Below are 72089 nucleotides of genomic sequence, written 5' to 3'. Positions count from 1 at the left end.
AGGGTCATGAGTTTTTAATCCCGACCTGGGTTCTGTCTGTTTGGAGTGTGTTATCCCCGTGTTTGCGTGGGTTTCCTTCCACACTCCAAAAGCATACTGGTTGGTTAACTAACTGCTAACAAAATTAACCTTAATGTGGCTGTGTGTGTGTTATGAAATTTATACTGTAATCTCCAATGGAGCAGGGATTGATGTGAATGACAAATATTCTCAGTACAGCTCTCTCCGTAACCGGTGGCACTCTATGAATAAATGTATTTGTTGGTTTTTTTTAAAATATCAAACAAAAACATTTTGTACAGATATTCAGATTCTTTGAATGGATGATGTGTTTATAAAATTAAGATAAAACACTTGCCTCTTTGTATGTATTCTTTAGTATTAGGGAATTTAGTTTTTCATATTGAAGAAAGATTTGGGCCAAATAATTTCATGCATGCACAGTGTTCCGTGGTAGCATCTAATAATATCCTGACTTGTATACACTATGGGGCAGGGTCTCATGTGGCATCTAATAATACCCTATTAGTATGCAGTATACACTATGGCGAGTTTAGCAACCTTTGGTTCTCCAGCTGTTAGAACTCCAAATTCCCAGCATTTCATGACAGCCAAAGGAGTTCACAACAACCAGAGAGCCAATGGTTGCTTACTTCTGTGGGAAGCCACATATCTTTCCTATGACCATCAGTGTTCTGAGAGGAACCAAATAAAGGACCATTTACCCACACACTGGTTTATATATCCTAGTTTTACTTTTTTGCTGATTAAAAGTAAAACTAGGATATATAAACCAGTGTGTGGGTTATATATAGTGACTGCTATGCACTGGAGCGAGCATTCTAGTGACTGCTATGCACTGGAGCGAGCATTCTAGTGACTGCTATGCACTGGAGCGAGCATTCTAGTGACTGCTATGCACTGGAGCGAGCATTCTAGTGACTGCTATGCACTGGAGCGAGCATTCTAGTGACTGCTATGCACTGGAGCGAGCATTCTAGTGACTGCTATGCACTGGAGCGAGCATTCTAGTGACCTATATATACAATAGAGAGCATTTTAGCGTGTATATCAGGACCCCCCCAACCTTTCTCTTGTCACGCCTTGTGCACCCCCCAACCCACCCCTTTGTCACACATTAAGCATCACATCCTTTGCTTGTTACACATAATACCCCATCTCTCCTTTCTTTATTACTGCGGAGCTGTGTAAGTGACTTTGTCTACTTGGCTGGATCATTTATTAGCCTACGTGTTTCCAGAAACAGAAGTCCTCAAAACAGGGTGTTTGGTGTATGTGAGGACTGGTGTTAAGAAATACTGATTTAAAGTATACAATAGTCCAGATTATCTACACTAGGACCAATTACAAACTGCTGATTCCCTTATAATACACTTCCTCAGTGGGTTTTAGAATCTTTAGAAAAATTAGAAGAAAAAAAAAAATAGGAGGCACAAACTAATGTTGTACTTTTCTTAAACCCAGAGCTTGGTTAACCAAATAGACACATACATAATATTAAAAAAAATAATGAAGCATATCTAAAAACTCTCTAGGCCAGAGGTGTCCAAGTTCTGTCCTCAATGGCTACCAACAGTTCATGTTTTCAGGTTTTCTTTAATCATGTAGAGGTGAGCTGATCTCTTTGGCTGGGTCAGTAATTATCCCACCTGTTTCTAGAGACAAAAGTCCTGAAAACCTGAACTGTTGGTAATCCTTGAGGACTGAACTTGGACACCTTTGCTCTAGGTGATATCTATGGCTCCACATTGGAGGTGATTGGTTACTGCTCATATTTAAGTTGAACTATCCCCACAAAGTCCAATTGTGCGAAACATGTTGGATTGTCCTGTAATCGGCACATGTGGAGTTACTGAGATGAAAACAAGGCTTGAATCTGCTGAAAAAGCTTCTGGTCATGGGCGTCATGGGCAGCATGGTGACTTAGTAGTTACCAGTTCTTCCTTACAGCACTGAGGTCATGAGTTTGAGTTCCTACAATGGTCTTCTCTGTGTGGAGTTTGTGTGTTCTCCTTGTGCTTGCCTGGGTTTCCTCCGGGTGCTCCGGTTTCCTCCTACACTCCAAAAATATACTAGTAGGTTAACTGGCTGCTATTAAATTGCCCTTAGTGTCTTTGTCTCTATGTATGTTAGGGAATTTAGACTAAGCGCCAACGGAGCAGGAACTGATGTGAGTTCTCTGTATAGCGCTGCAGAATTAGTGGTGCTATATAAATAGATGATGATGGTCTTGAGGGCCAATGGTTGGATTCCATCTAGGGAATGCTGGTCTAAGGTTTGATGTGGAGCCACAGACATCGCTTAGAGAGACATTTTTAGATATGCCTCATTGTTTTTAATATTAAGTATGTGTCCGTTTGGCTAACAAAGCTTTGGGTTTAATAAAGTACTACACCATTTTTTTATTTTTATTTTTTTATTTTTTTTTATTTCTCTCCCCCTCTCTCCCCCCCCTCTCCCCCTCTCTCCCCCCCCCTCTCCCCTCTAATAGGGGTAGTAGATGAATTTAAGTCCTCTGTTTAATAGGAGATTGTAGAGCAGATTTCTCGCCTTCCTTTCTCTCTTTATATGGAAAATAGCATTTCTATGCACATGTCAACCAATATTATAAAATGTTACAGAAAAGGGCTAGATGTAATTAAGATGATCACAATGGTCTTTCACTATAGTGATTCATTTAAGAACCTAGATGGGGCTAATCTGAGCAGTATTGTAGGAGACAACAGAAAATGAAGGGGGTAATCTGGACATCCAAGTGATGTTTTCACTCTTACTGTTATGCCCGTACCAGAGCTGCAATACCACATACTCAGGCAGAGTTTTTTGTTTTCCAGGAGCAGCTCCAAAAACCGGAACTTGGCTGTATTTAGGTGTGCTCCTTTATATGCGCAATTTGGGAAGATTGGTGCATTTGCTGAAATAAAAATATATTGCACACTCACATATTCAATAATTCATAAATGACCTTTAATGCGTTTAATATATACAAAGAATAAAAAATGTTTGTGGAAGGTAAGAAGAAATTCCTCTGGAAAATTCTGTCCTTCAACTAGATAAATAGAACATGCTACATCAAAACACACAGCTCCACTGAGAGGTGCCAGCAAAGGGACGCTGGAGCCACCACGTGGACAGAAATAGTGCTACTAAGCTAATCTAGATTTTAGCACTACCTATTATCTAGTCTTCAATTGTCTATCTCTGTATTTCTGATTTATTTTTTTCTATTTTAAATTATGTATTACTAATTAATAGGAAAACCTATTTGGGGTTGAACGTGATGGGCCTGATTCATTAAGGCGAAAGTAAGGCAGAAAATGAGTAGTCTCCTGGACAAAACCATTTTACAATGCAAGGAGTGCAAATTAGTTTTATTTTGCACATAAGGAAAATACTGGCTGCTTTTTCATGTAGCACACATATATTTGATAGCTTTATTTTTACACTGATAAGTTGATCTCTGACATGCCCTTCCCCAACTTTAAATCAGTTCTCACATTTTAAATTTTCTTTCCCCTCCAATGCAACATGGGTTTGCCAAGGTGCAAAGTTACTCCTTTTTTTGCTTTACTTTCCTTAATGAATCAGGCCCAATACGTGTAGTTGTTGCAGGATATAAATCATACCTGCCACCTTTTCCAACCTCTCTTCCCAGATCTGTGGAGGTGAGGTAGGATGATGTATGAGGGGGCTTGGTGATGCAATTCATCATCAAGACACACCCACTTCAGTAAACTACAGTATTAAAAGCATGAGGAGGTCACGTCAACACCCACTCCACCTTTTGCTTACTGAAGCAGTGGGATTACGCAATTCTCTTCCCGCTTTCCTTGAGACAGGTAAGCGCTCAGCAGGACAATTGCCTGATCTCTCTGAAGTCTGTGATATCTCCCATTAGTTCAGGAGACTCATAAACATTCCAGGAAAGTAGGCAATTATGATGGAAATACCCACAGTGCTGGGCTACGTTTTTCAGTTATCTTCTGCTTGAAAATATTTAGCAAAATGTCTGCACTAAAGTCTGGTTCAGGTGCCCACTTTAAGATCATTCCTCCAGTCAGCTCTGTATGTAAACCAGTGTAACAAATTGCTCTAAATATATTGGGGGTACAGTGATTCCTTGGCCTATGCACATCTACTGCTCACAAGGCTAGCAGTGTAAACTGGAAGTCAGACCAAAATGGGGTATGTTTTGTTAAGACAAGTGGTTTACTTTGCCAGCTGTGTAAACAGTAGTATTTTTGGATCTAATTCCATAAGGAAAGCAACATGATCAAATACAATGACAAAACAAGCCATAAGAGTTAACTTCCATTATGTAGCAGGTCAGGTTTTCTGTAGTAAATCATGGAGAGCTCAGGATTCTCCTAGAAATTTAAAATGTCATAACAGCTTTTATAAGTTCTTAGTTTCCAACCAAATGATAAAATGTAATCGTAGAATAAATGTATTGCATATAAATTTATGATCTTGAATATATGATTTAAAAAAAATGTGAAAGTTCTTTTTTTAACCTTATGGGCTTCATTTATCTTGTGTTTCAAATGGACCGTCTGGGTCATTCCAGTTTTTCTCTTGATTCTTCTTGCGGTTCCTCTCAGCCATTACAATGGCAGCAATGACAGTGACTAGAACAGTGATTGTAATCACCAAGACGGTGGCAGTCTCAGCTACACACAACTGGTTATCCACGGAGACCAGGGCTGCGCCAGAGAGTTGTGGTGGCCCTGCACAAGTAAGGTTATCATAGTCGTCTATGTGAAGATGTCTCACACTAGTGATCTTGCCAAACACTCTCTGTAGGTCACAATCGCACATCCATGGGTTTCCAGATACTTGGATGTGCGTACTCGGGGTCTGGAGGTTGAGGAATGTTTTGAATTTGAGGTGACTTAGCTGGTTTTCTGAGAGAGCCAAGAGTCGTATTGAATGCAGAGAGGTGAAGGACTCCACTGCTATGCTACTGATATTATTATCTGAAAGGTCCAGGAGTTCTAAGTTCTGCAGCATAAAGAAATAACCACCTCTTACAGAATCTAATAGGTTGGACTGGAGGTGAAGGTGGCGAAGTCTGGAGAGTCCACGAAAGGATCCCTGCTCTATAAAACTCAAGAAATTTCTGCTCAGGTCCAATTTCTCTAGGCTTTCCAAATGTCTGAGACTTTCATAGTTAAGGCTTGTCAACCTATTAGAAGGTATCCGCAGTTCTCGCAAGGAGCCCAGGCCCTTGGAGAAGTCAAGAGGCAGGTTGTTGATGAGGTTTCTAGAAAGGTCCAAACGTTCCAGGAAGCTAAGAGACCGGAAAGCTCTTGCCGATACAACCTCAACATTGTTGTCAGACAGGAGAAGTATACGAAGCGACCACAGGGCTTGAAATGATGTAGGGTCAAGGCGGCTAAGATTGTTGTGACGAAGGTCAAGCATCCATGTACTGTGAGGAAGATGGTGAGGAACTGTGAATAGCTCCAGTTCCCTACACTCAACTAGGTTAGAAGAGTCGTAGCAAATGCAAGATTGTGGACAGGCTTGTGAAGGATTTGCATCTGAAGTGGAGATCAGGAGCAAGAGGGACCAACAGTGCTGTCATGATTGAGCACATTATAGAGACTCCCTTTTCATAGCTTGAAACTTACAGGCAGTAATTCATTTTCTGGTGACCTCCTCTTTATGTTCTGGTACTTTAAGCAATAAAATGAAGCACATGTTAAAAGAATTTATACTGAAAACAAATACTTGTTTTAAAGGCAATAGATATTTTCCATTTAATTAAAACATGGCTAAATACTACACTCAAGAGATGTTTTCCCATTTATGGTTTGGTAATGAAATGCAAATATTCTGCAATTTTATATAACAAATTGCACACTGAAGGGACTTCTGGTATCCCTGTACAAGCTACCTCAATATCCCCTTATTTATATATCTGCTATCTCTCTATCTTTTCTCTATCTGTAAATCTGCTCCCTATCTATGTTTCAGTTATGTATGTATACCACTGTCTGTCTCTGTTATCTATTTATTCCTCTATATCTGTCAGTTATTTCTTTATCTATCCTCCCATCTCTGTATCCGTTATTTCTGTATGTATTTCATATATTTGTTTGTTGCCTCTTTATCTATTATTCTATCTCTATAGCCATTACAACTGTCTCTGTGTGTGTGTGTGTGTGTGTGTATATATATATATATATATATATATCTATATATATTACGCACACAAAAAATATATCTGCTATCTCTGTATACCACTGTCTGTTTCTGTCATCTATATGTTCCTCTATATATTTCAGTTATTTCTTTATCTATTCTCTTATCTTTCTGTATTTGTTCCTTAACCATGTATCGGTTATATCTGTATGTATTCCCTATCTCTACATCAGCCACCCCTTCTCTACGCGCGTTTCGCTTCAGTGCTTTCTCTTGCCTTGAGAAAGCACTAGCGAAACGTGCATCGGCGTTTGCTTTACTAAACTCACGATCTGCCAACACTATATCTATATGATTATTAGACGAGTTAGACAATCCTACTAAGAATATTTACCCTATTACAGCCACAGCAATCAATGATTAGACAGCTAGTATTATATTAATGCTCTGTTACTTCCTGGTTAGCAATCAAGCTAACCATTTGCTTATAGATCCTTCAGCTAGTCTATACAGACATACTAAGGACTACCTTATAGCCATAGTCGGCTTATCTATAATATATGTTTGTTATCACACCATCTGGGTAGGTAGTCCAATAATATGGATATCTAACTTGAGACAACAGATCACTATTTAAGATATACATAACAAGGGTCGTTATTATCCGAACGGAAATTATTGGATAAGTCTAATATCAATTCTGATCTATTTTTATAGGCAGATAATAATATTCCTATAGCACAAATAAAGGTGTATACTTCATAGGAGTTTCGTGAGTTTGTAAAGTAATTGCAGTTGATACTGCATTTCAATCACAATGCACATAGTTAATCAACTTTTGCTTTTATTTTCGCAACCATAAAACCAACTTTTAAAGTATACCAATAAAATATATATTCCGCTATATCTGTACCAGTTATCTCTGTATCTATTCCCTATTTCTGTATCAGCAAACTCATTATCCTTCTATTTCTATATCCGCTGCCTCTGTATCTATTTCGTATCTTTGTTTCAGTCTCTCTGTTTTCCTTTATATCTATATTCTCTCTCGCTCGCGCAATTATACTTATATCCAAGCTCCTAGCGGTGTATCCGTTATCTCTGTATTTATTCCCTATCCTTGTATCAGTTATCTCTGTATCTATTCCCTATCCCTGTATCGGTTATCTCTGTATCTATTCCCTATCCCTGTATCGGTTATCTCTGTATCTATTCCCTATCCTTGTATCGGTTATCTCTGAATGTATTCTTCTATCTCTATGGGGCCTATTTAAGTAACTCCAAAAACATACTAATAGGTTAATTGACTGCTATTAAGTTGACCTTAGTCTTTCTCTTTCTTTCTCTCTCTGTGTATTATGGAATTTAGACTGTACGCTCCCAATGGGACAGGGACTGATGTGAATGAGCTCTCTGTACAGCGCTGCCGAATTAGTACCACTATATAAATAACTGCTGATGAGGATAAGAAGCTCCTAATCCCCTGACATGACATTAGGGGGACCACTGGAATATTAAAGGTCCCACTATTTAAAATTAAATGATCCCACTGTTATCATATTCAAAAAAAGTCCCCATAGGTTTCTTTTGGGACTGCTATTTAGTGTAATTTACCAAGTTCCAAAAATTAAGGATTTTCGGAACTTGTGCCCATTGGATGGTTTTAGCCATTGAAACCTATGAGGCGAGCATTGCGGTAGAGGGATCTTCGGATCCCACACCGCAACTTACTTGCTCTCCCCTCCGTTACTATCGCATCATCATCACCATTTATTTATATAGCGCCACTAATTCTGCAGCGCTGTACAGAGAACTCACTCACATCAGTATCGCAAAGGTGGCCTCTTTGCGATAGTGACCATAGAGGAGATAGGTAAAGTGTGTGTTCGGTGGGACAGCCATTTATTTGTGTCTGCTGTTTTCATCATAACACTTTTCATAAATGGTCTTGATCTTCCATCCCTTATCATTACGATAAGGAAAGAAAATGATAGTGCCAAAAATGTGATTATTCTTAAATATGCTCCATTATTTGTTATCTCTGTATTTATTTTATATCTTTGTGTTGGCTGTCCCTGTATATATTATATTCCCCTTATAGCAGTATCAATTCTCTCTATCTCTATCTCTCAATCTATATATACCCCTACATCTGTGTCAGCTCTCTGTGTGTGTGTATATATGTATATATATATATATATATATATATATATATATATATATATATATATATTCCTCCATATCTGTACTAATAATCATTATATCTATTCCCTATTTCTGTATCAGCTGTCTCTGAATTTATCCCCCTAGTCTGTATCAGTTATCTCTGTTTATATTTCCTACCCCTGTATCAGTTTTCTCTGTATGTATTATCTATGTCTGTATCACCTATCTCTGTATGTTTCCCTTTATTTGTTTCAATTATCTCTATATTCCCCTATATCTGTTATCTATGTATTGCATTATCTCTTTTTTAATTTCCTATCTCTGTATCTATTCCTATGTATCTGTATCAGTTATCTCTGTATCTATTTCCTACCTCCTTATCAGTTATGCCTGTATGTATTCTCTGTCTGTCACCTATGTATGTATGTATCCGTTTCCCTTCTCTCTATATTCCCCTATATCTGTTATCTATGTATTCCATTATCTCAGTTTGTTTCTATTTTATATATTGGCATCACATATATTTATGTCGGTTCCCTATCTCTGTATCAGTTATCTCTGAATATAATTCTCTATATCTGTATCAATTATCTTATATTCTCCATCTCTGGATTAGCTAGCTCTACATATATTCCTCTATATGTGTACCAGTGATCTCTGTATATATCACCCATCTCTGGATCTTTTATCTTTGTATGTATCCTCTATAGCAGTACGCTATCTCTGTTTTAGTTATCTTTGTATTTCCCCATGTCTATATACATTATCTCTGTCTATATTCTATCTCTGTATCAGCTATATCTCTGTCTATGTCCTTTCTCTGTATCAGCTATCTCTGTATATATACCCCTATATCTGTGTCAACTATCTCTGTATATATATCCCCCTATATCTGTGTCAGCTATCTCTGTATATATATATCCCCCCATATCTATGTCAGCTATCTCTGTATATATATCTCCCTATATCTGTGTCAGCTATCTCTGTATATATATATCCCCCCATATCTGTGTCAGCTATCTCTGTATATATATATATATCCCCCCATATCTGTGTCAGCTATCTCTGTATATATATCCCCCTATATCTGTGTCAGATATCTCTGTATATATCCCCCTATATCTGTGTTCTCTCTCTCTCGCCCTCTCTCTCTCTCGCCCTCTCTCTCTCTCGCCCTCTCTCGCCCTCTCTCTCTCTCTCTCTCGCCCTCTCTCTCTCTCTCTCTCGCCCTCTCTCTCTCTCTCTCTCGCCCTCTCTCTCTCTCTCTCTCTCTTTATATATATATATATATATATATATATATATATATATATATATATATATATATATATCTCCCCCTATATCTGTGTCAGATATATATATATATATATATATATATATATATATATATATCTCCCCCTATATCTGTGTCAGATATCTCTGTATATATCCCCCTATATCTGTGTCAGATATCTATGTATATATCCCCCTATATCTGTGTCCTCTCCCTCTCTCCCTCTCTCCCCTCTCTCCCCTCTCTCCCCTCTCTCTCCTCTCTCTCCTCTCTCTCCTCTCTCTCCCTCTCTCTCCTCTCTCTCCTCTCTCTCCCTCTCTCACTCTCTCCTCTCTCTCCCCCCCCCCCCCTATATGTGTGTCAGATATCTCTGTATATATTCTCCTATATCTGTATCAGCTATCTCTGTATATTTTCCACTATATCTATATTTAATCCCCCAAATTTCTACCAGATGTTTTTGTATCTATTCCCTATATCTGAATCTATATATGGATCAGTTATCTCTGTATCTTTTTCTGTTTCCACATGTGTAAGGCAAATATAAGTATCTGAGCACTTTAACAAATGCCTAAAGCTGGATACATAAGAGCCATCTACTGCACTAACCCTAAATACGGCAGTTCCCATAATTCTCACTGCGATCTAGAGTGATTTATCAAGCTCCGGAGCTTGTAGTCTGTAGCTAACACAATCTGTGGATGGTGTTAGCAGCTGAACTGTATGGCAACATGACCACAGACGTCAGTGACGTTTTTAGTGCATGTACCGTATTGGGCTCAGCCTGGGAAATAACCCGGAAGGGTAGTCACCACTGGGATAGCCGCTTATAGGAGTTGCTCTCCCAGCATGGCTTCTATGGTAAATTGGTCTGAAAAATGCACCTCTTATTGCTGCAAAGACATGCTACATATAAGGAAAATATGCAACTCTTATAAATATGCCCCAGAATCTGCTATATCACTATTTGCCTGCCTTTCCTCCTCTATTAGCTATCTCTGGGGCTTTCATCTCCTCTCCTCTTTCTTTCTGCTCCTCTCCCTCCCTTCTGTATCTCTCCCCCCCCGGTATCTTTCTCTCTCCTCCTTTCTGGTATCTCTCTCCTCTTATGTACTTGTATGATGTGCATGAATGTATGAATGTGTGTCTCTCCTCTCCCCATCATGTCTGTTTAGCTGTATCACATACCAGTGCTGACTGCTCCCCCAGTCCACTCTCCAATGCCTTTAGCTTGCAGATGTGGGTCAGATATTTGCCTTGAAACATAAGCCCTGCATAGAAATCAAATCCCTCTGCAGGATTATAAGGGCGGATTATGTCCTTTTCCTCATTTTAGCTTTATTCCCAGGATATGGCCATACCACTTGCCCAAAGACTGACATAAGACTGATGCTGCAGAAAGAACGTCACAGAAGCAGAATGCAGAGTTTACAATTCGGAACACTAATGATTAGTAAAATAGTTCTACTGAGTCTCTTAATGAACAAGCTGTGCATCTCTACCTGTGTCCTTCATCAGAGTGAATCACTTTTCTATAAATTAAAGGACCTGGATTATGTACACTCGTCTCTGATCCTATGTACATTATATAAGCCTAATGATATCCATATAATGTCTGTCTGTCTGCAGGTCCCATATTTACTCACACATACCTTATATGCTCCTCAGAATTGGTCCCCTTCTCCAGGGGAGCTCCCCTTTGAGTTCGATAGTTTGTGGTACTATGAGGCAAAGACCTGTTACTTCCTTGTCCCTCGTCCCCACAACACTGGCTAAGGCATAAAATATGCATGTTGGTCATACATTATTAATGATTCTGTTCTTTCAGGCAGTACAGTACTCTGTACATAGCAGTGTAATCACTGATACATCTAGCAGGTAAGCTGACTTGTTCATTACTACCAGTATCCTTAGCTGCAGTTCCCTTCAAATGCTAATTTGAATTTTCCATCTGATGAGTGAAAGTGCTTTGTCATTCTATAACTCCTCCTCTCTTTCTGGGACTGTTCTCCTTATATATCTACCTACCAAGGGCATAACATGCAAGCACCCATAGAAATGTTGGAGAAGGGCCACATTACATACCCATTCCTCCTGGAGGCCCAGGCTCTGCTCTTCTGAGCATAAGCGGGAGCCAATGCATATGCAGTGTAGCCCAGTATGAGCATCAGTTCAGGAACTGAAAGCTCAAACAGGGCTTCACTGGGGGCTTCTGTAGCGGATGAACCAACATTGCTGAGTGGCTTAGCCACTGCATCTTTTGCATCCACTATAGTTCCACCACTGCTGACTACTAAAACGTTGAACATGCCCACAGAACCGTTTCCTATGTAGAGGTGCTTTAAGACATAAATGGGCCCCGGAATCCTTTGTAAAACAAGCAGAGTAGTTTGCAGCAATATTCCAAAAATACAGGATAATACATTTTCTCAAGAGCAAAACCTTTACATTTTTCCAATATAGAGAGCCAAGACTAGAGTGCTGCTGGGTCGCGGGATAGATCATTATAGCACTTGAGTTGGCTTTATGGTTTATGTTTGGGACTTGGGTAAGGGTCAGGTTGCGTTTTACGACTAACTGAAATGTTATAGTTTAAATTGTTATTAAATAATAACTGCTTAAAAATTGTAATAAGTAGATTAACTATATGGCTATTATTCCCTTTTAATCATCTTATACTTTTCCTTAATGTGACTAAGGAGATCATCTTGGTCAAGCAAAAGGGGAAACTTGGAAACCAAGTGCTTTTTTTTCTCAGTTACTGGGTGGTAAAGATATAATTTATTGTGTAGCCTCTTCTCTTTGAGTTCCATTGCTAGTTAATAGTGATACTGCTGTCCCGACGGCCTCAAGTCAAATGCTCCTTTGACCCATTTAATAATATAGCCATTCTTCTATCCACAGTGGAACCTATCCTTCTGATAGTTGCCAACTTGCGTAGGTCTCTGATATATCATTAGATTACAAACTGTAACATCCCTGTTGGTTGAAAATTATTCAGTCTATTACAGTCACCTCAACCATTCTCTTGTATAGCAAATGCTGTAAATCACTAATCGCATATTATTCTTACTCATATTTTCAAACAATCCTGGTCAGCAAGAATAATACATCATAGAAAAATAAACGTTCCACGTCTAAGATTTCCAGTGGCGAATGATGGGTTTGTCCTGAGTAACAGCTTGAAGTTCTAAACTGTCGTCCCTCCAGATACCCTACAATGTCCTTGGTTCCCTACACTCTGGGACCTCTAGGCTTCAGCTGCTAGATTAGATATTTGAAACCAGACTTGCGGTGTACAACATGCATGGCTGAATTAAAGTGCCCACGCACAACAATTTTCTTCATTTTAATAGCCGTTTTCACAAATGATGTATTCATTGAACGATTTCTACACACAGAACAATCTAAATCAGATAAATGTGATAAAGTGAGCATGTCTAGAAAAGACATAGCTAAAGTATAATTGTTCAATCTGCCCATACACATAGCAATACAACTGTTTTCAAGTACTGGGCAATCAAACACATTATACTTGAACATATCATATTTCTGAATAATCTTTTCAGGTAAGATCTTTTAATTAAGAAGCTTTGTGTGCCATACGCATATAGATATTCCTAGGAGCACATCAAATATGATTTCTAAATGAGAAACCGTTGTTGCGTGTGTGGGACATTTAGAATTGCTTCAGATGCATGTGGCAGAGTAAGAAATGCAGGTATGCAGCAAACCTCTGAGCTAATTCCAGTCATAGTCTATGTGACTCCCAGGACTTGGTTTGAGGTGGCATTGAGCCGGTGCTGTCATGTCTGGGAAACCTATGGTTTAGAAGTCCAACGTAGTTTCTTGCCGAGATATATTGATCCACTCACACAAGGGGCCTGATTCATTAAGGATCTTAACTTGAGAAACTTCTTATTTCAGTCCCCTGGACAAAACCATGTTACAATGCAAGGGGTGCAAATTAGTATTCTGTTTTTGCCCATAAGTTAAATACTGACTGTTTTTCCATGTAGCACACAAATACTTGATAGCTTTTTTGTACACTGAAATTTAAAGTTGATATTTGTGTGCTACATGAAAAAACAGTCAGTATTTAACTTATGGGCAAAAACAGAATACTAATTTGCACCCCTTGCATTGTAACATGGTTTTGTCCAGGAGACTGAAATAAGAAGTTTCTCAAGTTAAGATCCTTAATGAATCAGGCCCAAGGTTAGGAAAAGTTTTCCAACACATCAAAATATGTGTTTTACTCGGTCACAATTTTCATTTAACTTCCTTTTGGTTACATTTTTTTTTACCCCATCATCTTCCATATGACAAGATTTATAAAAAGTGACAAAATCAGAATAATTGGAGTTCATTTAATGCCAAAGTTCACTTTTTTCTTGATCCATAGTCCCCCAAAATGCTTTATTTATTCTTCTAACCACAATGGATTCACTTTAAAATGTCATATTTACATCCTTTCTTTTTTTCAGTAACAGACCAATAAATAGAATAGACAGATACTAATTTGGCACAGTATCACTCAACCTCCTTCTATTACCCATTCACACCTCCTTGTAACAGTCCTTCTCACCCCCTTGTTCAAGATATAGACGTAATCCCGTCTTTCTGCTCTATAAAGACCATGACAGAACTAGTGTGGCAAAAGCCAAATTTCTTAGCGACGTTTGACCTCAGAAGCCTCTTCTATCCAATCTCTTTCTTTAACCGTAACAGGAAGGGATAGCCGGTTATAAACATGGCTGCCGGCAGCTTCCTTGCCAGAGCCAGCGGCATCGTCGTTCGTTCTGCATCTTGGTTGCATGTACTGTTATCGATGCAGATGTTTCTATACCCGGCAGATATTGACTCAGTTATACAAAGCGTATATACAGCTGGGATTTGGAAAGTCTACACATATGTGCCTCTGTTTTGTAGATTTATATGACTAATTTACATCTACACACACACACACACACACACACACACACACACACACACACACACACACACACAAAGCATACACTTCTCAAGGGGCGGACAGGGGGGTCCCATAGTGGGCTACCATTTGCCAGCCAGCCCCTGCACTGCCGACTGTTACTGCTATGTCCAAGTCTGTTTGTGTACATCTAAATATATGTGTATATAATATTATATAATACATTGAATGTTTACTTTCCATTGATGTTTAATAGGTATGTTCTGCTGAGTGTTCAAGCAGCTCCTTTTACTGTACATTAGTAGCTGTTGCTACTGATCTGGACAGGATGCAAACAACTCGTATGTTGCCCAAACCAGTGGAGCACTCAGAATAAATGGTTCAGTCTCGCTGACACAGCACGTAGCAACAGCTATCAATGTACACAACAGGGAACTACTGCCACTGCAGAGACTGTCACACCTCCGGCTAAGTACTTGTGACGAAACGCGTCTAGATATGGCATGGCACACTACAAACCCCAGGAGTGGTTCTTCTTTTATGAGTCCCCATTTAAAATTGGAACTGTGTTATTGAAATACACTGTGTTCTATGATTAGCAAGTATTCTCAGTCATCTGGTAAACATTTTTGTTTTTTAACAAGCTGCCATTATTAATTTCAAGATTTTGTTCACTATTATGACACATGTAAACCTAAAGTGTGTATATATGTGTATATGTATGTATGCAAACCTAACTGAATAAAGATTAATTGACATAGAGGACAAGGCAAATATAATTACAAACACACATCCATTATAGGAGCCATTTATAAGGTTCCTATAAATGGAAAAGATATAGGGGTCCAATCGTAGTACCAGTCAAGGGAAAACTTTTAAAATGTTCCTTAAATAGGATTCCAATAATAGATGAAAAGTTTTTAGTGAAATATTCCAATGCTGTACACAATTCAGTGGTGGGTAATTATGGTATCCCTCAATGTTTTCACCCAAAAGACAAAATTCCCCAGCCAAAGCATTTAATATCTTCAATAAGTCTTTATTTGAAGCATTGAAAGGCATTGGCTGGAGATTGCATCCATCCATTGACCATACAGAGAATCTGCAGAGCTGTACCTGTGTATCTTTGAAATGCTGTTTTGTCCTCTCAGTCTGGTAGGGGGGGCACCTTATCATTTGATGATCTAGTCTTTGTTTATGCACTGTTTTTATTTGACTTACATTAGAAGTGATAATGCACCATATAGAGCTTGTTTTGTTTTATGACTTGACATCTGGGAGTGAGCTGAGACCCATATCTAAAGAGAATACTGTGGAGCCTATGTATTTAAAGGGCCAAGACATTTTATGTCTGGTAAGTGTGAACACAAAAGGGGTTTTGGTGACACCGGTTTGCAAAGACTAAAGTGTAGCACATACCTGTTTGGTGGCCACTTACCATGGTGATATCTTCTTGGTTTAAGTATACACTTGGGAAAATTAATTTGAAAATACTACACTATATATTTCATGTCTTTTATTATTTTTTGGGTGAAAACATTGAGGAATTCCATTATTACCCTCAAAAGAATTGTGTACATCATTATAAGATTTCACTAAAGACTTCATCTATTATTGGAATCCTATTGAAGGTACTATCTGTATGTAGTTTGTATGGTCTCCTTGTTTGCCTAGGTTTCCTCCCACGGTCCAAAAACATATTGGTTGGTTAACTGGCTTGTGACAAGAATGGAGCCTAGAGTCTGTGTGGTAGAGAACATAGACTGTAAGCTCCAATAAAGCAGGGACTGATGTGGATGATTAAATATTCTTTGTAAAGCTCTCCCTAATGTGGCGGCACTTTATAAAATAAGGTTAATAATCATTTTATATAGTCCTGGACCTCCAAGGGGGCTTCTGATATCCTTATAATTTAAAATCAGGAGTACTTAACCCAATATATACACATATATTTTAGGAATGTACATTACAGCAAAACACAGCTAATCCAATCATTCATACATACACTTTACCTTGTCTGATTGTACACACACACACACACACACACACACACGCGCTAATTAAACACAAAAACTAACCGTTTTCACAGGTACTCAAGTATCCGACATTTGTCTCTTGCACATTTTTTTTTATATGTCCTTAGAAGTGTACCTGTTGTCTACTTGCAAAATACCTCATGGCTTAAAGAGGTCACTGGTTCCTAGTCAAGTGGAAGGCTGAACCTTGGTAGAGCCCACAAAATAGATGCTTCCACTGTGAGTAGATGACAGGTACACTGTAACACACACACTTGATCTGGTCATACGTGAGAAAAGAGGTCAGGGAGTCACAGACTGTAAAGAAAAGCTTGAGGCAGGGGTATGGTCGGTGGTACATGGTTTCCTTGAGGTGTCAAGGGCAGGTAATAGACAGAGACCACCATCACAAACACAGCACAGAGACACGCAAAATCCAGGAGCAGAGGCCACAGTCACTATTTAGGCCATTGGGAGGCCAAAGGACCCCAGTCATTGCAATGTCCTCATAAGTTACAGTCATTAGGGCCACTGAGTAAATATCCTGTGAAGTGGCACATTCCAAAGTCCACAAATACAAAGTCCAAAAGAAGACATAGGCCATGAAGCTACACATAGCACAGCCAGCTGGTATCCCATCATTGTCTGGTTAGATGTCAATAGAGAACCACAAACACTTGTCAGTGAATAGTACTCCACCCCCTCCTCCCAGTGTAATAGTCGGGGGTAGAAGATAAGCTATGGGAAGGGGTCAATTGTCTGCAGTTCTAGCACTGGGGCAGAGATCCTGCAGGAGTGGGCAAGCAGTGTCAATCACCTGCCCAACATTCCCCATCACTTATCACATCCGATCTAAGGAGGGGTGGGACACTGGAGAGTGAGAAGCTTCTTCTCTAATTCGGAAACCTGAGAGGGGGGAAAAATAGAGAATTAGATAAAGATTTGTGTGCAGCACGGTGGCTTAGTGGTTAGCACTTCTGGCTCACAGCACTGGGTTATGAGTTCAATTCCCACCCATTGGCTTATCTGTGTGGAGTTTGTATGCTCTCCCCGTGTTTGCGTGGGTTTCCTCCAGTGCTCCGGTTTCCTCCCACTCTCCAAAAACATACTGGTAGGTCAATTGGCTGCTATTAAATTGCCCTTAGTCTTCTTGGTCTGTGTGTGTATGTATGTTAGGGAATTTAGATTGTAAGCTCCAATGGGGCAGGGACTGATGTGAATGAGTCCCTCATATAGTGCCACTAATTCAGTGGCGCTGTAGAGAGAGTACAGCACTGCTGAATTAGTGGCGCTATATGAATAAATAGATGAAGATGATTTAACAATGTCTGACGCTGATGCAAAGCCACAGGAAATGAGAAGCAGTGGAGTGGAGTTATTCTTGGACCGTAGATTGGATGGTGGTCATGTGATCATGAATGTGGCAAAGCAATCATCATCTATTTATATAGCGCCACTATTTCCGCAGTGCTGTACAGAGAACACACTCAAATCAGTCCCTGCCCCATTGAAGCTTACAGTCTAAATTCCCCAACATACACACACACAGACTGAGAGAGACTAAGGGCAATTTAATAACAACCAATTAACCTACTAGTATGTTTTTGGATTGTGGGAGGAAACTGGAGCACCCAGAGGAAACCCACGCAAACACGGGGAGAACATACAAACTCCACACAGATAAGGCCATGGTCAGGAATCAAACTCGTGACCCCAGTGCTGTGAGGCAGAAGTGCAGCAATGTGTTCTTTTACACAAGATAAAACTATTAAATAAGCTGTCCATCTTTAAATAGCTTTAACCTAATGGCCTGGACTTGTCCGCCTTCAAATTTTACTAAATAAACTGTTTTCTGTTTCAAGTTTCTGTCTGTGCTTTTTTGTCTCGTTTTGATATGAGCAGACAGTTTTGTTTATTTTTGTTTCTTTGTAGCGCCATTTGCATTTCATACTATTGTATTAAGAGAACAGGTTTGGATTTTATTCCAGGTTATGGAAATATACAATGTGTTCATATAAAATATGACTGAAAATCACAGATGGAAGAGAAAGCTAGATGATAAAGCAATGTAATCTGCAAGAGGGCATATATATATATATATATATATATATATATATATATATATATATATATATATATATATATATATATATATATAAATCAAACTTGTCTGAAGGCTGCAAACCACTTCAACTGCTGAGATTTGGATTATCAATTATTAGAACCATTCGGCAGACCAGTATTTCAATGTACCCTGTTAATTCACCAGGACCCAGAGAATAGACTGTCTGCATATTCATTGTGGATAAGCAACTGTGTAATTCAAGAGATAGAGGGACCTTTTCCTGTAGTCTCAGGATCTCTGCAGAATGCGTGGTCTCAACCTCCTCCAGCGTCTGCTTCTGCATCTCTTCTTTCTTCAAGAAGTCCAGCTCCCTAGAAGTAAATTAGGCTACAAGTTTAGCTAAGTAATTCCTGTATTCTGGCTTATATCTGTATTCAGGTGGTAAATTAAGGATACAAGGGAATTCCCACCATTCTGCCTCAAATCAACCCAACGCGGTCATTATTGGGCACAGATGGCTGCTATTGGTCGGTAAGTGCTATCAACTTTATACCGTAGAGCTAGGGCCGGTTCTGTCTCATGTATTTTGGTTTAGTATGTTTGTGGCTCAATTGGACAGTAATCCTGCCGCTCGGCTTTTGCAGCAGTATCGCCGACTTTAGAGTAAATGAAATAGAGTGAATGCTAAATAGGAGTGCATATGTAGTATCACAAGACTTTACTAAAACCCTATTTGAAATAGTCATCACTTTTATTTTATGTGGTCTTTTTTCCACAATGAAAATTAGTTACTGAAGTAGAAAAATTATGGTAAATGTGCATGAGTTGATAAGCTGTTATAAAGATAATATAAAGGAGTATATAAGAAGATAAAGAAGAAAGTATCCAATGGTAGGTGAAGGATGATGCAAATGTTTTCAGTATGAGGGAGCTGCTTACTTTTGCTGGTACTCTTTGATGAGCCTCTTGGCCTTACTGTACTTGCGCTCCAGTCCCTGGTGTTGGGCTTGAGTCTCCTTCAGATGCTCATCCACTGCCTGGCACAGGCTCTGAGCCTCCATCCAGTACCCCTGCAGCTTCTCTACACGGTCCCTGTTCTCCTGAACACTCTGTTGCAGCTGCACTTTTTCCACCCGCCAGCGAGAGCGCTCTTGCTCCAGCCCAGCCAACTGGAGAGATGAGCAAGAAAATTAATTGGAAATTGAAACAAATCATTTGCAACCCAAGAAGTAGTACCCAAAGAAATAAATTCAAAGTTTTCCTTTAAGGGCAGTCTTATGCAACATTTGGCTTTCCAGCTGATGGAGAACCAGCATGCCCTGGCAGCACAAAGAGAGCATATGTCTAGTAAGATTAGACCCAAAATCCATCAACCGGCATTTGTCAGATGGAAACGTGTGCCTGACAGTGTTATGGCCTGGGTTGGTATACCAAACATTTATTAAAAGCCTCTGTCAGCCTGCCAGCTGTGGCTTTATTGGGCCGCAGCCATTGTCCACCTTCTACCACAACCACTGTATTGTGTGACTATGGTGCGAATAGATAAATGCAGCCTGCAGATGTCCAGTCTGGGTGGGCATGCTGGGACATATAGTTCCACCACAGCCAGAGAATCACACATTGCCTAGCTCTGATTTAAAGATTGGGGGAGAATACAGAATGACTGGTGATGTAATGTCAACAACAGCAGAGGAAAGAGGTGCTTAGGTTATAGTGTCGGGTGATATGAAGGCAGTCCAGCAGAGGGAGAAGCCAGTAGAATACTTGGTTGTACAGGAGGAGCTACCGATAGCAGGAAGAGGCAGGTAATATGCCTTCTTATAGGTCACCGGTAAGAAGGCAATACAGTTCTGGAGGCCCTACAGTATTTCCATGAAGACATTAATAATATAGAATACCTGCAGAGCAGGACTTGAAGAGCTAAACGTATAGCTTAGAAGAAGGGACAGAGATAATATAAGCAAACCATTTAAATTTATCAAAAGAAGTAATGCAGATCAGGAAGGCAGTATTTTAAAATAACCTTCCAGCACTTGTGATGAAGGCTCACACAGTGAAACGATATAAGAATACATAGAACAAACAATATTGTTATGACTACACATTGTTAAGAAAACACAGAAAAATGGGCAGACTAGATGGCCCTTTAGGTTCTTATCTGCCACCAAATTATATGTTTCTATGTTTTTATTTTTAAATAAGTAAATAAGCTTGAAATGTATTCACAACTAAACTAACTTGATCTGATATGGGATACTGTGTATTCATGATTACATTTCTGAGCGGCTTACAAATTGAGGGGACTCTCCACCTAGTTTATGGGAGCAGCTAGTGGGTTTTAGAATTAGTAAATATGGTAATGTTGTAAGGCAGATGTGGATACATGCTGGACAGTAGAATCAGTGTGTAAACTTATATGGACTGTTAAAGGGAACAATTAATAGGTTATGCAGTGACAACTTAGTGAGGTTTAAGGGCAGATTTGGGGTAGTGTTGGCTGATTGGGTGACTCTTCTGTCTTACCTTCCTCTTTAGCTGCTGGATCTCAGCCTCCGTCACGGCATGCTTTATCTGAAGCTGCATGAGAAAACACAGGTTCTTATGTATCTGTAGGGGGGCATATGGTATACCTGTAAGGGAAGCATTTCTGATTGTATCACCTCTTTAAACTTGTGCACCAGTTTCTCAGGGTCCATCTCCACAGGGGACAAAGCATCTTCTCCTTCCGGCAGTTCAAAGACTTCGATTGCCAATTCACCACCTGGGAACATAGGGCTCATCTCCTCATCCTCTTCATCTGTGGCATACTCCCCTGTCTGAACCCCCAAAACAAGAATGAATTTCAATGGCAACAACCCTGCAATGCAGGCTGCTGTAATTGACTGTGTGTGTACACACTCATTCACTCACTCACTCACTCACTCTATAAAATTTTAAAGCACAACTCACTTCCTCGTCATCCTCATTACATTGGTTATAACGTTGTTCCATGCTCTCCCTCTGCCATCTTTCCTGCTCCAATGTCTGTTGGATCAGCTGAGCCACCTCACTCTGTTCCCCGGGCTTTTCCCGGCCAATCAAGAACCTAACAAATTTCAACAACACCGCATAAGGATCTATATAAAAATATGCATAATATATATAAATATCTATATACTCCATTGGCCTTCATGACACAGTTATTTCCTGGTTCACTATTGTTTCATAAAATCCAATTGTGAAACCGTTTTATATTTCACAATTTGATATTATATTCTAATTTTGCTACATTTTGTTTCAGCGAGGAGACTTGTGTTTATTATGCCATATTCATTGTAAATTATATTTATTTTGGTTACAGATATCCATTATACAAATTAGCAGTTTTTTTTCTGTTTGAATTAGATAAAGAGATGTGGCACCCTATATAAGGAGCGACTATTATATTTATATAAGAAATTTTCTTGAGTGATACTGACCTATACTTCTTTTAGCGCCTAGGATCTTTCTGTGGTTTTTCATACACTGACTACAGTACCCCTGGCTGTCCAATCGGGCAACTCTGGCATCTGCTAGTAGGGCCTACATGCTTACTAATGTTAGTGGCCTGGTCTGGGCTACTAACTTTTGATAAAAGCCTGTGCCAGCCTCTTAGCCATAAGATAGACACAATTATTAGCCAACCAGTAAATGGTGGCATTTTCTGTAACATCATTAAGCTGAGGAAAAAATGTTTTTAGATTTTGAGCTGGAGGCTTTGCATGCTAGGGCTGTTTGTTAGACCTAGTCCACACCTGGAATATAATGTGTAATCTCACCTCACACGTCCCTTGGTATTCCTCAGAACAGAAGCAGCAAAGGATTGTGTGACTCCAACCAAACTTGTTCCATCGACTTCCACCAGAAGATCATTCACCTGGATCCTGTTCAACGATTTATATGAATAAGAGGTTACAAGTAAGAACTTTTGACAGCAAAGTATTCCACCTCTTGGCAAATAATGTAACATACTTTTATGTGCAGCTCGGATATTTACCTGAAAGTACATATAAGGTTTGTAGACCAGTTAAAAAAAAGGCTCTATATGAAATTAAGATGCAAGAAGAATTTGTATGGAGCAAAATGAGTACATATGGTGAGAGGGTAGTGTTGCCGGATCAGGTTAGGCTGCCGCCTCCTTGGTTCAGGGGAGGGCTGGCAAATTTGGCCCGGGGGACAAGACTCGACTCACCAGCCTATTTTAAAGGAAACAAAATGCAGGTGACCCAGTGACTCAACCAAAGGTAGCCCACTATGGGACTGGCCCGGTGGAAGATGCCCACCTGCCCCCCAGGCCAGCCTGCCCCTGCCTGGGTCTAAACGGCAGCACTTCCCATGCAGCATCCAAGTGACCGCACACCAGTCCAGTACCCCGGTACAAGTAGCCGCAGCTAGTTTTATTTAGCAGCTCAAAAAAAAACAAAAGTCCTAGCCTGTTCGGATCTAACTAATACAATAAGGAATTTCTTCTCTAAAGTGGAAGGACCTAATGTCCCACAGACGTAAACTAACAGAGCTTACAGGTAATAACTGCAATGTCTCTCAGCAGGTCTCTGACCTCTTCCCTAGTTAGTGAGAGACTGAGGGAACTGCCTAGCAGCTTCACAGGTGGAACTCCTGATTACCAGCACAGTGTCTGGTAGATTGGAGCCTTAGAATGGGCCTAATGAATGGAGCCCACCCTTCTCTGTCCAGTCATAACCCCAGGGACCTCATACACCAGCTCTTCCTGCAGTAGAAAACACTCTTTGGGGAGTTCTTTCCCTAACACAAGAAATCTCCCTGGGGTTTTAAAACACATAAGACAGAAATCTGGGATATGTCGGCCATTAACCACTTCCCCAGTTCTTTTGTCACATTACTTAGAGAGGTATATTGAGACAATAAATGATGAGGGTTATAATGAGATATTATGTGTTTGAGCAAAGATGCACATCTGCACACTGTATCTAAAATGTGTGAACCCATAAATCTAGTGTATAGGTGCATCTAGAGTTAAGATGCAATTTATTATCATCATCAACTTTAAAACTTGCGCCCTATGTATTTCATTGTAAAATCTACATCTGGGAGATAAAGTATATAAAGATTTGTGCAACACAACATAAGACGCATTTCAAAGGGGGCATGTTTAACTTTCACCTGGACACTCTTTGTGTACTATACTTGCACTTTAACACCCCCAATGTGCCTCTCCAGCACAAGGGGCCACAAGATACACAGTGTTTCAATCTTTCACCAAGGCAACTCTAAATCGGCCCCTCTTGCTTTAAATAGCAAATAAGTAATTTCATTGGACCTGAATGACAGTATTATGGATGAATTTGCCCAAATTGATCCACCTGCATATTTGGATAGTTTGATAGATTTTTGCATTACAATTAATACCAGAGTGACTGAATGTGCCAGAGAAAGAGGCAGGAGTAATAAACGTTGTTTCTTTACCAGTACACCTGCTATACAGTTTAAACCTCTGACTGCGAGGTCTCCTGACTCTATACAAGTGGTCAGTGTTTGTCGTCCATTGTCTGTGTAAATAAGTGCCAAGAGGAGAGAATTTCATTTATGCATGTTTTGTGCACATTATTTGGCCGCATGGCTTGGATTTGCAAAAAGACACAACATCTCCTTGACCAAGAAAGTTACTGTTATTTCATTAGAGACTATTGATGGTTCTCTCATCGCATCTGCTGCAGTACATTAAGAGACAGTACCTCTGTTTATGCATACCATAGAGGGTCATGTGGAAAAACTGACTCTGGATATAGTACAGTCTCCAAGATTCCTTGTTGTGCTGGGTATGCTTCGGCTATCTATGCATAATATAATGATTGGCACACAAAAATATTATTTTTTGCATTATTTTTCATTTTGCAGCAGTATTATTTGGGGTATATTTACTAAACTGTGGGTCTGAAAAAGTGGAGATGTTGCCTATAGCAAATAATCAGATTCTAATTATCATTTATTTAGTACATTCTACAAAATGACACCTAGAATCTGATTGGTTGCTATAGGCAACATCTCCACTTTTTCAAACCCGCAGTTTAGTAAATATACTCCCTTGACTTCATCCAACGATGGCACAGAGCTGGTTGTGCTTGCTTCAATGGACTCTAACTTGGCTTTACCAAGAATTTCAGGATGTTTTCGATAAAAGGCAAGCTGATGTATTACCTTCTCACCGTCCCTATAATTGCTCTATTGATCTAGTTTCAGCAGCTGCTATTCCGTGAATCTACTCATTGTTTGAGCCTGAGTTAAAGTTTTGAAAGAATACATTAAAGAATATTTAAAGGAAAAGTGTATCCACCCATTAATGTCTCCAGCCAGAGAAAACACATGGTAGGTTAAGGCAATGTGTGGATAACAATGCTCTTAATTACATTAGTATTTATAATAGATATATTCTACCATTGGTTTTGAGATGTTTGGAATAAGATGTGTGTAAATTTGTACTAAGCTTGATCTTCGGGGGGGTTATTATTTAATTCATATCAGAGCTGAAGATGAGTGGAAAACAGCCTCCTGTACTCGCTATGGACACTTTGAGTATTGAGTATTGACTATTGACTTAGTGATGCCCTTTAGACTTTGTAAGGCTCCTGCTACTTTTTAATATTTTGTGAATGGTATTTTGTGATATACCTGGTGAGTATATGATAATTTACTTAGATAATATCCTGGTTTTCTCTCAAACCTTGCTTGAGGATCCACGTCATATCTGGGCTGTTATGAGATGCCTCAGAAGTCATCACTTGAATGCCAAGCTGGAGAAATGTGTATTTGAATATGACAGCATTGAAATCTTGGGACATGTTATAAAATAAGGAGTTGAAATGAATACGTTAAAGACCCAGGATACTGAGAACTGGCCTATTCCCAAGGTTGTCAAGGCTATCCAACGGACCCTGGGATTTGCTAATTATTATAGAAAATTCATTAATACGTTTTCAGTAAATCAACGCATTACTCATTGACACATAAAGGAGTTCCCTTTAGATTGTCTGATGTAGCTCAGAAGGCCTTTGGTACATTAAAGTCTTTCAGAGAGTACCTCTTTTGATTCATCCAAACCCAGCTCAAGACTTTTCCTGGAGGTTGATGCCTCAGGGTCAGCAGTAGGAGCCATTTTGTTACAAAAACATGGTGATAAATGCCTTTTACACCCTTGAGAACTGTTGGCTATTTTGTTATCACTGAAGGAATGGAAACATTTGTTGGGAGGGATGCAATTTTCTAATTGTCATTTATACTGATGATGAGTATGACCTATGGGCAATCTTAAATGCTGTATGAACTATTGCTGCTCATTTCTGATTTGGAGTGGAAGCTCAGCCGGTTTTCAGTGTGTTATTACCTGCTGTATGGCAGAATCGACATATGTGCTCCTGTATTCGGACTTACTAGAGCTGTTTTGCGTTCTGTGACTTTCTAATGCACATTGTTGATTAGACCATAGTGGAGCTAGTTCCTGTTTGCATATGCAATCAACTGTTCACCATTGCAGTACAACACTGCATGCCAACTGGCAAGAAAATATTCAGTCATTGGGGCACATTCAATTAGGTTTCCGGTCTGTTGGAACGCGCCGGAATGGGCCGCCAAGTCAATCCATGGTACCGCAATAAGGTGGATTTTCGTGCGCACCCCATAGGGTTGCCTAGGAAAATCTGCGTTATTACCGTCAATACTGCGCAGGTTCCGCTGTAACGCGCATTACTTTGGACTGAAAACTAATTGAATATGCCCCATACTGTGCTCAGGACATTTCTTGCTGTGTTCGGATGTATTTGCTCGCTGCATTTACTCTCAGATCTTTGATATTGTTTGTACAACTCGTGTTGCTGCTCTTTTTACCAGGAACTCTGACTGTAACCTGCACACTGGCCCTAGATGGAGCCTCTCCCAGAATGCTATGGAAAAGGTATCTGAAAACTGCTCTTTCTTTCTATAAACATTTTAGCTAACTACATATTGATATCTATAACCTAAGGTATTTTAGTCCTGTCTGCAATTGAGAACCAGAACTGCAGTTCCCAGCTCAGTTATATTGATCTGAAGTAATACCATGTATAGTGGAATGCGTGTGGTAGGATTTATCGGCACTGACTAAGCCAACAAACTTTAGGACGAAGAGAGGGAGGAAAATACTGATGACTGTCAGAGCGACAAGCTGAAAATATGGACTTACCATATCACAGACAGCCACTGTTTCTGGCATGTTTATTTATCTCCATAGCTAAAATGCGACTTTTACAAATATCTACAGTAAGAAATGACGTGACTTGTAATGGCCCTAGTGAAAATGGTGCTTTTAAAGCGGCAATGGCTGAACCCACTGCCTGGATACAATATGGTTAAAAAAAAAATATGGTAAGTTCATATTTTCAGCTTGACCTTTTGACAATCATCAGTATTTTTTAGTCGTTCTAAAGTTTGTTGGCACGGTCAGTTCCGATAAAATGACTACCACCGAGTGGGATTCAGATGTACCCAGCCATTGAGGTATGTATATATTTACATATATGTTACAAATCCTAACACCCATGTTTATACCTTCTGCTTTGTATTTTACTTAATAAATCGTATAAAATACTCCTAAAATCAGCAGACTTGTGTACTGCTGCACTCTAGTACTACAGTTCAGATATTTTGGGTGTACACTATATTTGGGATAGTGTAAATCTTCTGTAAATTATTAAGATATTAGAAGACCCGAGAGTTTTGCCACTTTATTTATACAGGTTGCAGAATTTCTAGGTTACTTCTAACATCCAGAGTCCCCAGACAAAGTTGGAGTGAGGGTGAAATGCATTGGGAGTGGCAGAGTTGGCACATTCACGGACAGATCAGAATTGAAATCGAGACTTTGATACAGTTTTGGTTTGAAAACAACTTGGAGAAGTTCTAAGAGCTGCCTTGTTCACTTCCAGCAAACGTACATATATGTGTTAATTCTACTATTGTTCAATGTATGTTTTCAACTTGTGATAGTTCAGATAATACATTTAATCGCACCTTTCTTTATCTTATTTTACAGACAGTCCCTCACTGTGGATTATGATTGTTATATGATAGATATCTAGTATATCCACCAAATGCATTATCCACTCTCTGATCACCTCCCGCCTGGACTACTGCAACCTCCTCCTCACTGGCCTCCGCCACTCTCATCTCGATCCCCTTCGATCTGTTTTCTTAACGCTGCAGCTAGGCTTCTTTTCCTTCCTCGCCGCTCCTCTTCTGTTTCCCCCCTCTACCTAGCCCTTCACTGGCTCCCATACCCCTTCAGAATACTCTTTAAGCTCCTCACACTCACCTACAAGGCCCTCGCCAACTCCACTGTGCCTACATCTCCACCCTCCTCTCTATTCATGCTCCATCCCGACCTCTCCGTTCTGCCTCTGACCGTCGCCTCTCTTCCCCCCTTATAACCTCCTCCCATGCGCGTATCTAAGACTTCGCCCGCGCTGCCCCCCTCCACTGGAACAAGCTCCCTCCCTCCATCAGAACTTCCCCTAATTTGTCCAGTTTCAAACGGGCCCTAAAAACTCACCTTTTTCTTAAAGCCTTTCTGTCTCCCACTCAACTTCCTACCTTATCTTCTGCCTCCGTCCCCCTACTCTCCCTCTCTCCCCTGCGTCTCTCTGTCTGTCCACCCCTCCCCTGAGATTGTACGCTCCTCTGAGCAGGGCCATCTCTCCTCCTGTTTCCACCACTTCTAACTCTGCTCTCCAGCTACTTAGCCCTCCTCCTCGAGGGTCCTCCACCCCACGTCCACTCTCGCTCCCTCCTCCCCCCTGGGGGTCTCCCTGTCTTCCGCGCCCTCCTTCTTGGGCCACGTCATTTGTGGATCCTCCCTCCCCCTTCCCCGCCCTCTCTAGCTGTGCATTGAGCTTATTGAGTTACTGTGCTTACTGTTTACTGTACTGTGCTGTGCTGTCTCCCATTGTATTGTAATTTGTTTGTCCCTGTACGGCGCTACTATTAATAATAATAATAATAATAATAAATAGTATTGTTTTGTTTTTTTAAAGAATTGTTTATTAACGGTCATTAGCATGTGAATACATAAAGAAATATACTAATTACAGAGAAATAGCTGCAGCAGCAGTAGAAGAACAACAGCTTATGCATAACTTTCTGCGATATTACAAGATGAAATAAAACCAGTTATTATCACTGTAGTTTTTAAGGTTTTAGTAGAAGAAGAAGGATGAGAAGAAAGGATGGGATTAAGAAGAAAAATGATAAGAGAAGTAAAGGAACGAAGAAAAGAAGACAGAGTAAGGCAGGCAAAGGGAAGGAAGCGGCGTGGCTGAGACCGCAGTGGGAGGTGAGGGAAGGGAGGAGAAAGATTAAGTATATTTACGAAACTATAGTACTTGCAAAATTAGGAGAAGGGAGAATGATGTTGGAAGAAAGATGACCATGGGTCCCATACTTTATTGAAAGATTTGAAAGATTTATTTATGATGCTCGTCATAAATTCCATACAGTGGACATGCCAGATGCGGATGGTAATTGACGAGAGGTAGGGGGGTGCAGCTTGTTTCCAGTTCACGGCTATTTGGCAAGTGGAGGCTGAGATGATTTTATTTTATTGACGGGTTACAGCGGGGAACTCGAGGGGCAGGAGAAAAATTTTAGGTTCGAGCGGGACATCTCTTTGGATCAGGGATTGGATTAGATCTTTAATACCTAGCCAAAATTGGGATAGTTTCGGGCATTCCCACCAGACGTAAAGAAACGTGCCCGCACCAGAACGCCTACGCAGCACCTGTTCTAGGCATCTGGTAACATCCTGTGGAGGCAGGATGGGACATAATACTATCTGTACAGGAGCCTATAAACGTTTTCTTTGATCTTAACACATATTGAGCTAGAAGCGGCATTCTCATGAATTTTGGCCCAGTCATCATCGTCCAAAGAGACATTCAGACCACGCTCCCATGCTAATTTGTGAGGGTCTCGATCAAGATCAGACGGGAGAGTGAGCTCCGAGTATATTGCGGAAATTTGGCCAGGCGTGGTTGCTCTGCGCAGGCACAGCCTCTCACTCGTGGTGAGCGGAAGTGCAGTAAGGCGTGATTTGAGAGCGGTATGGAGATTGCATATCTGGAGGTATTGGTAAAAGTATTTAGTAGGGATACCTATGGTTGATTGAATGTCCCAAAATTGTGGGAAAAGGGTGGAGCGGGAGAGATCATTTAGATAAAGGACACGCCAGGAGTGCCATGGGGCAAATATTAAGGGTAGAGAGCCCGGCAGGAATTCTGGAGAATTTAAGAGGGGAATAATCGGTGAGGGATAAGGAGAAAAACTGTATCGTCTAGGCGAAAAGTCCCAGATTGCCAGAGAGTGCGCAATCGTCAGATGGGTGAGGAGCCATAGGAGTGTAGCAGGGGTAAGTAGATTCAGACCTTCCTCTCCAACAGACACCCAGTCCCTGGAGGCTGTTTCACCACAACATAAGACACACTGAGTGAGATGGGCAGAGAGATAATAACATTTGAAATTCGGGATTCCCAGGCCACCACCCCGGGAGGACCTCTGAAGAACTTGACACTGTACCTGCAGTCGCATGCCCGCCCAAATAAATTTGGAAGTAGTGTACTGTAGGAATTTGAGTACATAGGGGGGATACAAATAGGAAGGGTCTGGAAAAGACAGAACAAGCGCGGGAGGATAGTCATTTTAACCGAGTTGATACGTCCTATCCAGGAGATGTATTGACGAGACCAGGAAAAAATGTCAGATTTCACTTTGGAGAGGGTATGAGGGAAGTTGGTTTTAAAGAGCTTATGATGGCATTTCTTTAAAAAGACCCCTAAATATTTGAGTTTCTTTAGTCGCCAATTGAAGGGGAATTGTTGATCTAGGAGGGATTTGTCTGATTGGGGAATATAGAAGTCCAACATCTCAGATTTGTCAGAGTTGATTTTGTATCCTGAGAAATGGCCATACGTGTCTAGTTCAGAGAGGAGAGGGATATGGTGGGATGAGAGATACTCAGCAGAACGTCGTCAGAGTACAAAGCTATTTTATGACCTGTTTCCCAACCTGGATACCAGAAATCGACTTATTTGCACGTATCCTGGCAGCCAGGGGCTCTATTACCAGAGCAAAGCTCAGTGGTGAGAGGGGACATCCCTGACGTGTACCATTCGAAATATTAAAGAGTAGGGAAGTGCGGCCATTGGCTGAGACCGTAGCAGAAGGAGAGCGATACAGGGCGGAGACACCCTACAGAAACTTAACAGAGAAACCCAGAGTAAAGCTTTAAGTCAACATTATGTAAAGAGATAGGTCTGTATCCGGAGCATTGTGTGAGATCTTTTCCGTGATTTGGAATAACAGTTATGTTGGCCTGAGTGGTAGCTGAGTCAAAGGATGTTTCCCCCCAACACCTGGTTAACAAGGGAAGTCAAATGAGGGAAAAGAGTCCTAGCAAAGTTCTTGTAGTATTGGGCTGTAAAGCCATCAGGACCGGGGCTGATGAGGGTTTGAGAGTTTTAATAGCTGCCAAGACTTTCTCGGAAGTGATGTCAGTATTAAGAGTAGAGAGTTGGGACATGGTGAGTTTAGGTAGAGGGGTATCAGTTCAGTATGAAGCAAGGGAGTCTGCCATTAGGTCTCCCCAGGGCCACAAAGCAGGGAGATTATAGAGACCAGTATAAAAGTCCCTAAATTCATTGACAATGTCTAAGGGGGTCATAGGTAATGGAGTCAGAGGATTTTTTATGAATCTTATCAATCAGTGTATGAGCGCTTTTCTGTCAGATCTTTCTTGCCAACATTGAATCCGCCTTGTCTGCTTTATTAAAAAAGCGCTGCTGGAGCTTCTGTAAAATAGAAGCTGCTCTACGCGACAATAGCGTATTCAATTGCCTTTCAATGAATCAATCTGCGATTGAATCAATCTGCGAGTCGGGATTTAGTTTGTACTATGTCAAGAGGTCTGTGGTACCTCTTTCCAGAGAAGATATTTCTAGATATTTCTAGAGCACATTTCTTAGCTTGTGAAGTTGTACTAAGCTGTCCACAGATAGTTGCTTTATGGGCGTCCCATATGACACCTGGCGCCACCTCTAGGGATGAATTTCCGTGAAAATAGTTATCGATAGCCGTTTTGATATTGGAGAAAGCAGTGGGGTTTAATAGAAGGGAGTCATAAAAACGCCAACGTGGGGGACGCGGGTATTGTTGTAGCATATTGAGAAGAATATGGACTCCCGCATGGTCAGTCCATGAAAATGGAGTAATTCCAGCTTGAACGACCATAGTCGTTAGAGAGTAAGAGACATGAAGCATGTCAGTGTGGGAGTATAGCTGGTGGTGGGGGCGAGAAATGAGTGTAGTCTCGTGCAGTAAAGTTTTTAAGGCACCAGGTGTCATAGAGGTTGTGTTGTTTCAGTAACGTGGATAAGGTCAGGGAATCTTTAGAAGGAGGGGCTAGCGGAGAACTAGTTTTATCCAACTGTTGGTCTAATACATCATTAAAGTCACTCCCCAATATGATGTGACCTTGCACCAGTCGCTCAATGTGTCTAAATAGGTTGACGAAAAAGGGGCCTTGTCCCTGATTAGGGGCGTAAATGGAGACTAGAGTGACAAGCGTGGAACGGAGATTACCTATTACCAATAGGAAACACCCCTCTGGATCATAGGAAGAGGAGAGACGGAAGGGGAGCTTGTTATGAATTAGGATTGCCACCCCCCCCCCCCCCACCCCTGCTTTTTACAGTGATATCTAGTAGTGTTATGGACATTTGGTACTGATTGTATTTCATAATATTAGCAGGAAACTAAATATAATTTACATTTTATATTAAAACTGGGGAGATGGAGCTGACTACACTTTCACACAATAAATGAAATTAAATAGAAACATCTATTCTATTCCCCTTTAAGAAATGAATGGGAATCTTCTTTCCTGCCGGAGTCTAAATGGAAATATCAAGTAAGTCATACGAATAGATGACTTCATATAATATTGCAGCCACACTAATGAATTTAATACTATTAACTAAAGGGGTCATTCACCCAATTAGAAGCAGGTAGCTAGTGCTGCTGATAGTCACCATCATCATCATCATCACTCCCGCAAGAGATACGCCTCCTGACACATGTATATGTGCCCGTGTCCAGGTCTACTTAGTCACAGATATGTGAACACGTCCTACCCTTGGCTGCCCCTTCCCTTTCCTATTCCACCTCTCCAAGACTAAGGTGTCGTAAGTGTCAGATGTAACATTATCTGCATACAGATGTATATGCATTTTTGGTGCCCATTCACAGTGCGGTAATCTGCATTTTACAATACAAAAAACAGACGTACGTCCAAATCTACATGAATCCCATTATTTACAGATGTGAATACTTTTGTTATACAATAAAATCACTGTTTGGTTGACCTTAAAGTAATAATTTACACTTTAATGAGCTCTAGGATGTAGACATGTTGGAGGGAGAGATTATATTATATATAATTAATAAGGCAGCATAAGAAATAAAAGTGACATAAGGGTGTTATAAAGTAGTAGTACATATGATTACCTTCCATCTCGGTGTGCCGCTCCACCTTCTGTCACAGTCTTGACAAATATTCCAAGTTTCTCCAGGCCCATATCAGCTCCAGCTCCCATCCCGATTATACTAATGCCAAGACCCTCAGAATCTGCAAGGGGAGATGGATGTAATAATGCAGGACTGGCAGATCAAGCCACAGTTTTACTATGAACTAGGGGCCTGATTCATTAAGGATCTTAAATGAAGAGGTATCTTATTTCAGTCTCCTGGACAAAACCATGTTACAATGCAAGGGGTGAACATTAGTTTTCTGTTTTGCACATAAGTTAATACTAACTGTTTTTTCATGTAGCACACAAATACTTGATAGCTTATTTGTATACTGAAATTTAAAGTTGATATTTGTGTGCTACATGAAAAAACAGTCAGTATTTAACTTATGTACAAAACAGAAATCTAGTTTGCACCCCTTGCATTGTAACATGGTTTTGTCCAGGAGACTGAAATAAGATAACTCTTCATTTAAGATCCTTAATGAATCAGGCCCCAGATATTAAAATAGACAGAAAAGAATAAGAATGGTTGTACATTGGGTCGGATAACATTTATTATGATCAATAATGTTTTGTATTCATTTTGAGTAAAAAATATTATAGGGGAGCTGTTATCTTACTCCTATTAGCTGTCAAAGCCCACATAAAAAAGGTATGGGGATGCAACAGTAAAATGGATCCCAATCTTTATCACAGGGATACTTTGCTATATACATACACTAAGCTGCAGGTTTGAAAAAGAGGAGATGTTGCCTATAGCAACCAATCAAATTCTAGCTGTCATTTTGTAGAATGTAATAAATAAATGATAACTAAAATCTGATTGGTTGCTATAGGCATCATCTCCATTTTTCAGACCCGCAGTTTAGTCAATATACCCCCCGTGTGTGTATATATATATATATATATATGTATAAGAGATGTATACATACTCCCCTGTTTTGGTTTGTGACTTGGTTTTGCCCAAATATCCCCACGTGTTTTGGTTTTGGATCTGGATTTCATTACAGGTACAATCATGTGATTTTGAGCTGGTTTTGTTCCTATATTGGTATTTATAGCATTCATGTACAGTCTCTTTTCTAATAATCTCTTCACAACTGTCAAAATTTTCACCAATTTTGGCCAAAGGTTGCAGCGAGTTGGCTGCCTAATATTAGTGACAGGACAGGCCACACTACAACTGAAATTGGTTGAAAAAAAAATCACTGAAGCGTATAAAGTGTGGAATTCCACCTTGTTACTACCTCTTGCTGGGTGTGATACATATGTTCCACAGATACATGATCGACATTTATATGGTCGACACCATAATATAGACAGGGTTGGAAGCAATAATAACATCAATAGCATTATTTGGTTGACAATATAACTGTAGACAGTATTATTGGTCGACCATTCAAATGTAGACAGTATTATTAGGTTGACAATTATGTCCCTAACCCTAACCCTATCGCTAACCATATATTACTGTTGGCCATGTGAATTGTCGACCTAATGTTTTTTCGACTTTATGAATGTCGACCAAATAAATGTCTAGCCAACCGAAAGTTACAACTGTGTCCCTTTGGAAATGTGAGGATGAGGAGTGATAATGATGATTTAGACATAGAAATTGAGGATGCTAGTTTGAAACTTGATAATGTGCAACAGGAAGAGGGGAATAATTGTGGATCTGAAAATGTTACAATGTGTTGCACTAGAACAAGATAATGAGGGGAATTGGTGTCCATGTAAGTCAGTCACCAGTGGTACCACCTCATGCCCATGATAATCATGTCTGGGCAAAAGACCAAAAAATCGACCGCTTACGTGTGGAACTGTTTTTATCCCAACCCGGACAACATTTGTCAAGGCATCTTTGTGATGTCAGAATAAATAAAGGTAGGCACATCCGCCCTTCTACATCATCATCATCATCATTTATTTATATAGCGCCAGCTAATTCCGTAGCGCTGTACAACTGGAAACAAACACAGTAATGCAGCAATACTGGGTAATACAGACAGAGAGGTAAGAAGTTCCTGTGTGCAAGCTTATAATCTCCCTGTTACGTTATATACAGCAAGTTCATTCAAGTAGTTTATCAAAAGATTGAAAATCACGTATCGTAACAAGCAGAGCAACATCAGCTAGCAGCAGAACGGATAGACATCTCATATAATCTGCACCATCAACACTTTCATTATCAATCTCCTCATTCATTTTTCAAATGCAATCTGACTCCCCTAATGCAATCTGTGATTCCCAAGAGACATCCTTGCACACTATGGCTGCTGTTGCTGGGAGTAAAACGTCTATACAGAAGGGGACCAAGAAAAGTAAGCATAGTTTTAAACAACAATTGTCTGTGAAGCAAGAGGAATCAAATATGACAGCCAGCATCTAATTGCACCCCGGATCACTAAAGCCATAACAGCTATTTTAGCATTGGATGTGCGTCCAATTCCCATCATCAATGCATCAGGTTTTAGCAGATTAGTTGAGATCATTTGTCCACGCTACCAAATTCCATCTTGATTCCATTTTTACCAAACAGTAATTCTTCAGCTGTACCGGGAGGTTACACAAAAGTCTTTCAGTCCCTAGAAAATGCCATTGTACTGACTATCCAGATATGTGGACAAGCGGTGGTCAAACAAAAGATCACATGATTGTGAAAGCCCACTGGGTAGGTGTATTACCTTCAGCAGCAGCAGTGCCTGTAGAATCATCATCATTCTCTGCAGCCCTTCAGCATAGTAGTACTAGCACACAATGCCGAATCATTCACAGCACCGTATCTTTTGGCCACTTACTAATACAGATGTGATACTGCCCCTCACACAATTGCTTTCAGATTGAAACACTTGGGATTTTAAAAGCAAAATAAAATATTTTTCTTCCGGAGGTGTACTACAGCACCTTATTTTTGGCCACTAAATAGTTCAGATGTTACTGATACTGACCTTTGCACAACTGCCTTCTATTGAAACACTTTGATTTTAAAGGCAAGAAAGAATATTTTTTGTCCACTCTTAATTAGCTTAGAAATATACTATTACAAACAGTAGCCTTTGCTTGTCTACTCTTCACTCCCCTCACACCCAATCTATCAGCACACATTGCCATCAGACTGATCTGTAAATAAACTCTTAAGATTTGTGCAGTAAAATCACAGCTATTTCAATATAAATTGCCACTTTCACCCAGTCCAACCCTCTACAAGCTACTTTCTGAGCACAGAACTGCAGCAAACGTCCTACCCACATGCTATCACATCTATGGTAGCTGAGAACAGGGGTGAGAGCTATATATATAACATAATAGAGAGCAGTAGCTGACATTAATGCTTAGCAGCTAATATTGGCTATGTGTCCGCCTATCTCCTCCCACTGCAATCTTGCCTTCCACATGGACATGCAAAGTTGGTGTGGGTGAAATACTTCTGCTAACACTCTAATGCTCTAATTGTCTACATATATATGAATGTAGTGAAGTGTTTTGTAGTAAAACAACAATAGGCATAATATGGGGGTCATTTCTCCTGCACCTGGTAAGAGCCAGGCCTAATGCATCGTAATGGTAGTGACAGTGGGGGAGAACAATTTTGCACCTTCTAATGAGAGAAGTGGGACGGAACAGGGCGAAATGTGGGCTATTCAGAGTAATTTGTCTGATTCTGCGCCCGAATGAGAGTACTTTCAAGGGTTTGTCTCTTTTCCTACAGGAAATAACATTTTATATGCTCGCAAACACCAATGTAATTAAAATATTAAAATGTACAGATGTGACAGTCCCTTTGTGTTCATGTCTTTAGGACTAAATGAGGCTCCAACAAACAGTATTTTAGAAGAAGCAAGTACAAGTAGTAAGAGATGAAGGTGGTGGTGATTGCAAGGCCGGCTTTTGTGAAGGGTGGGGTAGGTCACTCGTGTAGGGCTCCATGTTCCACTATGGCCTAGAAAATACTCATTTACTATTAATACTGTAGAAATGCTAGCAGAAAGAGTAAACAAGGGACCATGGTGTGGCAGAGGACATATGTGTGCTAGAAAACACCCATCAACTAAAATTTGGGAAAAGGATAGTGAAAGAACCATGGGATGGGGGTGGAATGTGGAGAGAACCAGGGGGTAAATGTATCAAGCTGAGAGTTTTCCGGTGGGTTTGAAAAGTGGAAATGTTGCCTATAGCAACCAATCAGATTCTAGCTATCATTTGGTAGAATGTACTAAATAAATGATAACTAGAATCTGATTGTTTTTTCAAACCCGTTGGAAAACTCTCAGCTTGATACATTTACCCCAAGGTTCGTGTTTGTGGGGGGGGGGGGGTGGGACGGGGACGGGGACGGACGGACTATGCCACCTCCCATGGATTGGAGGGCTCCACAATGGATAGTGCACAGGTCCTACATTTACAATGACGCCCCTCTCATGGAATGGGGGGTGGCCTTGTTATTATGTGGAAAAATAGAGTAAATTGTACAAAAAAATGCGCTGTGACTCTATTTTCTTTGAGTAAAAATTTATATTTTATGTGTGTATCGGGCACCAGTAATGTAGTATGTCCATTCCACCAATTACCTGTAACCAGTATATTCCACTAGTATTACTGCTATACAGTATTACCATTGACTGGGCAGGATTAAAATGGCATTATCTGGCACAATCTATGGGACTGTGTATGGAAAGAGTACAAGTTATTAGTATTTGTTTCAGAAATTGTGAAAATCCTGTGTTTGCCTATGATCAGTTATATATTGCTTAGTACACATACATTATGTATGTAAAGTATGTATTTAGCTGAAGAACAAAAGTATTTAAGTTACTCTTTGTCCTCTTTCTCCATTTGAAGTATTGTGAGCTGTGTTTTATATATATATATATATATATATATATATATATATATATATATATATATATATATTTATTTATTTTTTGGGTGGGATTTCTGAGCCATTTGGGAGTTCTTTGATACTTTATATATCACAAGCAGAGGTGTTTACAGCTCCGTTTACAGTTCCCTTATTAAACCTCTTTCTTGTGCTTGTGAGTTGTATCTCAAATTCAACCAATAACATTATTTATCATATTTCTAGTCTGCTTATATTAACTATAACTCCTGTAAAATATGCTTTACTGAAATGTAATCCTGCAGTGTATTGGAGAGTTTTATATCAAAACTCATTGCAAAGTTCTTCTATGTTTTACACCTTCAGATGACTAATTGACTAGTTTGTTGGTGCCCTATTGGGACTTTTACTAAGTGCTTTGCTTAATCTTTCTATCTTTCATCAAAGCCTCATGCCATTTAGTCACACTTGTTTGTGTTTGTTCTCCTTGAATACAACACAAAACTCATCTGTTTATATTGTAGTATCCAAAGCACAGAGCTCGGCAGGTTTGTGTTCAAGGGCATGAAAAGTAAACAATTCTGCCTAGACAAAAGAAATATTGTTGTGAACAATACCAGGAAGCCAGAAAGCTCAAACATGTGTTTAATAAAAAATTGTAGGGGGTTGGTTATACACAAACCAATAAGTTAAAGTTGTTTGAATGTAGAACAAAAAAAACTAAAGAAAGAGTGCACTAAATGCATTTAATTCCCATTTTATCCCCATTGTATTTTTCTACAAATGGTCAGAAAGATATTGAACTATTTGATGTTTTGCACATGACCATTGGCAGATTTTAATGGGGTTGGATTTGGCAAGTGACAGTGTGCCCAGAGCAATAGGGGGCCCAAGGTTCTGGTTCCATCCACCCTGGGGCCCCACTGCCTGTTTCTTTGGCATTTGTTTACATTGCCCCCCCCCCTGTTTTTTTTTTTTAAATCTCTGTTTAACTGGTAACCTGTTAACTGAGGTGTTGGGGACCTGGGACCCTGCAGGGGAGGGTCAGTTAACCAGACATGCACTCCCCTTCCCCATCTGTTACACCCCCTTCCTTCTCCTACTAATCCTCCTCTTCTCTTCCTTCCTGTTTCTCACCTTCTTCTCTCCTGACTCTGCTCTAGATCTTCCCCTTCCATTTTCTCCTTTTTTTCTTTCTTTCCCCTCTCCTGATGACTCTTCTCCAGATCTTCCCCTTACATTTTCTCTGCATGGGCCAGCCCCCTTCCAAGCCTCAACAAATACAGGAGCCAGACAAATTAGTCTGACTAAGGTAAGTGGAGGGGTATTGATATAATATAACTGGGGTATTAATGTAACAAGGGTACTGTTAATGTAATATGGGGCTTGTGAGTTTTATTAATTTAATATTTGGTCTATATTAAATGTGAGGGATTGTAATGCATTCTAGTGTTGATTAAGCTAATAAAATATTAGGAGGTCTCTTTATTATATGTCAGGGATAGTAATGGGGTTAAAATTGGGCTAATCATATATTGCATTAAATGTGGGGGCTAATATTTACAGATGTGGCTAGTTAGTTACCAAATGTGAATGGTGTTAATTTAATGTTGGGGGGAAACAGGCCTATTTATTAAAAATGGATATTGATTAAATGTTGGGGCTTATTTTGGTATGGGGGCCTAGAATGTTCACTCATTGACCAGCTTTCCAGGAGGTGAATAGTATCTATCCACTTTTCCGAATCCCATCGGTGGGCGTCACTGGCACTCTGCACAATGCCTTCCCTCATTGAGCAGCAGCAGACCAGGTCCCACCTCTGCCGTACACTGCAAGAGGTAGGAACCTGTGTGGCGGAAGTGGTGGGGCCTGGAGCTTGGGGCACATGTGACGTGCAATAGAAGATTGTGGGGGAGCACATGTGACAAGGGGAGAGTGGTTATACATATGTCAAATATGTTCTCCCTCCTATCCCCTTGTCACATATAATCCTCTATGATTCTCCCTTTGTTGCCCCAAGCCCTCCCTCTCATGATATGTGACAATGGGAAGAACAGTGTGTGTCATATGTGACAAGGTGAGAGTGGAGTTGGGGTCTGGCATATGTGACAAGGAGAGTACTGTGGGAGCATATTTTACTGTGGGAGCATATTTCACAAGGGGGTAGTGGGTGCATATTATGACCAGGATAGGTGTGTGCAGCAGGCCATGCAAATCTTGACATGTGAAATGTATTTAATGCACTGCACAATGTATAATGCAGTAAGCCCCTAATAATCTTAATCCACCACTGCACAGGACCCTTATTATTCTTCATAATTGCAATTTATAGGAGTGAGCTGCTATTGAATAATAATGCCTAGACTGCAAATTAATAGTGCCATCTAGTGGGATAAAATAGAAAACATTTGCTTACTTATCAGTATCCCAGTCTCCAACACACACTGGTAGAATCTATTTTGCGGCCTCAACCAACATTCATGAGAATGCAGCCAATCAATTAACTAATAGCCAATGACATCACTGAAGCACGAGGCACTGATTGGCTGCATTTTCATAAATATTGATTTAGCCGACAGAATGGCTGTTGTCACTGTGTGTTGGCAATTTGTTCTTCTCTACAATTAAATGTAGCAAGTCTAATGCACAGTTTCTGCATATGTTCACTTTTTCTTTAAATAATATATTGGCAGAGATTAGGGGGTTACCAGCTCTGTGTGTAAAGTACTTCACAATATAAGCAACTATAATTTCTTATTAGATCCTTTCTGGAATCTACAATGTCACCAACAAAGATATTTAGAAACTGAGAACCTTCTGCTGTGGCCGGGGTAGACACAGGGTGGTATTTACAATGTACATACCTAAGTCATTAGTCTTTAGCAGGCAGTGTTTAATGGTTTTATATAAATTGTATTTATTTTTAAACCCTTTAACTTATTTATTTAGTTATTGTTACTAGGTCTTTACAGTGATCTATTTTTCCCCAGTTAAAATAATGAAGGAGGAGGTGCTGGATAGCAGGGTATTGGAGTGCAGACTTACTAGACTAGGATGTAGTCACTCACATTCCCGAGAGCAGCATCAACTGTGAATACAGCCTTGGGAAGAGAGTAACTCCCTTTTCCCCATACTGAGATGCACAGCACTGTGTCTAAATCTGATGATGCATCAACTTGTGATTCACGCTGTCTATCAGACTCAAATTCAGCTGGAACTAAATATTGCTCATCCTAATCTAGTTGCATAATTTGGTAGTTAATCTGGCACCATGTAATTGTATTATGTTTGCTAAAAGGAAAATATGTTATTGCAAATGCTGAAAACCAACAAGAAAAGTATGCAAAAATAGTCTATTTGCAGTAAACATAAATAGGGATTTATTAATATAGCAAGGCATTTACTAACAAAGGAAAAATGTACAGTGCACCCTAACAACCAATCACTAATTAGCTTTCATGTAGTGCATGTTAGATAATGAATCCAAATGTCTGATTCAGGGCAGGAATAGTGCATTGTTGGGCCCCATAATAAACTCTGGGTAGAGGTCTGGTGATGCCAATCTCGCCTCCTGGGCCCTACTCTCTAGTCTCAGTAAAGCAGGGCGGGTGCCTTTTCTGAGCATGAGCAGTCCAGCGCATGCAACGGTCAGAAGACGCCTCTACTCTGCTCTTTATTACACAATTAAGCACCACTACTTTTTACACATGGGATTTGTTCTCCATATCATACATGCACAGCAATAAAACAGTGCCTCCGGTGGCCAAATTATCATGAACAAACTCTATATTGGTTGCTGAGCATTAGAAGCATTAAAACGATACTTGCCAACTCTCCCAGAATGTCCGTGAGACTCCCAAATTCTGAGTAGGTCTCCCAGACTCCAGGGAGAGTAGGGCATCCTCCTGTATCTGCCCACTTCCTAGTGTAGTGGACAGTATTAGGGCCACAATGATGTGATTCTCTTGGGTGAGGGGGACAAAAATGATGCTATTCGCCAAGCCCTGCCCCTCCGCCCATACCCATTCCCCGGGAATTCCCAGAGGGGCACTTCACAAAGTTGGCGAGTATGATTAAAACTTTGGAGAAAATGTTTTTGATACCTGAAAGACTGTCACTTTAAAGGGTAACTACAATTTAAGACATTTTGTTCTATAGGGGTTGAATATGCAAACACATGCTATATGCTATCTGTAAGTATATACTATAATCACTCTCTAGTAGAAGGTATCTAGGTATCACTGCTAAGACTGAACGCCATTACTCTCTCCTAATTCTCCTTGATCTCTCGGCTGCATTTGACACCGTTGACCACTCTCTTCTCATACAAACGCTGCAATCCCTAGGTCTTCAAGACACAGTTCTATCCTGGTTCTCATCTTACCTCTCTAATCGCTCTTTCACTGTTAATTTCTCTGGAGCCACCTCTGCTCCGCTTCCCCTATCAGTTGGAGTACCACAAGGCTCGGTGCTAGGTCCTCTGCTGTTCTCTATCTATACCGCTTCTCTTGGAAATCTAATAAGTTCCTTTGGCTTTCAGTATCATCTCTATGCGGATGATACCCAAATCTATCTATCCTCTCCTGATATCTCGACATCTATGTTGTCCCGTGTAACTGACTGTCTTTCTGCCATTTTATCTTGGATGTCCTCTCGTCAACTCAAACTTAATCTTTCTAAAACAGAGTTAATAATATTCCCACCCGCCAACAAGAGCATACCTGACATTTCTATCTCTGTTGATAACATGACCATAAATCCCACCCCACAAGCTCGCTGCCTAGGTGTAATCCTTGATTCACGCCTATCCTTTGTTCCCCACATTGACTCTATATCTAAATCATGTTACATACATTTAAAGAACATTTCCAGAATCCGCACATATCTCACACAAGACACTGCTAAAACCTTAATTCATGCACTAATCATCTCCCGCATTGACTATTGCAATTCCCTCCTTACTGGTCTTCCCAAAAACAGACTCAAACCCCTAAAATCTATTTTGCATGCTTCGGCAAGACTGATTTTCCTTGCAAATAGCTATTCCTCTGTTGAATCACTCTGTATGTCTCTACACTGGCTGCCTGTCTTCTACCGAATCCAATATAAAATACTTTTACTAACCTACAAGGCCATCAACAAAGCTGCACCAACATACATCTCCTCTCTTGTCTCAAAATATCTCCCAACTCGGCAACTCCGTTCTGCAAAAGATCTGCGTCTCTCATCCACCCTCATTACATCCTCCCATTCCCGGTTACAGGACTTTTTTCGGGCTGCACCCACTCTATGGAACTCTCTCCCTCGCACAATAAGACTCTCCTCTGTTCTACAAACTTTCAAGCGTTCTCTGAAAACCTACCTATTCAGACAAGCTTATAATATTCCTCAACCACCATCTTAACCTCACTACCTTTAGCCTGTTACACAATTTCACACAAGACAACTACCCCCGGACCAACATTGTTGTGTGACAGGATCATTTAGCTTATGAGTCACCTTACCTTTGCAGTCTGGCTGGGCCAAGATGCAAAATGTATACTTAACCTCATGTGTCAATCTCCCATTGTCCCATAGATTGTAAGCTTGCGAGCAGGGCCTTCTCACCTCTTTGTCTGTTTTAACCAGTTTGTTTATTAGTTTATTACGTTTGTCCCCAATTGTAAAGCGCTACGGAATATGTTGGCGCTATATAAATAAATGATGATGATGATGATGATGATCTAGCACTTATCCCTGTCCTGAAGCTCCTGCCGTCTTCGGGGGAAACTAGCCCTAGGGATTTGTCTCTCTCCAGATGGCCCCCTCCTCCATATCATCATTAGTATTATTATTATCCTTTATTTGTTAGACGCCACAAGATTTTAGCAGCGTTGTACACAGTACAAACAGTAGACTATACAGGGTGAAACAGTACTGAACAATAAACAAAAAATACCAATACTTCAGAAACTCCAGGCAGGCTAATGCAGTAAAGACAGAGCAGAAGAACAGGTAAGGAGACAGGAGGGAAGAGTGCCCTGCTCATACGAGCTTACATCCTAAGGGAGGGTAAACAAAAATCTGGCACAAAGGGAAGCCAGTTGAAGCATGGGGGAGAAAAGGGGGGCCGGGAGGAGAGAGGGGAGAACGAGTGGAGGAGATGAGGGGGTTAAGTGAATGGTTGGTAGGTTTTGAGGAACAGGTGAGTTTTAAGTGCCCATTTGAAGGAGCACAGATTAGAAGAGAGACAAATGGAGGGAGGGAGGTCGTTCCAGTGAATGGGGTCCGCACGGGAGAAGTCTTGGATTCTGGAGTGGGATGAGGTGATCAGAGTGGAGGAGAGGCGACGGTCATTGGCAGGAGTGTAAATGGAGAGGAGTTTAGAGATATAGGGGGCGGTAGACTGGAAGAGAGCCTTGTAAGTGATGGTAAGGAGTTTGAAAAGTATTCTGTAGGGGAAGGGGAGCCAGTGTAAAGCAAGGCAGAGAGGAGAGGCAGAGGAGGAGCGGCGTGAAAGGAAGATGAGTCTTGCAGCCGCATTGAGTATAGAGTGGAGGGGGGCGAGATGGGAGTGGGGGAGGCCGGTAAGGAGGAGGTTGCAATAATCGAGGCGGGAGATGATGAGTGCGTGGATGATCATTTTGGTGGCATCCTGAGAGAGGAAGGGTCGGATGCAGGCAATGTTTCGTAGTTGGAAGTGACAGGCTTGGGCAAGGGATTTAATGTGGGGGGCAAAAGAGAGAGAGGAGTCGAGGGTGACACCCAGGCAGCGGAGTTGGGTGACAGAGGAGATGGTGGTGTTGTTAACAATGATAGAGAGGTCATGGTGGGAGGGGAGTCTAGGGGGAGGAAAGACAATGAGTTCAGTTTTAGAGGTGCTAATTTTGAGAAAGCGCGAGGACATCCAGGAGGAGTTGGCAGAGAGGCAGTCAGATACACGAGAGAGGAGGGTGGAAGAAAGATCAGGAGAAGAGATGTAGAGTTGAATGTCGTCAGCATAATGGTGATACTGAAGACCGAAGGAGAAGATGAGAGCACCAAGGGAGGAGGTATAGAGCAAAAAGAGTAGTGGGCTGAGAACAGAGCCCTGAGGCACTCCTACAGGGAGAGGGGAGGGAGTGGAGGAAGAACCAGTATTATATACAGAGAAGGAACGGTTAGCAAGGTATGAGGTGAACCAGGCATGGACAGATCCAGAGAGGCCGAGAGAGAGAGAAGAGTTTGCAGCAGGAGGGGGTGGTCCATGGTGTTGAAGGCCACAGAGAGGTCAAGGAGGATGAATAGGGAGAAGTGACCCCTGGATTTGGCTGATAGGAGATCATTAGTAACTTTGGCCAGGGCAGTTTCGGTGAAGTGGAGGGAGCGGTAACCGGATTGGAGAGGGTTGAGGAGGGAATTGTCCGAGAGGTGTCTGGTGAGGCGGCTGCAGAAAATCCGCTCAAGTAATTTGGAGGCATAAGGGAGAAGTGAGATAGGGCAATAATTAGCAAGAGAGGTGGGGTCATCTTGTCTTCATCGGATGACGAGAATAGTGCAAACAATTATTCAAGTAGGTTTAACTAGGTTCAAACCCAGTGATGTCAGGATTCTTATTCTGATCTGTATTACAGAACTGGCAGAGCCCACAGGAAAACAGCCACATGTAGGGCGAGAGGAACGTTCATCACATCTTATACATAGGTGGTATTGTAACATTAATCATATCTATATTTGAATATACTGATGATGATGATGATGATATTGTGATGTCAAAATGTCAGAACAACTCAAATTAAAAGTCCTTTTCACATCCTTAGTTACTCATAGCTGCAGCGTATAATGTGGAACACTTTTAATCTCTTTTCTATGCTGATATTATTATATTTTAAAAAATGAAGAGCAGACCTTTTCCATTATTATTATGGTCATTATAGTTATTGCTATATGTCTCTTCTCTTGATGCATAAGGAACAGCACCACCCACAGTGAGAGAGATCATCATTTTAACTCCCGGGGCTAGATTTACTAAGAATTAAGTTTGGTGGCGGTTTTAAATCACCACACATCGCTGGCAGTTTAGCGGTCCAAACCGCTGAATTTACTATAGGGGGGTTTGAGGCTGCTATTTAAAAACGGCTGGCGATGTGTGGTGGATTGAAAACCGCTAAATCACCGGCGGTTTTGTCCAAACCGCCATGAAAACCGCCATCTAAAAGACATGACAGGATATTTTGTTTGAGCTATTTTGCCAGTCAGAACATAAGAGGAAGCACCATTGACATTTAAATTATTGGAGCAATCATTATTTTTTGATTAAGGGGCAAAATTATTTTAAATTAACTTATGGGGTCAAATTTAAATTTTCATTGTATTAAGGGGACAAAATTATTGAATTGTTATTTTATGTGGGCACTATGTTTTGTGAATTGTGAAACATAAATAATTATATCCACCATTAACAATCGGTTAATATTATTATATATTCACATTTCCCCATAATATAATATAATAATAATGTCCCCTTAAAAAAAAATTGCCCCATAAGCTAATTATACATTTTTTTTATCAATAAATATAATCAATAAATAATGATTGCCCTAATAATTTAAATGTCACTGGTGCTTTCTCTTATGTTCTGAATGGTAAAATAGCTTGAACAGCATGCAATCCCGCCACTCACTCGCTTTAGTAAATCCGGCGTTTTTAAAAGTGACGGAAAAATCGCCGAAAACTGGCTGTTTTACCGCTCTTTAGTAAATCTAGCCCCCAGTAACTTGAGGCTAAGATTACAAATCTGACTCAATATAAAAACCCCATTTATCACTGTCACATGTATAAATAATAATTTGAATGAAACTAAATAATCATCAGTAACCAAAATTCTTTAAAGGAACGTTGGCTGCACTTCAGGTATTGAGGCTTTCTAGAACACCAGTGTGAGTCATATCGTGTATGGGGGATTCCGGAACTATACGTTACATGATGATAAAAGCTTCTTCTCTCATCTTCACTAATGTAAGGTGGAAACAGTTCCTGTAGATAATGGATAGTATATGGTCTCAGAAGGCAGAAGGGAAGAATACCTTCACAGCCCTCCTCTGCACCCACCAACAATATACCAGTGAATCATGTACTATATGAACCTAGTTTCTAAAGCAACTAATCTTAAAGCATTTAACTCACAAAGCAAGACATACAAGGGTGACAGCTGCATCATCACAAATGGAAATCACACTGCTGCAGAAGGAAACATCACTGATGAATTGCACCAGCTAAAACATAAAGGAGCAATTAACACCGCCAAGCAGGACCGATATTCCAACTGCTTCAATATGTGGCACAGACATCTAAGACATAAGAACCCCGAAGCAATAAGTATGCTAAGCAAAGTAACATTAAAGTCGAATGACGTGATCCAGCTATGGAAGAAGTAGACAGAGAAGTACCGACTCTACCGTCAGTTAGCACAGCCATAAGCCTGTCATACATGGTCTAAACAGCACCACAATCCAAGCCAGGGTTGTGAAAGAAGAGGCAGAGACTGCCTAACCACAAGAAGCAGAAATGTATTAAAGCTGCTGATGAAGGAATGACGTCTGTCAACCAGCTCCAGACTTGAGAATCACATGATATGTAGTTGTCGAGTGGGGGTACTAGAATAATATTTATTTATATGCTTAATGAGACTCTACTATACTAAATGTGTTTTGTGATTTTACTCGGGAAATAAGTGTTTGGTATAGGCCAACAGCAAAATTGATATGAATAAAATCAAAATTAAATTATTTTTTTGTTGATCTCTCAACACTGCTGTCAAAGACGTGTGCCTAGTTTCTATACTCGGTAAATATTAGGGGCCTGATTCATTAGTGTTCTTATCTGCCGTTTTTTGCTTATCTTAAGCAAATCCACTCTGTGAATGCCCAGAAAAGGGAGATAAGAAGCAAATTCAAATGCGTAAGTGAATAATTTTTTAAGTTAATATGAAAATCCATCTTAACTTCACTCTTATCTCCCTGTTTCTTCTTAAAATAAGCATCTTAGCTTTTGCACAAGATAAGATCACTAATGAATCAGGCCCTAGATTATTATTATCGTAGATTTGTAAGGCGCCACAGTGCTCCACAGCGATGTACAGTAGGGAAAACAGTACATACATAACAGGGACATAGAAGGTAGACAAAATAAATGCAAACATGAAAACAAAGAGTAAGGAGGACCCTGCTCACTAGAGAGCTTACATTCTAAGTGGAAGAGGGCACAGCTGAAACCAAAGGAGCTAGTGTGGCTTAGATTGGAGATTGGGATAGTTGTATGGGTGCATTAGTGTGAATAGTGTTATCGAGCATAAGGTCACCTCTAATAAAAGAGATGTGTTTTTTAAAGAGCTTCTAAAGATTACTAGATACAGAGAGTGCTTGGCAAAACCTGGTGCAGTCCCATTGTTTTGAGTTGTGGTCACCAAATTGCGAGCATGAACGGGTAGAGCTTTATTGTGTCCTGTTGGGTTGGTGGTTCTTGACTAATTTGTCCCGATTTAAAAATCAGTAATGTTGAAAGGAATAAGATAGGAAGTACATGTACATATTATGCAGACATAGGGTATTATTGTCAAGGTATATTATTACTAAAGGTGTATTTTGCTCTATACCTTTCTCCAGCTCCACCGGGAAGAGATCCAGCCTCTCCACTCGTTTCTCAAGCTCATATTCTGCAGAGGCGGCCATGGGGTCCACATCATCGTTACGCCGGTCATATTCCTCATTGGAGTATGTGCTAAACACCTATGGGGGGGGGGGGCAAAGACTATTAGTTTTATTCAAGCACAGACCTATAACACTATTATGACAGAAAAATACACTGTTCAGGAATAACTTGGTAAAAACTGAAGTGGTTGGTTCACTCCCACAACCCATTGTTTAATATTTTTTAATAATTCATTAAGGCAGTCAACCTGTAATCTTAGCTGTGAAGTCATCAACTTCACCTGTTTTCCGGTCTTTTTAAACCGGTTACACTCTTGTGATATTTAATGTTTACCAAGTACTTTCTATTATAGGTTACGTTATGTCGAGTAATAACTTGGCTCACCAACACATTAATCTATGTCGTGCCACCAATGCTGTCTAAATGGACTGCAATAAAATACATGTCTCGGGGGTTATGTCAAGAAAATATTGTACGCATCATTTCATCATGGTATCTTCCAAGCCACCTATATCACTGCTGTTTGTGCGGACTGCATAGACAGGGCAACATTCAATGGATGACGAGATAAAAAATGTTGTGGGTACAAGTCTTACTTAAAGAGTGTACATTAAATATTTACCAAGCAACCCTTGAACTGCTAAAAAATGCCCCTTATAATTTGTTTTTAGTATATCTTACTCGTGCACATTGGCTTTAAAATTCAATGCTAGATAAAAGCGTAGACAAAACCCTGTACTTCCTCATCACTGTTAGAGCGTTGGAAGTGTGTGCTCAAAGTTTTGCTGCAGAATAATGTACAATGTACTTAATAAGAGCTCCCATAGGACTCCATTATTTTTTATGGCGCGCCAGCACTTCTGTACGATGCAGGAAAAGCAAACACATGGCAGAAAGTGCGTGAAAAGGTCCATTTGCCTACATTATTCTTTGGTCTATTAGCATTAAATTGTTTATATAGCGCCACTACTTCCGCAGCACTGTACAGAGAACTCACTCACATCAGTCCCTGCCCCATTGGGGCTTACAGTCTAAATTCCTTAACACACACACAGCCTCTTATTGGACCCATTGTCCCGTCATGACTTGTTTATTAAATTGCCCCACGAAAAGTCATCTGTCATTGTTGCTATGACAGATGACAATAGACGTGGCAAAAAAACAATCATTATTAAATAGGCCCTTTACACAGCACACCTCTAGCTTGTGCAGACTGAATGTAACAACATTTCAGATCATCGTCACTCTAAACTTAATGTAAGTGCAGAGACAGTTTCTTTTCTAAACCTAAATCCCTCTGTCTTTTCCTCCACAATGTCCTTCCGCTATATCTGTTATATAGACTCCATCCAAAAATGATATTGCCTATTATGATGTATAATGTAACTTAATTGGATAGCTCCTGATACTATGAAATGGAAACAAATGGTGGATTGCACCACTGTTTCCATGATTACAGAAGCTGCTGCAGAAGGTTAATTATTCATAACCTATGTGTCAAATGGCAGCATCAGTTTGTGGCATAGTTATCTACCAGTGATTCAAAGCAGATGTTAGTTTTCTATGTGGATTAAGGATTAATTTTGTCCACTGCTGGGTGATGTTGGTGGGGGGAAGATGAGAATTAGGATCACCTCACACTGCACCTGGACTGGCGTTCAGTATAAACAAAGCTTTAACACTTGAGGGAATATTTACTAAATTGTGGGTTTGAAAAAGTAGGGATGTTGTCTATAGCAACCAATCAGATATAAGCTGTCATTTTGTAGAATGTACTAAATTAATGATAACTAGAATCTGATTAGTTGCTATAGGCAACATCTCCACTTTATCAAACCTGTAGTTTAGTAAATATACCCATTAGTGTTTTTTTCATATCTTTCAAATTGTGCTTGAGGATCTAAGTGTTCATTGTTGACACATACTGTATAGCACATAAAATACCAAACTAGACATAATTTCTAAGGACAGTCCAGGATTTAAAGAGTTCTACTTTCTTCTACTGTTTGTAATGTTCACTATCTGTTATTATATATATATATATATATATATATATATATATATATATATATATATGCTATTTAGAGCTGTAATTCCATCAAAAGTATGTAGGTTTTTTTGTTTTTTTTTACCATAAATCACTCTGGTTATCCGAAAGAAGATAATTTGTTTTGTTCTATTTCCCTTAGCTTCTTTTTCCAAGCTTCTGTCAATGATTTACAGTATGCTAAGTATCTTGCTATTACCATGGCAACCACAGTCATATGACATATAATATAGGACAGCACAATGGCTTATTTGTTAGCATTCATGAGTTTGATTCCTGACTAGGGCCTTATCTGTGTGTATGGTTTCCTGTGTTTGTTTGCGTAGGTTTCCTCTGGATGTTTCAGTTTCCTCCCACACTGTAAGAATCTTTCTGATAGGTCAATTGGTTGTGATGGTGATGATAGTGAGCATCTTTTCAGCATGCTTGTTTATAGAATATTCCTTATTCTCCCTTTTTTTCTAACAACATATAGCCATTAGGAGATTTATGAATAGCTGGCTCTGACTCAGGTTACTCTCGCCTCAAGAATGAGCTTGAGAGCTGAAATGAAAATATTTTTCAGCTGAGAGACTGTATCTCTCAGTAGCAGCCAAATATCCAGTAGCAGTTTTTGCAAATGGGAAACAGGATTTGGAGGACAACCTGGAAAAATGAGCTTCATGTTTCAAAGCTACAAAATTTGGTACAAGAAATAGTCTATATGGTACTGTTACTGTTGGTGCTTTTCTATGCATTATTATGGCTGAATACACACAAAATTTGCATTTGTGCACTCAACATACTTATGTCCCTCTTTCCAAAAGTGCAGAGGTCTGTGTGGAGATGCACAGAGATTGGTGGAGTGATGTGCAGAGCTGTGAGGGGAGATGTGCAGAGTTGTGAGGGGAGATGTGCAGAGCTGTGAGTGGAGATGTGCAGAGCTGTGAGGGGAGATGTGCAGAGCTGTGAGGGGAGATGTGCAGAGCTGTGAGGGGAGATGTGCAGAGCTGTGAGGGGAGATGTGCAGAGCTGTGAGAGGAGATGTACAGAGCTGTCAGGGGAGATGTGCAGAGCTGTCAGGGGAGATGTGCAAAACTGTGAGAGGAAATGTGCAGAGCTGTGAGGGGAGATGAGAAGTGCCCTGAGGGGAGATGTGCAGAGCTGTGAGAGGAGTTGTTCAGAGCTGTGAGAGGAGTTGTGCAGAGCTGTGAGAGGAGTTGTGCAGAGCTGTGAGAGGAGTTGTGCAGAGCTGTGAGGGGAGATGTGCAGAGCTGTGAGTGGAGATGTGCAGAGCTGTGAGGGGAGATGTGCATGTGCAGAGCTGTGAGGGAAGATGTGCAGAGCTGTGAGGGGAGATGTGCAGAGCTGTGAGGGGAGATGTGCAGAGCTGTGAGGGGAGATGTGCAGAGGTGTGAGAGGAGATGTGCAGAGGTCAGTGGGGTAATGTGCAGAGCTGTGAGGGGAGATGAGAAGAGCTGTGAGGGGAGATGAGAAGTGCCCTGAGGGGAGATGAGAAGTGCCCTGAGGGGAGATGTGCAGAGCTGTGAGAGGAGTTGTGCAGAGCTGTGAGAGGAGTTGTGCAGAGCTGTGAGAGGAGTTGTGCAGAGCTGTGAGAGGAGATGTGCAGAGGTGTTAGGGGAGATGAGAAGTGCCCTGAGGGGAGATGTGCAGAGCTGTGAGGGGAGATGTGCAGAGCTGTGAGGGGAGATGTGCAGAGCTGTGAGAGGAGATGTGCAGAGGTGTGAGGGGAGATGTGCAGTGGTGTGAGGGGAGATGTGCAGAGGTCTGTGGGGAGATGTGCAGAGCTGTGAGAGGAGATGTGCAGAGGTGTGAGGGGAGATGTGCAGTGGTGTGAGGGGAGATGTGCAGAGGTCTGTGGGGAGATGTGCAGAGGTCTGCGGGGAGATGTGCAGAGGAGTGAGGGGAGATGTGCAGAGGTGTGAGGGGAGATGTGCAGAGGTGTGAGGGGAGATGTGCAGAGCTGTGAGAGGAGATGTGCAGAGGTGTGAGGGGAGATGTGCAGTGGTGTGAGGGGAGATGTGCAGAGGTCTGTGGGGAGATGTGCAGAGGTCTGCGGGGAGATGTGCAGAGGTGTGAGGGGAGATGTGCACAGCTGTGAGAGGAGATGTGCAGAGCTGTGAGGGGAGATGTGCAGAGGTGTGAGGGGAGATGTGCAGAGGTGTGAGGGGAGATGTGCAGAGGTGTGAGGGGAGATGTGCAGAGGTGTGAGGGGAGATGTGCAGAGGTCAGTGGGGTAATGTGCAGAGGTGTGAGGGGAGATGTGCAGAGGTCTGAGAGGAGATGTGCAGAGGTGTGAGAGGAGATGTGCAGAGGTGTGAGGGGAGATGTCCAGAGGTGTGAGGGGAGATGTGCAGAGGTGTGAGGGGAGATGTGCAGAGGTGTGAGGGGAGATGTGCAGAGGTGTGAGGGGAGATGTGCAGAGGTGTGAGGGGAGATGTGCAGAGGTGTGAGAGGAGATTTGCAGAGGTGTGAGAGGAGATGTGCAGAGCTGTGAGAGGAGATGTGCAGAGCTGTGAGGTGAGATGTGCAGAGCTGTGAGGGGAGATGTGCAGAGCTGTGAGGGGAGATATGCAGAGGACTGTGGAGAACTGTGCAGAGTTCTGTGGGGATATGTGCAGAGTTGTGAGGGGAGATGTGCAGAGGTCAGTGGGGTAATGTGCAGAACTGTGAGGTGAGATGTGCAGAGCTGTGAGAGGAGATGTGCAGAGCTGTGAGGTGAGATGTACAGAGCTGTGAGAGGAGATGTGCAGAGCTGTGAGGGGAGATGTGCAGAGCTGTGAGGGGAGATATGCAGAGGACTGTGGAGAACTGTGCACAGGTCTGTGGGGATATGTGCAGAGTTGTGAGGGGAGATGTGCAGAGGTCAGTGGGGTAATGTGCAGAGCTGTGAGGGCAGATGTGCAGAGCTGTGAGGGGAGATGTGCAGAGGTGTGAGGGGAGATGTGCAGAGGTGTGAGGGGAGATGTGCAGAGGTATGAGAGTAGATGTGCAGAGGTGTGAGGGGAGATGTGCAGAGGTGTGAGGGGAGATGTGCAGAGGTATGAGGGGAGATGTGCAGAGGTATAAAGGGGAGATGTGCAGAGGTGTGAGGGGAGATGTGCAGAGGTGTGAGGGGAGATGTGCAGAGGTGTGAGGGGAGATGTGCAGAGGTGTGAGGGGAGATGTGCAGAGGTGTGAGGGGAGATGTGCAGAGGTCTGTGGGGAGATGTGCAGAGGTGTGAGGGAGATGTGCAGAGGTCTGTGGGGAGATGTGCAGAGGTCTGTGGGGAGATGTGCAGAGGTGTGAGGGGAGATGTGCAGAGGTGTGAGGGGAGATGTGCAGAGCTGTGAGAGGAGATGTGCAGAGTTGTGAGAGGAGATGTGCAGAGTTGTGAGAGGAGATGTGCAGAGGTGTGAGAGGAGATGTGCAGAGGTGTGAGAGGAGATGTGCAGAGCTGTGAGGTGAGATGTGCAGAGCTGTGAGAGGAGATGTGCAGAGCTGTGAGGTGAGATGTGCAGAGCTGTGAGGGGAGATGTGCAGAGGTGTGAGGGGAGATATGCAGAGGACTGTGGAGAACTGTGCAGAGTTCTGTGGGGATATGTGCAGAGTTGTGAGGGGAGATGTGCAGAGTTGTGAGGGGAGATGTGCAGAGTTGTGAGGGGAGATGTGCAGAGTTGTGAGGGGAGATGTGCAGAGGTCAGTGGGGTAATGTGCAGAACTGTGAGGTGAGATGTGCAGAGCTGTGAGAGGAGATGTGCAGAGCTGTGAGAGGAGATGTGCAGAGCTGTGAGGGGAGATGTGCAGAGTTGTGAGGGGAGATATGCAGAGGACTGTGGAGAACTGTGCACAGGTCTGTGGGGATATGTGCAGAGTTGTGAGGGGAGATGTGCAGAGGTCAGTGGGGTAATGTGCAGAGCCTTGAGGGGAGATGTGCAGAGGTCAGTGGGGTAATGTGCAGAGCTGTGAGGGCAGATGTGCAGAGCTGTGAGGGGAGATGTGCAGAGGTGTGAGGGGAGATGTGCAGAGGTGTGAGGGGAGATGTGCAGAGGTATGAGGGTAGATGTGCAGAGGTGTGAGGGGAGATGTGCAGAGGTGTGAGGGGAGATGTGCAGAGGTCTGTGGGGAGATGTGCAGAGGTCTGTGGGGAGATGTGCAGAGGTGTGAGGGGAGATGTGCAGAGGTGTGAGGGGAGATGTGCAGAGTTGTGAGAGGAGATGTGCAGAGTTGTGAGAGGAGATGTGCAGAGGTGTGAGAGGAGATGTGCAGAGCTGTGAGGTGAGATGTGCAGAGCTGTGAGAGGAGATGTGCAGAGCTGTGAGGTGAGATGTGCAGAGGTGTGAGGGGAGATGTGCAGAGGTGTGAGGGGAGATGTGCAGAGGTGTGAGGGGAGATGTGCAGAGGTGTGAGGGGAGATGTGCAGAGGTGTGAGGGGAGATGTGCAGAGCTGTGAGGTGAGATGTGCAGAGCTGTGAGGTGAGATGTGCAGAGCTGTGAGGGGAGATGTGCAGAGCTGTGAGGGGAGATGTGCAGAGCTGTGAGGGGAGATATGCAGAGGACTGTGGAGAACTGTGCAGAGTTCTGTGGGGATATGTGCAGAGTTGTGAGGGGAGATGTGCAGAGGTCAGTGGGGTAATGTGCAGAACTGTGAGGTGAGATGTGCAGAGCTGTGAGAGGAGATGTGCAGAGCTGTGAGGTGAGATGTACAGAGCTGTGAGAGGAGATGTGCAGAGCTGTGAGGGGAGATGTGCAGAGCTGTGAGGGGAGATATGCAGAGGACTGTGGAGAACTGTGCACAGGTCTGTGGGGATATGTGCAGAGTTGTGAGGGGAGATGTGCAGAGGTCAGTGGGGTAATGTGCAGAGCCTTGAGGGGAGATGTGCAGAGGTCAGTGGGGTAATGTGCAGAGCTGTGAGGGCAGATGTGCAGAGCTGTGAGGGGAGATGTGCAGAGGTGTGAGGGGAGATGTGCAGAGGTGTGAGGGGAGATGTGCAGAGGTATGAGGGTAGATGTGCAGAGGTGTGAGGGGAGATGTGCAGAGGTGTGAGGGGAGATGTGCAGAGGTATGAGGGGAGATGTGCAGAGGTGTGAGGGGAGATGTGCAGAGGTGTGAGGGGAGATGTGCAGAGGTGTGAGGGGAGATGTGCAGAGCTGTGAGGGGAGATGTGCAGAGCTGTGAGGTGAGATGTGCAGAGGTGTGAGGGGAGATGTGCAGAGGTATGAGGGTAGATGTGCAGAGGTGTGAGGGGAGATGTGCAGAGGTGTGAGGGGAGATGTGCAGAGGTATGAGGGGAGATGTGCAGAGGTGTGAGGGGAGATGTGCAGAGGTGTGAGGGGAGATGTGCAGAGGTGTGAGGGGAGATGTGCAGAGCTGTGAGGGGAGATGTGCAGAGCTGTGAGGTGAGATGTGCAGAGGTGTGAGGGGAGATGTGCAGAGCTGTGAGGGGGGATGTGCAGAGCTGTGAGGGGAGATGTGCAGAGGTGTGAGGGGAGATGTGCAGAGGTCTGTGGGGAGATGTGCAAAGGTCTGTGGGGAGATGTGCAGAGGTGTGAGGGGAGATGTGCAGAGGTCTGTGGGGAGATGTGCAGAGGTGTGAGGGGAGATGTGCAGAGGTGTGAGGGGAGATGTGCAGAGATCTGTAGAAACGTGCAGAGGACTGCGAGGGATGATGTGAAGAGGTCTGTTGGGCATTATGCAAAGTTCTTTGGGAGACATGCAGAGTAAAGTGTGGCACTGCTGAAGGGTGGCACATGTTGGGTAGATGTAGTGTCCCAGATCTGTACGAATTGCGATGATAATATATTTCTATCATATTCAATGATCAGATCATGTTGAATATGTGTAGTGTCCTATAACTTTATAAAGTGTTTTACAATTGTATTATGATTATATCTTGTGGTTCGGCCATGTTGGGTGAATAGTGTTCTATTTCTGCGAGTGTGATATAATTTTATTACGATCATGTCCAATGGTCAGGTCATGTTGAGTAGATGTAATGTCCTATTTCTGTCTGAAGTGCAACATAATTTTATTATAGTTATGTCCAGTGGCCAGATCATGTTGCTAGGTGTAATGTGTTATGTATGTACAATATGTAATTGAATTGTATTATGATCTTGTCCAGTGATTAGACTGTATTGGATAGGGTCATTGTTCTCTGTCTGTATAGCATGTAATAGAATTGTATTATGTTAATTTCAAGTGGTCAGATAATTCTGGGTAAATGTAGTATTCTATGTTTGTATAAAGTGTAATATAAATAGAATTATGATCATTTCAATTGGACAGATTGTGTTGTGTAGGCATAGTGATCTATGTCTCTATAGGGTGTAGAAGAGTTGTATTATGATCATGCCCAGTTATCAGGCCATGTAGGATAGATGTAGTGCTCAATGTCTTTAGGATAGTATTATTTTCATCATGTACAGTGATCCAGTCATGTTAGGTAGATGTAGTGACCTATATTTGCATAGGGTACATCATAATTGTATCATGAACATGTTTATTGTCATATCATGTTGGGTTCGTGTAGTGTTCTGTATCTATATAGATTGTAATAGAATCATTTTAGAATTATATCTAGTGTTCTATGTCTGTATAGGGCTAGGCACTGTGAGTGTAGTTGGATATTATTATAATCATGTCCAATGTTCTGGACATGTTGGGTAGATGTAGTGTCCTATTTTTTTATACAGTGTAACATAATTGTATCTTGATTATGGCTAGTGGTCAGGTCATGTTGGGTATAATTGTATTATAATTTCTAGTGGTTTAGTCCTGTTAGGTAGATGTCGTGTCCTATGTCTGTATAGAGTATAATAGAATTGTATTATTATAATTTCTAGTGCTCAGGTCATGTTTGGTAGATGTCATGTCCTATGTCTGTATAGAGTATAATAGAATTGTATTATTATAATTTCTAGTGCTCAGGTCATGTTTGGTAGATGTCGTGTCCTATGTCTGTATAGAGTATAATAGAATTGTATTATTATAATTTCTAGTGCTTAGGTCATGTTTGGTAGATGTCATGTCCTATGTCTGTATAGAGTATAATAGAATTGTATTATTATAATTTCTAGTGGTCAGGTCATGTTAGGTAGATGTTGTGCCCTATGTCTGTATAGAGTATAATAGAATTTTATTATTATAATTTCTAGTGGTCAGGTCATGTTAGGTAGATGTCGTGTCCTATATCTGTATAGAGTATAATAGAATTGTATTATTATAATATCTAGTGGTCAGGTCCTGATAGGTAGATGTTGTGCCCTATGTCTGTATAGAGTATAATAGAATTGTATTATTATAATTTCTAGTGGTCATGTCATGTTAGGTAGATGTCGTGTCCTATATCTGTATAGAGTATAATAGAATTGTATTATTATAATATCTAGTGGTCAGGTCATGTTGAGCAGATGCCACGTCCAATGTCTGTATACAGGGCTGCCATCAGAAATTGCAGGGCCCAGTACAAATGTAACAGGCAAGGCCCCCCTCCTTCTTTCTCTCACCCCACCTTCATTTTTAAATTATTCTCTACCCAACATTTGCCCTCCCATTCTCTACAGTCACCCCCCAACCCCGATTCCATATAACCCATAGTTTACTTACCTCTCTGTGTCTTGCTGTCTCCTTTTGGCTCCTGTATATTGACAGCGTTGTGACGTTATTAATTAATCTCTGTCCTGGCTGGGACTGGAGCAATAAGCGGCAGCTGTGGGGACCCACATCTTTGGAGCGGAGGCAGACATGCTGCCTAAAAGGTGGCCCACTGCCGCATACTTAATTACACGCAGAGGTCTCTCCCCACACCACCTCTTACATCTCAGGCGCAGCTGCTGCCTAGAAATGGCGCACGCTACCTCGCTTAATTCACTGTGGAGGTCCCCACCCCTAATAAATTTGCTTTGGCCCAGGGTTGGTAGGGCCCCATTCTGCTGTTGGGCCCCATACTGCTGTACTCCCTGCACCCCCCTGATGGCGGCCCTGTCTGTATAGAGTGTAATAGAATTGTATTATGTCCCGCGTTAAGGTCTTGTTGGGTAGATGTAGTGGCCTATGTTTGTATAGAGTGTAAGAGAATTGGATTTATTATAATGCCCAGTGGTTAGGTCATGTTGCAGCGATGTAGTATACTATGTCTTTATACAGTGTAACAGAATTGTATTATGATCATGTCAAGTGATCAGCTTATGTTGGCTAGGTGTAGTCTCCTATGTTTCTATAGATAGTGTAATCAAATTGTATTATAATTATATCCAATGGTCAGATCTTATTGCATAGATGTTGAGTCCTATATTTGTATAAAATGTAATAGAATTGTATTATGTACATGTGCAGTGACTTGTATTGGGCAGTGATCAGGTCATGTAGGGCAGATTATTATTATCCTATATTCATAAAGAGCTGACATACTACACAGCCATATACATTGATTGGATCATGGCATAAACAAATTACATGCAATCCATGAAGCAAACTGTATATGTAGTGCATTATGTCTTTATAGGGTTCTCCACAGGACACGTACAGATTCAAATGTCCTAAAGCAAATTGTTTCTGGAAATTGTTGTTAACTATTGCCACGTATGTATACAATATAATTTATTATGTTATAGCATCATTCATGTTTTAAACATCCACTTCGACACTACATATATACTGTGTGGATTCATGCAGGAGTTGAGGACTGGCCATTTGCAAATGTAATCTGGGATGGAAAGGTCTAGTTACAGGTCAGATCCATTCTATATCTATAACTATATATATATATATATATATATATATATATATATATACATACATATATATATATATACACACACATACACGCACACGCGACCAGTGATAGGCAGCACAACTTTTAAGAGGCCTCATAAGTGGCCCTAGGTTCTGCAAGTGGGCTACATGTTACCTCATCAGATAACATTATAAGATCAGAACACCAGTATGAAGAGTTCACACAATCCAACAGTACATTATTCTATGACTGACTAGCCAAGCTGTTGAAAAAGACGTCACTATTCATTCAGGGACTAACCTGCTACATAGACCTATTAATAGAGGGAAAGCATGACACAGCCACTGAATATAATTATAATACATTTACTTAGATATCTTAACACACTCTTTTAATAGCCAAGAACTGCCTCAGGACCAGAACACAGTATAAGAAAAACGGCACAAAGCAATGTATTAATATTACAATCAGGAAGACTGCAAGCAACAAACATTTCCAGGGACACATTTTATAACCTGGCACTGTCCCTGAAAATTAGAAACAGTTGGTAAGTTTGCCTTGCGCACACACACCGGACACCAGTCTAGTGTTCTCTGAAGCACAGGTTTTTGTATAATTTGTTACCTTTTTGTTATCAAATATACCCATTTCTCTTTATTAATATATGCCAATCTGATATTCATACAGTTTTGTATGATAGATATACACACACAGCTCTGTCTGTGTGTACCAGTCATATACTGTATTGTACTATACATGCAAATTATAGATATCAATTATAAAACTCCCCATCAGACTTGAATTTGACCACTAACACTCCACTTTACAGTCTAACTACCCCTAACGGCCTCTGTGTTTAAAACATATGATATTTTACAGTGCATTCTATAGATCAGTAGTAGGTAACTTGTGTCTCCACAGCTGTTATGGACCTACAAGGATGCTGGGACTTGTAGTTCCACCACAGCTAGAGAGACCCAGTTTGCCCCTGTCTGCTTTAAATAAGCAGCACCCAATAGCCTAGACTGTTGACACCCAGTGTTTTATTTGGGATATGGACTTTATTGCTGCAAGACCCAAATGTGTAATAAGCACAGCATGACTCCACACAGCAGTGCCAGTGCAGCTGGGTTAGTGTGCCGGAATATTAATTCTCTAAATAACCCCAATAACAGGAAGTGTGGGGACTACCTCCCCCTCACCACACACACACCCTGCCACTGTCCCCACAGCAGGAAGTGTCATACACACACACACACACACTTCCTCCATTCAAACAGCTGAATGTGTAGTATAGCAGAGAAAACCACTAGCCCCGCTGAGAGAACGGATCTGTGTCTACGGACACACACAGACAGACAGACAGACAGACAGAATCATTAAGACCAAAGCAATTTCTTATCACATTGATGTCTATATATTATGTGTCAGTGGTAACATACAATACCGAGAGGGAGCATGTTTGTGTCGATAATGTATAGTAAGGGAGCTTTTATATTACTGCTGGTGTCATGGAGACACTACATGCCTTAACATATGCTGTACCATTCCTGGACTCTGTGCAGCAGCCTATGTGACTTTCTGTCCTGTTTTAGCTGATGAGAATACAGTCACATTGGTTGAATATATATTAAAAATATAGGGACGTTGGTATTCAATGGACGCATGATTTGAAATTGTAACTGTATATTGGCAGAATCATATTCTGTCACTACCCCGGCTAAAAAATAACCCAGCAGTGTAGTAAATTGGACACAACATGGTTTGTGTGCCTAGATGCCTTACCTTAATTGGGGACGTGCTGAAGCGTATCTTTCGTGTTGGAGCCTGCTCCTCTTCTTCTGAGAGACCCTCAATCTCCTGGCAACTGGTGACCGCTTCATAAAATCCATCCTCATCTTCATCCAAACCACTTCCCCCAGAATCCTCCCCTAGTCCACTGTAAGCACTGAGTTCTATTACTTCAACCTCAGACCAGTCTTCCCTCTTGTAGTCATCCTCTGCCACCTCTCCTTCAGCCTCTTCCTCCAGCTCTGCTTCCCGCGCCGTTACCCCTTTTGCTTCTGAGCCGCCATTCTCAATTCCAGTGTTGGCCGACCCCTCATTTTTCGTTGCCTCTGTCTCCTTAACTACGTCAGTTTCAGACTCCCCACTCTCTTCCACTTCCACTGGTTTGATTTTACAAATTTCCTGGACTGTAGCAGGCCTGTGAGGAACATCTCCAGTCTTTCCCAAGGTTTTCTTTTCTTCTGTGGCCTTGGCTGCTTCTGGTTGGAAAATTCTTGTCCGCCGACTGGTTGAACCTTTGATGGGAACTTTGTGAATGTTATTGCGGAGGTCTGCATTCTCAAACACAGCACTCAATTGGCTGACAGTAGGTGAGACGGCCTCTGTGTCCAGTTTGTCAAGTGACTCTGTGCTCCCACCAAACCTCACCACAACATCTAGTTTTCTGTCCTGGAACCCACCTCTCTCTTTACGCAGGAAAATTCTGTTGGTAGTCTCCTTTTCTTGGAGATTCTTCTCAAATACACGGCGTGCCTCCTGCAGTTTGGAGGGCTGTCTGTCTGTAGGTGTGTCGAAACGGCTTACCCTCTCTGAGACGCTAGTTCCTAGCTTCAAAAGGGCGCTATGGTTGACGTTTTCATTCAGGCTGCCGGCCCGCGGCAAAGTCAGTCGAGATGGCTTTTCTTTTGCTTTGCCAGTTTCATTCTCACTACCTGCTGGACCTGTCCCCATCTGTAGGAACATATTTTTGATACGGTGAACATTGGAACCATATTTGCACCTTGATTTACGCGCCTCCTCAGATTCCATCTCAGGCACCCCATCTTTTCCAGTGCGCAGTGTCTGCACCCCAACCTCATATGCATTCCTGTGTGGAGAGGAACTCCTGGGTCCCCCACCTGGGGTCTTACCCTCTGTCTTCATCATTTTTGGGATGTAGGATGTGGGTACCCAGATCTCATAGTCCTCTTCCCTCCTCCTCCAGCCTCGTCCTCTTTTTGTGTCTGTCACATCAAGCTGAGAGAAGCATCTTCTCTATTGTATCACGGAGCAGTGAAATCTATCTGGCACAGCTATGAAGCAGAGCTATGAAAAACACAGTCACCCAACATGTCACTGTAGCTGATGCATCCTGGCCTAAACTAGCATCACGAAAGGCAACATCCTCCTTCCTCCTTTCTCTCTGTGACCCCCCCTCCCCTCTCTCTGTATCACTCCCCCTCTCTTGCGCTCTCCCTTTTTTCCTGCCTTCTGCAATCTGAAGGGGTTCCTGCAGGGTCCTATAGAGAGAATGATTGCTGGAGCTGAACAAAAACAGAGAAACAGAGAGGGAGGGAGGGATTACAGAAAAAGAGTGATCCATCTGTCAAAATGTATTACAGGGCTGGAAAAAGATAATGAATAGTTGTTTAGTCTTACTGTGCACATAGAAATATAAAAATTATTTTGGTGCATTTTATATGTGTGACCATTTTATACATACATTTTATTTTGAAATGTTATATGATTTATTTTTTTATTATTTTATTATCTATTTTTTTTATTATTTTTTAATTTATTTATGAAATGTAACACTGCATTACAAGGATGTATCTGTAATCTGCAGTAATGAGAAATCAAGAATCATCTATTCAGATGCATACACCCCACCAACAACTTAATTGTAGGGGTTTCCACTACAAGGGGGCCTGTCAGTCACAGATCTCATACATGTTTATTTGTTGAGTAACAGTTTTATAGAGTTTCATTTATCAAGTGGAAATGTGCTTTAAAGCGTGTTACAAGGGGTATTCAGAAAAAAATCATGACAGACAAAATTGATTTTAAAACATAAAGCCTGTCTGCCTTACAGGCTTGTATATACAGAATATAAGCATGTTGGGGGCTGTAGTCATATGTAGACAGAAATATACCTAACTAGTGAGTTTATTTAAGAATACAGCCTAGACGGTATATACCAATACAGGTTTATATTTTGATTGTAAGCTCTGTATTATGGGTAGGGGTTTTTATATTATATTTAAGCTTTTTGTAAATAATAAAGATGTTGTCATGGTAACAAGATAATATATTGATGTTATCAGGTGACAGACAGATTGTATTAATTCTGATGTATTAAGATGGCAGCTAACCTGGAAAAGACTCCTTCTCTTATTAAGTATGGTGTTTACAGTAGCCACAGTCATAAGAAGGTGATATAGTTCACTCAACATATATTCTCCTTCTATACACAACCCTCTGACCAACACTGCTGTGTGACTGGATCATATCCCCCACTAGGCACTTTTTCCCACTGCAATCTGGCTGGACCAATATACACTCTACATAGTGTACAGCACTTAAACTCCTGTTTTCCTATAGATTGTAAACTTGGATGAAGAGACCTCTGTCTCTGTCTGCGAATACCCATGTGTCTATTTATGACAGTGCGATCAGCCATAAACCTGGAGAAAACAGCTGTTTTCTCCAGAGACTGGGCATCGCACAATTTATGAAAAGGATAACCCAAAGGAAAAATCAGAGATTTCTACTGTATTAACCTACTTTTCCTGGGTTACCGCAGTTCCCATAGAACTCTATGGGGGCTGCATTGTTAGTAATTTACTAAGCAGTGAAAAGCATTGCTTTTCGCTGCAAATTTATCCCATCTCATTATGGAGTTATATTATCTGTTCTATGGGGTCCACTGAAGCCGGTTTGGCTTTGCATGTTCACCTGCCAGGTCAAATCCTATGCGAATGCGCGAACTTTAGCAGCGCATGCGCAGTTCAGATTCGGCATTCGCCGGAAGCAGGGAGCTCTTCGCCGGGCTCCCTGAGTAGCCCAGTAAATAGCAGCAGTGTTTCAATATGCATTGCTGTAATTGTAAAAGGCTGCAGAGTATGCTGACTCTATATAAATAAAGGTTATTATTATTATTATTATTATTATTAATAATAAAAATAATAATAATAATAATAGTAATAGTGGAGTCACACCTACTTGTTCTCAGTATACAGTGTGAAATTATGGTGGTGTTTCCATGTTTTGTTTTGTTTTTTCACATGAAGTTTTTCTGTATACAGCATGCGACCTTTTAGCATTTGGTTAAACGCAGTAGAATAGTTCTATGAATATATTTCCCCCAAACCTGTTAAACCTTAAATTTCAGGAGCATGAACACTACAGGAATAATCATTACTGGAAAAAAGTGACTATATATTTCCCACCAGATAAGCATTAATCATTTTTCTATTTGGTACGCGGCCACTTGGTCACTTTAAATTCTGTTTATTATTGATTTATGATATCAAACTATGGGGCCTATTTATCAAACAGTGTACACTAATTAAAGGACACTTAGGGGGGAATTTAATTCCCCCCGAATTAGCGAGGCATCAAAGTTATTACCATTATTACAGTAATTTTAACCCGGCTTTCTGCTCGCGGCCAATTGAATTCCCCCCCTACCGTGATTTCTGGTGCACATTGGAGTATCATTGAAAAATTTATGCTTTGCAGTTTGTATAATTTTTTTAAGCAGTCACCATCAAATAGTGACTGCTCCCTACTGCAATCTAACAAGTTCCGAAAAAGAGATTTTTTTCGGAAACTTGTTATGTTATTATTTGTACGCACATACATCATCGGCAATGGTCTTTTCTTTTGCTCCGAAGAGCAGAGCTGGACAGCGCAAGTGCAGAGGGATCATGTGATCCCTCCCTGTAAGATGACAACGGTTCGCTCTTCACACTGCACAGTAGGGTTCTCTGTGCGCATACCCAATTTTTCGATCGGTGCATGTGCACAGGTATTCAAAGCAGGAAACCAGATCGCAATCAAGACCGCAAGTGAAGAGCCAGTGTAAAGGTAAGTGTTACACTTCACAGGAACAGCCGGTTTTCGGAATGGTTGTTCCTGTGGAGATTTTTTAATAACTATGAGAAATAGTTCAATCCTTATCAATGCGATTAGGATTGAAAACTGTTTTTCATTTTTTGCGGGGGTTGATAAATGTGCCCCTATGTCTGGCGCTTTCTTTTTTATGTTTATATAGGCTTAGCATCTGCAATTGGATGTCATTGAAGTGAAGCAGCCTACTCTATATTACTTTTGAGCACGTGTGTCCACTTTACTTTCGTTGCACTGATCGCTGTTGTTTTTTCACTTTTGTTGGTTTATTGCACATTTAAACGTGTACGAAATTAAAGAAGAACCTTAATCCTGATTATTTTTAAGATAAATTACATCTGATTTATTGTCACTGTATAAATAACATTTCTGTAAACAGTTGAGCACAATATATTCTGCAATTACACAATGTGCTGTTCTATGGCAGTATAGTCTAGTGGTACCTAGTGCATTACTGAATCTGTCTGTCATTTGTTTGTGCTTAATAAACAGACCCTACACACGCCTCACATCATGAAGACAAAACATACCTATATGTAAGGATTACCTCAAATAAACAACTGATTTTAATTCAAATTAAAATGTAAAGCATATTATATTAGCCTGTGTGAATAGAGGATAATTTGTTTCCAAACACGCTGATAGAATTTTATTTATTGATCCCATTCTGCAGTGTGAGGAAGATTCATTTGCAGATGACTGAGAGCCAGCAGCAATGCTTATACTTCTGTTCATTTAACCATGGCGCATTTGTCCTTATCTGGCTGTCTTTGCTAATATGGTGTTGAAATGGCTGCTACTGGTGAGCTGTGTCAGTTATTATTGTGTCATGAGGTTTGGTAAGGGTCTGTGTGCCTCTGTGTCTGGAATTAGATGACTGAAGCAGAAAACTACACCTCCCAGAATTCAGCATGTGCAGAGAACAGCTGGATAGGAGAGGAGGTGGGTGGGGGGATTGTGGCAGAAGGAAGGGATAGGAGAGTGGGGGTGGAAGAGACAGTGCTGTGTTGCATGGTAACAGGTTTGTAAGCAGAGCTGACAGCAGGATAATGAGGGCTATGGCATGCTAGTGAACTGCACACGCGTGGTTTGGCTTATTCTGGGAGCATGTTGTGTGCTCTGGTGTGTAGGAGTATAACAATTCTGCCTTCTTAAAAGACAAAAAAATACAGAGCTTGTTCTTGTTAGGGACAGGTTACAATTGCTTAGAGATGCTTCACTTACGTGTTATTACTGTGCTAAATTTTATTTTTATGAATTATGGGGCTCATTTACAAAGTGGACGCATTTACACTCAGAATGCATGGGCAGCACGTTGGCTTAGTGGTTAGCACATATATCTCACAGCACTGGGGTCATGAGTTCGATTCCCGACCATCAGGGGCGGGCTGGGCCGGGGGGCAGGGGGGCATCGGCCCCCCGGGCCGCTCAGAATCACGGCTGTTAGGGCCGCCCGCTCCCCGGAAGTAATATCAATGTGATGCGGCCGTGCAGGTTTCCTCCGGGTGCTCCGGTTTCCTCCCACAATCCAAAAACATACTAGTAGGTTAATTGCCCGCTATCAAAACCCTAGTCTGTCTGTGTGTGTCTTAGGGAATTTAGACTGTAAGCTCCAATGGGGCAGGAACTGATGTGGGTGAGTTCTCTGTAAAACGCTGTGGGATTAGTGGTGTTATATAAATAAATGATGATGAAGATGCACACAGGAACGGCGTAGGTTCTGTGGACACAATAGGCGGAGCATCCGCCTTAGGCATTGCGCGCCTCAGCAAATTGCTGCTTCTTACCTTAGTAGGCAGGAGGAAAGGGGATGGCGTTTCCTGTTCTTAGACTGGCAATGTGGCACTGGACTCTGACATCATAGCGAAGCACCACACTCCCAGCATATCTCAGACATGGAGGAGCAGCAGTTGGCAGCTATATCCTAGGTTTACCTAATTGTAATGCCAGCCATGGATGCATGAAAAAAAAAGGTGTACTTATGTGTATATGTCATACACAAGTTAACCCGTGCATGATACTCATGCATTCAAGTCAAATCAAGCTACTTAAGGTGTTACAAAAAGGTTCTTGTCATGCATTTGGGCCTAGCCCAGGCCTCCTCAGGGGAAGAGCGTTACTTCCCGACGCAAGCGCCCTTTTTTAACATGGTTTTGTCCACATGTCACCACCTCATCATTTTTCTCCATCACCTCATCCTTCATCTTCATCGCCACATCCTTCATCAAGCTACTTAAGGTGTTAAAAACTCCTCACTGTCACTTCTCCTTCAAGAAATATGTAGGTCAGTGTATAACTCTGCCCAGCAGTTGGCGCTGCAGCTTGTTTCACACACGCCACTAGGCATTTATATAGTAGATACTTCCCTAGAGGGGTCTAGTATCTAATACAGTAGTATTAGCTTGGTTGATTTTTAAACGGACAATAATGAGAACTGGTCAGATAAGGAGACATTATCTTCCTGTTTGAGCCCTCAGGGAGATTTTTCAGAACACAGAGAGGCTGGAGTTTTACTCCTGGTTCTGAGTTATTATTAATGTGCACCTGTGCCCCAGTGACGTCACTCATTCTTAGCGAGTTGATAGGCTGCATGAATATTGGATCAGCCCATAAAATGGCTGCCTCCACTGTATGTGGTGACACAAACAGAAATGTTAATCTTCTTGTGCCCTGGAAACAAATGTGATTAAAAGTTTTAAGCTTATAAAACTGAAGCATAAACAAAACACACCCCTTCCTCCCCTTACTAATTTAATATAATAATGACACTTCTTCAGCATCCCTACTTCCTGCACATCCTACACTCCCTCTTTCTGCTGGGGTCCCTCAAAGCTCTGTTTTCAGCCCTCTGCTTTTCTCTCCATATAGCTCTTCTCTTAGTTAACCTACTTGGGGTATCTTGTTCCGTGGTACCCGTTCGCTGTTGCTCTTCCCTTCTGTCCCGGCTATGGTGTGGATGTTGCATCTGCCATCAAAGTGTCCCCGGAATACTCCGATGTTTAAACACAATAAACATGGAGTGGTCACTAATGGTGAACATTGCAAAGTCAAATAACTTCTGGAGGCCAGACCATGGCAGAAATAAACAGTTTTTATTAACAACGCCTTCTCCTCCTGCACATATTGGTTGCAAAGGACAACGGACGCCAAACTCCTCCAGCAGAGATAATAGTGGTTACAAGCACAACTTCTGCAAATGCACATAAACTTCAGCAGATGTTATGCTCTATTACTCCTTTATTTCACCTGCACTTGTTTAAGTCCAGCATACAAAAATGACACAGCTGCGAACCCGGTGGTGCTGGGTGCAGTAGTTCCACAATTGCTAGTAGTGTTGGGCTCACTCTGACAGGTGTCAGCACACAGTGTGCACACTTTGGAGGTTCATCCTGACGCTCCAACCAGGATTATCTGACATCCCACTATCCAGGGATTCTCCTTGTCACGGTGCACCCCATCCCTCACAGGGACCCTCTTACTCCAGCCCCACTGCTGTTACTGGCCATGTTATACAATGCCTCTGCAGTGACCCCCCCTCACAATATGGGGGCCTTTAGAAGTGGGCTCCACACAGGGTCTTATGTCACATCACGTGGCTTCCAGCCAATCACTCTCATCCCTTCACTGAAGGTGGGAATCCCCCTCTGCAACTCTACCCCTCTCCATGGGGCTATTAATCAGTTGGGGCTCTCTTTCCCCTTATTGGGGTCTAGTCACTTGTGCCCACGCAGCATCAGCCACGCAACCCCCATCCTCCAGGTGGGGAGTTTGACTGGGGTGGAACAGCTGTCAAACCATAAAGCAAGTGTCCTAAGACGAGCTCAGGGAGGGCAAAAACCTCCCATGGAGCAGAAGGGCTAATGCTTCTTCTGCCCTCTTCCTTCCCCGCTTTATAGAGTAAACGCCGAGTAAAGCTAGATGCTTTACAGATACAGTCCTTCAGCCTCAACTACCACTTATATGCAGACCACACCCAAATGTACCTTTCCACCCCTGACCTCACCTTCTCTTTTATCATGTGTGTCCAACTGCCTCTCCGCCATCTCCCCTTGGATGTCACAAGATGTCCAATCGTCATCCTGTCTCCTGCTGTTACTAACCCCCCCACCCCCACTTTAGTCTCCCTCACAGTTGACTATAACACACTCTCTCCAGTTCCCTATGCCCAGAATACACCTTTCTCATTCTGGATATTACCAAAACCATTATCCATACACTCATTATCTTCTGCCTTGACCACTGCAACTTTCTATTACCTGGCCTTACCCCACTTTCCGTGCTGCAGGCCGCGCACCTCTTTTCAAATCCCTACATTACAGTTGCCCTGGTATGTATGCACTCCTAAAAGTAGTGATTTATTCATCTATCACAGTTGATCCACTCTACTCTAACAATGAGGAATGCTGGGTGGATTGAAAAGACTTCAGCTTGTTTTTGTCCAGGGTGTGGGTAGTCCACTTGGTATACCTGCAATTCAGCAGTTAAAGACAGTAATGTTAGTACTGATAGTGCCGTCTTTTCAGGACCATGCACACTGCGTTGTCCGGGAGGGTAATTTAGGTAATCTGATTTGTTACTACAAGATACAGCTCTTTTGGGCTATTTCCACTATGTTAGTCAATAAGTTTAAAGCCTCATCCAGTGTGTGCTGATATATCTAGACCCAGGGAAAGCAAAGCTGTGGGAGCACCACAGATGTAGGAGTTGTGGGTGAAATAATAATTGGAGGTATACTATGTGACAATTATAATTCCAAAACTTGGTCAAACCACATCAAACCAGTAAAATAACATGGGTTGCTTGGACGTTATGCTAGATTAGTGGTTCTTAAGCAGCGTTCAGTGAGTTAGTCTCAGGGGTTCGGCGGAGGTGTGTGTCCATTCCGTTCGCCAGGGTTGCCAGGTGCATTAATATACTTTTGGCATTCACACAATACTTTTATGGCATTTTCAATGTTTCACCATAAGAAACTGAAGGCTATTGACGAATATTTATGGCAAATTCTAAAATTTGTTGCGTCATTTATGGCAAAAAATGCCATACATGGCACGACCTGGTAGCCCTGCCGTTCACTCCACTCGTATGATTCGTGACGTCACGCTCAGCATGGCCATCATTGGCTGCTCGCTTGGCCTTGATATCTGTGCTGCAGGGAACTTGGTGTGCTCAGTAGTCGACTTGTGACTGTCGTGATTGTACGTCATTTGTGATTTCCTTTTTAATATTCCAATTCCTTCGTACTATGTCGAGCAAAATAAGAAAGTGGTCGGACGAATACGTACAATATGGATTCACGTGTATAACAGAATGTGATGGAAGTCAGCGTCCTCAATGCATAATTTGCAATGCCAAGTTGAGCAATTCTAGTCTAGCACCGGAAGAACTAAGGGAACACTTCCTAAAGCTGCATGGACATGGGAAATACAAGAACACAACGCTTGCTGAATTTAAGGTGAAGAGAGCCAGATTCGATGAAAGGGCCACCCTGCCTGTTTTCTGCTTTGTACCCATCGACAAACCGATCTTAACAGCATCATACGAAGTTGCGTACCTGATCGCAAAGCAGGGAAAACCACACACCATTGGTGAAATACTCATAAAACCAGCTGCGTTGAAGATGGCGAATATCTTGCTGGGAAAAGCTGCTGAAAATAAGTTGTCCCAAACTCCTCTTTCAAATGACACCATCAGCAGCAGAATAGATGACATGAGCAATGACATATTGGCTCAAGTAGTTGCAGATCTTATTTCAAGCCCAGCAAAATTCAGCCTCCAACTCGACGAGACCACCGATGTTTCCAATCTAAGCCAGCTTGTTGTATTTGTGCACTATGTGAAAGACGACATGATAAAGGATTTTTTTTTATTTTGTAAGCCCCTTACAACAACAACTAGGGCAGCCGACGTGAAGAAACTTGTGGATGAGTTCTTCAGAGACAACGATCTTTCGTGGGATATGGTTTCTGCCATTTGTTTGGACGGAACGCCAGCCATGCTGGGACTAAACTCTGATTTTGGTGCGCTGGTGAAAGTCGCTGCCCCACCCATCATTGTTGCGCACTGTGTTCTGCACAGACATGCGTTGGCAACAAAAACCTTGCCTCCAAAACTGGCTGAAGTATTAAAAATTGTAGTGGAATGTGTTAACCATGTGTGAAATAGTGCTCTGAAGCACCGCATCGTCAAAGAGCTGTGTAATGAAATGGGCTCTGAATTCAAGGTACTTCTCTACCATTCTAACATTCGGTGGTTATCCCTGGGAAAGGTGCTGAATTGTGTTACGTGCCATCCGTGTGGAATTAGCCCTGTTTTTGCGAGAGCACCAACATTGTCATGCAGATTGCTTAGAAAATTCTGAGTTCATTCTCATTTTGGCGTACATGGCCGATATCTTCGATGCTCTCAATCAACAGATGCGGGGGAAGGGGGGGGGGTCAGGGTGGAGTCAACATCATCGAAGCAGAAGAAAACCCGAAGGCTTTTCAAAAACAGTTACCTTAATGGAAATGATGAACAGAGAATGATAACTTCGCAGACTTTCCCCTGCTGGACGACTGTGTAAGTAAGATCGAAGATGTGTTTGGAATCGGAGATATTTCTGTACCCGGGGAAATGAAGCAAGCAATTGCCATGCACTTAGATGAGCTCACAAAGTCTCTCGACAGATACTTCCCCACCAGAGAGTCATATCCAGC

General features: G+C 41.6%; 1 protein-coding gene and 1 long non-coding RNA gene across 2 annotated transcripts; both read right to left on the bottom strand.

Moving 5' to 3' along the window:
• Positions 1-13963: 13963 nt before the first annotated feature.
• Positions 13964-16557, bottom strand: LOC142094772 (uncharacterized). Its single transcript, XR_012677707.1, has 2 exons — positions 14597-16557; positions 13964-14560 (listed from the first exon to the last, which is right to left on the bottom strand). It is a non-coding gene; the product is annotated as an uncharacterized LOC142094772 (long non-coding RNA).
• A 30-nt stretch (positions 16558-16587) lies between these two features.
• Positions 16588-62717, bottom strand: PPP1R9B (protein phosphatase 1 regulatory subunit 9B). The gene is made up of 10 exons (XM_075177246.1): positions 61282-62717; positions 48676-48808; positions 33201-33321; positions 22418-22522; positions 21570-21705; positions 21281-21436; positions 21144-21197; positions 19560-19789; positions 18895-18991; positions 16588-17461 (listed from the first exon to the last, which is right to left on the bottom strand). The coding sequence occupies exons 1-10, from the start codon at positions 62428-62430 to the stop codon at positions 17408-17410; spliced, it is 2235 nt and encodes a 744-aa protein (XP_075033347.1). The 5' UTR covers positions 62431-62717; the 3' UTR covers positions 16588-17407.
• Positions 62718-72089: the final 9372 nt, after the last annotated feature.

This window comes from Mixophyes fleayi, chromosome 6 (genome assembly GCF_038048845.1).
Source record: "Mixophyes fleayi isolate aMixFle1 chromosome 6, aMixFle1.hap1, whole genome shotgun sequence".
NCBI classification, from domain to species: Eukaryota; Metazoa; Chordata; class Amphibia; order Anura; family Limnodynastidae; genus Mixophyes; species Mixophyes fleayi.
This window is presented reverse-complemented; position numbering and strand designations above follow the sequence as displayed.

Bases quoted from the DNA above. Each gene is read 5' to 3' on its own strand.
- PPP1R9B (XM_075177246.1), bottom strand. From the start codon at position 62,430: ATGATGAAGACAGAGGGTAAGACCCCAGGTGGGGGACCCAGGAGTTCC. The intron at 21,706-22,417 runs GTGAGATTACAC...GAAATTTGTTAG, and splicing joins AATACCAAGGGACGTGTGAG to GTTCTTGATTGGCCGGGAAA. The intron at 17,462-18,894 runs GTCCCTCTATCT...CCCCCCTCTCAG, and splicing joins TCCTGAGACTACAGGAAAAG to GTTTCCGAATTAGAGAAGAA.